The 72,089-nt window shown below is 41.8% G+C and overlaps 1 protein-coding gene and 1 long non-coding RNA gene across 2 annotated transcripts; both read left to right on the top strand.

Moving 5' to 3' along the window:
• Positions 1-16,396: 16,396 nt before the first annotated feature.
• LOC103560598 (solute carrier family 28 member 3-like) lies at positions 16,397-53,516 on the top strand (the record flags this gene model as incomplete). Its single annotated transcript, XM_070589678.1, has 17 exons — positions 16,397-16,713; positions 23,562-23,653; positions 25,080-25,269; positions 26,362-26,506; positions 27,950-28,063; positions 28,684-28,761; positions 30,837-30,917; positions 32,289-32,369; positions 34,302-34,427; positions 36,058-36,188; positions 38,870-39,038; positions 39,435-39,632; positions 43,751-43,832; positions 44,564-44,662; positions 44,892-45,012; positions 45,895-46,046; positions 53,376-53,516. Coding segments are annotated over 16 exons (2,151 nt in total), but the record flags the coding sequence as incomplete, so codon positions are not given.
• Positions 53,517-65,696: 12,180 nt separating this feature from the next.
• On the top strand, positions 65,697-67,165 carry LOC139078786 (uncharacterized). Its single transcript, XR_011531900.1, has 2 exons — positions 65,697-66,316; positions 66,828-67,165. It is a non-coding gene; the product is annotated as an uncharacterized lncRNA (long non-coding RNA).
• Positions 67,166-72,089: the final 4,924 nt, after the last annotated feature.

Below are 72,089 nucleotides of genomic sequence, written 5' to 3'. Positions count from 1 at the left end.
GCACTATAATTAGTGTTCGGGTGGTGAACATGATGTAATGTATCCAGAATTTGAAATATGATGTACATCCGAAAAAAATAAAAATTAAAAAAAAAAAGATACTTAAGCACATTTCGAGAAATTTAACTCCCCCATTGGTCTTGACTTGGTTGGGGTCGTGATGAGCAGATGGCTCCATTATCAAAGTACGTTTCTCTCTTTCTAATTAGTAGGTAACCTGGGAGGTGATATTTCGAGGCTATGTGAATATCCAATTCCCCAACACATTTCACCCAATGGTTTTAGCATCCATTGAGGACCCTTTCCTGAATCAATGGTACTTTAGGAGCTGCAAAATAATGATTTTCATTTCTTTAACATTCCTTACCTCACATTCTCCTAAAAAGAATAGATTTCTCTATTATTCATCTTTCTTTCTCTTTTTGAGTATCATTATGGACTAACATTCTCTTTTGTTCAATCTTTTATAATCAGTTACCAACATTACTTGTTTCTTCCAACATTTTATTATGAAAATTTTCAAACACACAGAAAAGTTGAAAGAATTTCATAGTGAGCACCTATATACCCACCACCTACATTCTGCAATTAATATTTTCTACACTTGCTTTCTCACATATTCATTCATCTGTGCTACTCTCTATCCATCCACAATCCACCTTACTTTTTGACACAAGTAAGTGTCAGACATTATTCATGTTTTTGACTTTCTGGTGCTCAATTTGCCCCAATCTTGGCCAGTGACCTTAGACTTCTTTTTGACAAACATTGAATTTATTCATTAGATATAACCACCCCAGAAAATATATGAAGAAAACATTTATATAAAATTGAGACCGTGGTTTAGCATTTTAATGCTTTTAATTAGGTTCCCGCTTTCAGAGCCAACAGACTGCCAGATCAGAAGTGGCTAAGCGTTGGCCTTCGTGGCAGCTGCATCTTACAGCCTAGATGGAGTGGGGCCGCCAAGTGGACATTTCATGCAGCAACCACTGGTGTCCAGCCTATATGAACCTGTCTATTCTGGCACCAGAATTAACATGGGAAGCTAATCAGCATTTCATCTTCAAAATATAACCCAGGACTCTGATGAATTCTGAGGAAAAAATGATCACTTTTAGAAAAATCATGTGACATCAGCCTCAGAGACAATTAAAATTGCAAGATGCTTAAACATCACTCATCTGCTGTTTATTTCAAGAATCTATATGAACACCATGCTAAGGCCTGTGTTACCGGCTATTTATTTTCCCCACTAGTAGATTTACTGTATGATAATGTGATGGATCCAGAAGTGAAACCAAGATATTTAATTACAAATAAGAGACAAGGTCCATATTCTCCCAGATGTATCCATTTATAGTCACTTCATACCCAAGAGATACACTCGCCTGGGGGAGGGGCAGGGGAGCCTTCCACATGGCCTGAGGGGGAAAGGGGCACTTCCTTCCACAGACCAAGAGGAGGTGGAGCTGCTTGTTTGAAATGAATGTGAAAGATGCAAAAGGACCCTCACTGCATGGAGTTAACGCATACAAGTAGTAAAAAGAATTCATATCTGTTGCAAATATCTCAAAATATAATTTACACCCATGGCACTGAAATTAAGGTAGTTATTAGAACTTCCCACTGGACTTTGTGGAGGTTTTTGCCTGTTTTTTAGTGTGTTAATAAAGCTGAATATACATTATTCTATCACAAGTTAATTTTAATCTGTTAATAACTGTTTCATTTTAATCGTATGTATTTAATTTTATGTACTTTAAATAGGACCTCTGAAAGGGTCCGTAGGCTCCACCGGTTGTCCTGCTTTAGGACCCTTCCCAGAAGTTCCACACGGCTTCTGTCACAAGGGAGAACTTAATCACAGCCACAGGGCAGTTTGGTAATGTGCCTTTATTCTGGGAAATCTTAGGTTCTGCTAAAATTCAGGGCTCTGTTTCTAAAGGAAATGGGGAAGAAGAGATACTGGGGACAGCTAACAGTCTTGGCCACAGTGTGTTTTCTATTCGGATTATACAGTTCAATAGATGTTCACTAAATTCATGTTATTTATCTTGGTCTTCCTTATCCTTTCTCTTGCCCACTTGATCTGTCGCAGACCTAAAGCTTCCCTCAGCCTCTTTCCAAATGTGTCTCTAGATATTTCTCTCTTGTTTCCTTTACGTTCATCTATGTCGTTTGTCCATAGAAAGCCCTGCTTCTCGGAGTGTGAGATTGTGTCCTGACCACTGCCTCTTTTTGGACGTGTTCGTTGCTTTTCTGGTCCTGTATTCAGGTTGGTTGAGATCGTGACCACCACAGGTTTACCCGTCTGAGTCATCTTCAGTCAAGGGCTGTGCTGTTGTCGCTCCATCTGACTCCATCAAATCCACTGCTGATTTGCCAGATGTGCTTGTTTATTCCTGGCTCCTCTCATCGTATTTCATGTTGTGCTTTTTAAAAATCTTTCCCCTGTGTGGTTTGCATCTTCTTCATTTTTGTTTGGTTTCCTGTGAAGACTCGTATTCTTTTGTTTTAATGGTTCCATTTATAACCAGCTTAAGATTATGAGTAGTAATCACAAAATTAGCATATTTACCACCTTCTGTTATTTTCTTTTTCTCTGCCACCATTTCAATTTAGCTGAATATGCATCTTTGAGCATTTATCTTTGTATCTTAAACACTATTACTTACAATCTCTTTCAGCTCCTAGAAGTTGGAAGATGAGGAAACTGGTCTACTTACTCTACCTTCCACATTCTCTCTTCCTTCTCCTTCAAGTAGTCTTCTGATTATCGTTTCTACATTGTCAGGGGTTATGTTTACAATTTGTTCTGGAATCAGAATCCCTTGGATTGTTTTAGCTTTAAGTTATTAAATAGATTCAACACACACTGTCACTGCTTTTGCCCTAATTTCTCCATTTGTCATTTGTTTGGCTGAAGTTCCTCCTCGAGTGCTTTCTTCAAGCAAGCTCGGAGAAACCACATTCTAGGAGGACTTGCGTGCTCACTTTATTTTGTGAATCTGATGCGTACGAACTTCCTCTCACTTTTCTCCTCCAGGCACAGAGCTCAGCCTCTTTCCCCTTTCCCTCACATCCTGGACTTAGCGGTTCCCTTTGCCCCTGGCTCACAAGGATCGTAAGGGAAGAAGGTCATCAGTGTTCTGTAGCCCTGACTCCCTGCACCCAATTCAAAGCCCCTTCAGAGCCCTCAGGGTGACAGAGAATTGTGCCAGGGAAGTGTGACAGTGAGCCCCAGGCTGACTAGGTGGTTCCCTCCCACAGCACTGCTGCTCCTCACTTGGTCTATAAGCCCACCCAGGCCAGCTGGAAAAGCAGGAACACCCCAGGGAGGAACGGTCTAGCCAGCGCCCACAACTCACATTCAGGATTCATTAAACCCAGGACTGGAGGCAGAAGTTACAGGAGCAGGAGGATCGGGGCCACGGGAAGCTCAAAGACTTCAGGAATGCTGCCTTTGAAAATGCAATCACTCCAAGGCAAAGCCCATGCAATGTGGAGGAAAACGTTGTAGAGAAATGGCCTTAAAACATCTGACATTTGCAGATTTTGTTGTTGTTGTTGTTGTTGTGAGGAAGATTCTCCCTGAACTAACATCTGTGCCAGTCTTCCTCTACTTTGTTCTCAGGATGCCTCCACAAATGGCTGATGAGTGCAGGAGGTCCATGCCTGGGATCTGAACCTGCGAACCTGGACAGCCGAAGCAGAGCACTTGGAACTTGAACCAGTCAGCCACAGGGCCAGGCCCCTGACATCTGTAGATTTTAAAAGTGAAAAAAAATAGAGAGAGAAAAAAAAGAAGGGAGAGAGGAATGATCTTAAGCAAATTGAAGACATCAGATTCACAAAACAGGTTCACTTTCACCAGCCAAATTTCAACAACAGAGAACGAAGTGACTGCAAATGCTCCAGGGCAAGCAAATGAGTAGTAAACTAAACCATACAATCAACAGAAAGGTCAATGAGCTCTCACTACGTGTGGCTCTGGAACAGCCCCACAGACCCTGCCCCAAAGGAAGGTGAGGAATCCTACATTCCCATGAAGCAGGGTATGAGTCCTCAAGAAATTAAGGCTGGATTTGAACCCAGGTAGGATGGTGGAACCCAAGCTTTTCATCACAGTGGAGCACCAATTAATATAGATAATTTATCAATATTCCAAAAAGCAGTCACCTCAGGTTCATGATGAACTCTTCCTATGACCTATTTGTGTTGCACTTTGGAATTTTAAGTTACCATTTGAGGCAGTTGCTCTGGTCTAGTCCCATTCTGTGCCCAGAGAAATGGATACAGAAACATCATTGAAGAAGCTCAGAAAAACAACAGAAAGTGGAGATGTATTTCTGACACCTTGATTTAGGCACCGAAGGCTTAGAAGATTAGAACATAAGGGAACTGTCTTGGAGAAGTAGAGAAAGCTGTCCTGTACCATGTGGTCTCTACTCAGTTGTAGAGATACTGTTTTACCTGCTACTATAATCAGCTCAACAGCCCCTAGGAATGCGTTTCCCATCCTTTCAGAAACAGTTATTGAGCACTTCCTGCCTGGCACTGTGCTATGCAGAGAACAGGGGACAGAGTCTCTGGCTTCTTGGCTTAGAGTCCAGTGGGTGTAAATCTACAATAGAGATTTATATGGTCCCCAGTCCAACTGACATCGTCACATGCCCTCTTTTGTCACAGGCGTTGGGACTCTGACATCCATGGTGACTTTTCAGGCATCACCCCTTCTCACAATGCACCACACTGACTGCTTCTAGGAAGACTGTGTCAGTGTCAGGCTCTAGAACCAGTTAAAGGTCTTCACAGCGACTCCTCAGGGTCCTTGTCAACATCACATTTGCCTGCTGGACAAGTCCCATCTTCCCGTAAACTTACACAATCTCCATCCCACCAAAGGTCAGGAGGGAAGTCTCCTGGGGGTGAAGGTGCCTGTTCTGGCCCCAGGCCTCAAAGCCAGGCTGTGCCCCCTCAGCAAGGCCAGTCCCACAGTCAGAGCACGCCGGCCAGAGCAGTTACTACAAAGAAGATGGAAGAAGGGCTCCCCTGGCACAGTGATGTTGAGTCTGCAGCAGAGAAAGCCTGGCCACAAAAGCTGAGACACGGGAGCCACGTGGTGCCATCAGGGACACAAGTAGAGGGAGAGACGGAGTGAGTGGTGCAGACACAGTTGGAAGAACAAACATCAGACTAATCATGGAGACAAGATGTGTCCACAGATGCGGGCGTGCCCACTCATGTTATTTAAAGGATAGCCTCTACTTAAAGCCATTTATTGGGTGGGAGGGCCAGTATTCTGGCTTCAGAAATGACCACCAGAGCCCAAATAGGGTTTAAAAGTGGCCACAAGCATTTGAGGAATCTCTCTGCACCTCTGTCATTTCTACTCTTATCTTTTAATATCTAGAATTCAAATCAGGCATGCTTCGTTGAAAGGGAATTTAACCTTTAGGTGCACTGCTATGCGCTTAGATACTCCCAAGGGCCAAACACGACAGGCATGATGCAGTCTGGGGTTGGAAGGCACGAGTTCAGATCCCATCTCAGCCATTCCTGGTTGTGCAACCTGAGTCAAGTGATTAATTACCTTTGGCTTCGTTTCTTCATCTGTAAAATGTAGATCACAGTACCCACCTCACAGGCCTCTTAAGATCAAATACAGAATTTTTAAAGGGTTTAACACAATGTCTTCTGCATACAAATATTGTGTCAGTCCAGGTGCAAATAACAGCAAAATCCAAAAGTAGCAAGGGAGTCTGTTTCCTGCAGATAAAAGTCAGGCAGTAGGAAGGAGAGAGCTGGAGGGGAAGCGTTGCTCAAAGTTTTCAGGATTCAAGTCCCCCCAACTCACCCTTCTGACCTCACCAGGACCTGACCCTTGTGCTCATGGCCCAGCTGGGACCATCCACACACCAGGCAGCAGGATGGAGGAAAGGAGGAAAGGGACAAAGAGCACCCACCAGCCATCTCCTAAGGAGCGTCCCTGAGCTGCCCCACTCAGGGCTCCACTTCTATTTTCATTTCATGGGCCGGGATCTAGTTGAAAGTGAAGCTTGGAAATTAGCTTTTATTCTGGGTGGCCACGGCTTCAGCTAAAATTCTATGGAAGGGGGCATCACAAAAAGAGAGGAGGGATTTCAGTAATTTCCTATGTTGTAGAAGTTATCTGGTTTAGAAACTGAATGAAAGGAAGAAGTTCATAAAAAGCCCTCTGTCCCTCTGTACTCCCTGTGACACCCACTGTGGATCTGCACTTGCTCGAGCAGCCTGTAAAGTACAAAAGCAAACCCCAGGCACAGTGTACTCCCGGCTCAAGGATGTGCCCTTCAGAGGGGTCTCAATCCAGGGTTGAGGACACCCAGCAACGAATGCTGACTAGGGGAATTAAAAGTGGCGTGCTGTAAACTGCCTAGAAATACCTGTACACAACACCCACGACATTGTTAGCATTCAGTGGCGGGTCAGGCTTGCATCTGGAACAAGGTCACAGTTCTAGTTCAGTGCAGTAAGGTATCAAGTAATTGGAATTGCTCAATAGATGGAAAGAAACAATGGGCTCAGAAGTAATTATGTTACCACTTGCCAACATAGGCTCTTTACCCACCACACAGGAGGGGCCAAATAAAAACTGAAACACCAGGCTTATGGCAAGGAAAGTGTTTTTATTTCAGATGGCATCGGCTGGGAGGCAAGAGTGAGCCCTAAAACTTTGTCTCATTTCATCTCATCTCCCCGAAAGAGGGGAGGCGAGGGGTTTTAAAAGTTTGTGAGGAGTGTGGCTGCTTGTAGATGGCAGGGGGAGTCAGCAGCCTTGCTGGTCGGAGCTTTCCCACCAGCCTGCGTTTAGCCTTGGGATGCTGCTTGCAGGGAGGAGGAGATGATAAGAAACCCAGGTGGGCGACCTTGGCTGTTTGTGCCCATGGTGGATAGTGGATTCTGTAGCCAGGGAGTGAGCAGGGAATGAGTGCTTTGGTTTTAACCCCATATATGCTGGGTTTAATGTAGGGGAACTGATATCAGGGCCAACATCAATTATGGGCCACAGATTCTGGCCCTGTGACTCCAATTTGAAAAGAAGCAGGGGAACAGGTGTCATAATGGTCATTTCTCAGGCACCAAGCAATACCCACAATACCCCATTTATTTCTGGTGGGAATCCTCTAATGGGAGACATTGTTCTTCTTGAAAATGCTAAAAAGCCAAAGCACATATCCTATTGGAAGTAGAACAATCTCATTCCATGTTACAAAATACACCCAGGGGTGCTCTTGTTACCACTTATGCCCACTCTGTCCTCCCCTTCAACACATGCACACACACACTCACACACACACACACACACACACACACACACACACACAAACACCCTTTCCTCTTTCATTAACTTTAACAAGCCAGGCTCCATCCTTGTGTTCCACAAGTAAGTTTCAGATTCTGCCACCATGTGGCAGGAATAATCAGCGTCAGGAAGCTCAAGCTGCTCATGGAACCAGAAAATGTCAGGATTCTGGAAGGGACCATAAGGACACCAAATCAAAACTGTGGTAGAGATAGGTGGACTGAGGCTTAGAAAGATGGGACCTGCCCAGCATCACACCTGAAATTCGGGACCCTGAGGACCAGCCCCTCAGTTACCTGTCTCCTATTTTTCTAAGAACTCATGCTGGGTTTTATTTTTAACTTTTTATTGAGGAGACTTTCAGCATCCATGAAAGTCAGACTAGTAAAATGAGTCCATAAGTATCCATCAGCCAGCTTCAGCAATTAGCAACACTTTGTCATCTTTCCATACTGTATATATTGTCACTCCCTGCCATATCTTGTACCCAGAGGTATTACACTGCTGTTCCCGTTAGTACAAAATTAAAATCACTATGGTTCATTAATTCCACAGTAATTGTTAGTGTCTGCCATGTGCAAGGACCTGTGCTAAGAAGATGTAAACAACTGTAACACAAAAGGGCGGTTTGGCAACAAGACTTCTGCGTGTGTTGGGGAGGGAGAACTATTCCTCTACCCTCCAGGTCCTTCTGGTGGGTCTAAGAATTAAACTGACATGAGACAGAATAACAGGAGAAAATCAAAGTTTAATAACAGGTGTGTATGGGGAAAATCCAGGAAAACTGAACAACTCAGCAAAATGGCTGAAGCCGCCACCTTAAATACCATCTTCAGCTAAAGACAAAGGAGGGTGATGGAGGTAGTGGTTTGGGACTTCCAGGGGAGGAAGGCAATTTACATGGAGATAGAAAAGCAAATGCTTGATAAACAGATGTTTGCTGGGTCATTTATAGACAAGATGACCCCAAAAGAGAGACCATTGATGAGAATGGGCTCAGCAAGGACCCTCCCAGTCTGTTACACCCAGAGTTATCCACGGTGACGGCCTGTCCTGGGACAGGGCTTCTGTCTTAAACTCTTTTAGGCAGTTAGGTGGAAGGTCAAGTTGCTTTCAGAGTCTTTTATCCTTAAAAATAATGAGCCAAAGAGACACATTTTGGGGTTGGAGACACACTCTGACCCCCCCACATGTGTGTGCTCAAAGTTAGATTTTATTCACGCTTATACACCCTTGTGTTTCGATGGGGTCCATGGCAGGCCACCCCAAGATGCGCCACTCTGGTATGCGGATTATTTAGAGCTGAAGACAATAAAGACTCAGAATATTCAGGAAGAACATTCCACCCTCCCCCCGCAACTGCCAAAAAGAAATTTATAATAAAGGCCTGTCCCCAGGACAGACCATGACCATAGACAACTCTGGGTATCAGTAGACTGGGAGGGGTCTTGCTAAGCCCACTCTTACCAAAGTTCTATTTACCAAACATTCGCTTTTCCATTTCCATGTGAGTTGCCTTCCTCCCCTTTGAAGCCCCAAACCACTACACCAACATCCTCCTTGTCTGTAGCTGAAGATATTTAAACAGGCAGCCTCTGCCAAAGGGCTGAGTTACTCAGTTTATCCTGAGTTTCTCCCATGTATACATGCTATTAAACTTTGTTTGATTTTCTCCTGCTAACCTGACTCTTTCATTATTTGACCAGCCATAGAACCTTAAGGAAAATGGGGGAATTCTTCCACTTCCCCAACAGTTTCAATAAATGGAAAATGCAACATAAGTTGGAACTGTAATTTTTTCTGGATCCTTGGGGCCAGCCAGAGACCTAAAGTTACAATCAAGTCATATACTTGTTCTTTTTTCAAAGACAAGGTCACAGCCGACAGGCCTAGCAGGGGACATTTCCTGAAAAGATATAGGGACCCACTTGACACCATCTATCTATCTGTTGCCATATAAAAAGTATCTTATAAAAAGTTAAGCTGGGATGACATGGGAGAAGAATTGGACCCCCCTCCAAAAGAAGTTAAAAGAGAAACAATCCAGGTGTTTGTCACATCTGGAAAAAGCAGCTAGGGGTCAGCACACCCCTCCCAGAGCACACCTCACTCAGTTCCTCAAAGTAAAACCAGCATCACAAGAGGAGGCATTTCTCCTGTGCTTATTACTATCAGAGACTGCTTTAAACCAAACACAACACATTTTAACATCCCATAAAGCCAACATTAAGAATAAAATCATAGGCCTAGGGTTTACTATATTTTGTTTCATTTTACCAGTTGAGAAAGCCTGTGTGATGTGATAGAAAGGAGACTGGAAACCTGCCCCCTGGTCTCAGCTGTGCTGATTAGAAAGTCCTATGGTCTGGACGAGGGCAATTGTCCTCCTTGCTCTCTCCCTCAAGCTGGACCACACCAATCTTTCTATCAGAACCAAACAAAACAAAAATTATCTATATGTCTTCATGACCCAAGATTCACTGGTTCTTTTGTTTTTTTGGAGAGGAAGATGGGCCCTGAGCTAACATCTGTTGCCAGTCCTCCTCTACTTTGTACGTGGGGCGCCTGCCACAGCATGGCTTGATGAATGGTGTGTAGTTCATGCCTGGGATCCGAACCTGTGAATCCGAGGTCACCGAAGTGAAGCATGTGAACTAAATCATTACGCCACTGGGCCAGCCACTCACTGGTTCTTTCTTTATCAGCCGACTCATGTAAGCTCCTCGTCTTTGCCATCCCATCCCTCAAAAGCCTTCTAAGTGTCATTCATTGAAAAAACCTTCTTTTTTTGGTTATGAAATTTTATTTTTGCGATCTTTACTTTTTACTTAGAGTGAAGGAGACTTTCGCGAAAACCAGAACACATCAGGAAATGACAACTCCCTGAGGCGCAGAGCTGTGCAGAACAGAGAGCATGGAAAGGCCAAACAGGTAGGGGAAGAGGGAGGTGAGTGAATCTATTACCATCAGAACTGCTGTGCAAGAAGTACCTGAGAGCTACAGGGACAGAAATCATGGAGCTCGGCTGGCACTCAGAGAAATGAATTAAATGGTCATTAGAGTGTGTAAGGCAGAGTCATGAAGAAAAAACATAGTCCCAAAAAAGATTTTGTGTTTACACACCTGTCCTCAGAGTTCTCTGATGGGGAGGGTACCCAGGCTTCCTCTGACACCTCACTATTACCAACCTTAAGCTCCATCCTAAGGCCAAAGGCACTAGCTTAAACAAAAGCATCTCAATTTTAGGGTATATGAGGCAGGCGAGACAGGTTCTAAGACATGGTTCTAAAACTGTCCATCACGCCCTAGGGTTCCTCAGTGACATCCAAGTCTACAGAGCAGCCTGAGGCGCTCTGTATTGTTGACAGGGGTGAACATTAAATGTTGTTGCTGAGCAAAAGAAGCCATCTGAAATGGCTACACACTGTATGATTCTAACCATATGACATTCTGGAAAAGGAAAAACTGTGGAGACTGTAAAAAGACCAGTGGTTACCAAGATGGGAGGGAGGGATGAATAGGCAGAGCACAGAGGAGTTTCAGGGCAGTGAAACTACTCTATGTGACACTATAATGGTGGATACGTGCCATTATACATTTGTCCAAACCCGTAGAATGTACCACACCAAGAGTGAACCCCAATGTAAACTATGGACTTTGAGACATAATGATGCCAACGTAGGTTCATCAGTTGCAGTAGATGTACCACTCTAGTGGGAGACGTGGATAATGGGGGGGGGGGGTCTATGCATGTGTGGGGGCAGTAGATATATGTGAAATCTCTACTTTCCACTCAATTTTGCTGTGAACCTAAAACTGCTCTATAAAAAGAAGATTTTTTTGTTTAATATTGTTTCACAGAAAACAAAAATTAGATACTTTATAATCATAAACGGAAATATGAAGACTGAGGAGTAGCCGCTGGATTTGGCAACAGTGGTCCTGGGGTGAGCTTGGCAGAAGCCATCTCTGTGGAAGCCTGATCAGAGGGGGCTGAGGGAGCAGGATGTGAGGGAGCAGGTCATGAAAAGTAAAGGCAACTCTTTCAGGTGGTCTGGCTGCGAAGGGATGGAGGGGCAGATATCCATGACTGTGGGGTCAAGAAGGTGGTGCTGGTGTTTTGTTTTGTTTTGTTTTAAAGATGAGAACGTTGGAAAAGAAGAAGGAAAGAAAACAATAGTACTGTTAGACATTCCGTAGATAGTAGGTAGCTTGGCAATTTCATTGTAAGAAAATAATACTTATGATCATTTAAATAAAAAGTTTAGCAAACTTTATTGGCCAAGCTAAGTTTTCGGGGGAAAATGAATAAGGCTTGTCTCCAACCCTGACCTTAGCAGCTGCAGGTTGGACTCAGCTGGTCTCTCTTGCAGTTGTCCCCTCGCCTTCCTAGTTCCCAAGGCCCAGGGAGAAAATGAAGGCCGTCTAAGTCAGAAGTGTAGTAGAGTTTGGCATCGAAGGGGTATGTGATCTTTGAGGATCCCTTTGGCTCAGAAACATGCTAATGACTTATTTCTGTGATTTTTGTTGAAGTGAAGAGAATCAAAGGCCTCATGGAATATGACAGAAAACTAAAGGTGAGATTTAGCATTATGCCTCCTGGAGCATGTTCAAAACTGCTCCACATCTGCATACTTCCTCCCCACCTCCCCTCACCATTGCTTACAATAGCTGGACCTTTTGGAGACATTATTGCAACATGGAGGGAGGTGGGAAATCCTATGGCCATCCCAAGAGTAGGATGGGTCATGGATATTTAAGACCTCAAACAGTACCTAGAAAGATTGTCCATGAAAGACGGCCCAGGTATCCACTTCACTCAGTTAATGAGAGCAAGGGCTACCTGAGCAAGGGAAATATTAAATTGACATGAGACAGATTAACAGGAGGAGATCAAACAAAGTTTAATAACATGCATACATGGGAGAAACCCAGGAAAACTGAGTAACTATCATCAGGTGAATCCTCAGCTGAAGAAAAAAGACAATGTTGGGGGTGGGGAGAGTCTGGGACTTCAAAGGGAAGGAAGGCAATTCACAGGTAGGTGAAAGAGAAGCAAATGTTTGGAAAACAAGTGTATATTTGGCCACACAGAAACAGAAGAATACAGAGAGAGCCCGACAAACAGGCTTTTCTAGGTTCCTCCCTGTGTACCACCTAGTTCATGTTATGCTGAGTTGATAGCTTCCTGAGACAGGTTTTCTTTCTCAATTCTTTTAGGCAGTTAAAGGGGAGGTAACGAGAAAAACTTTCTGAGTCTTTTGTTTCTTAAAAATAGTCAGCTAAAATAATTCTCACGTTGAAGAGATACATTTTGGGGCAGCAAATGGTGTTTGCCTTCTTCTCAGTCCTTTGGAAACTGGGGCTGGCAGACTATAAAGAGAGATGTATGCAGCTCTGGTGTTAACTTCGTTTTGCACTTGCCTGAAAACAGAGTGACAGTTGCATGATTACAGTAGAGGCAGGAGGAAAAAACAGAGATATGAGCCTGTTCTTAAAGAAAAGGAGATAATACCAACAGCTCCTTTGGAAGTAAAGGAAGAGATGTGTGATCTGTTTTTTTTTTTTGTGACGAGAAGGAAAAAAGTCTGCGCAGTAGATAATAGGAGCCATCTTCTTGCATAATGATTTAAAAGGACCTTTTAAAAGTTCTTTGCCAAAATTCTGAGTAAAAGAGATCAGGACCCATTATGCCCAGGATTCTCATTATTCCATCTCTGCTCCACTGTTTGATTTCCAGCATGAATAACAGGTCACCATTGAGGCGGATTCTCCAGGAAACAAAGAAGATGAAAAGGATGATCAAGAGATGCATCAAAAAGGGTACAGGTTTCAATCAGAGAAATAACCACACCTACCTCCTAAACAGAGTGGTTTTTTTATCCTCATCTAAATTTTAATGTTTATTATGGTTTATCAGAGATAGTCGCCACCACCAATCTCCTCTCCCCATTACCCACCCAGCGCTATGTTCAGAAAATTAATGGAGCTCTATCATAATCAACATGGAAAATTCAAACAACTGATGTCCATAGAAAGAGGAGGAAAATAAGGCCTCTACCCTCCAGGTCCTTCTGACTCGTCTACGTATGAAATTGACATAAGAGAATAACAAGACAAAATCAAACAGAGCTTATAAAATGAATACATGGGAGAAACCCAGGAAAACTGGTTAGCTCAGCCAGAATGGCTGAAGCCGCCACCTCAAATAACATCTTTAACTAAAAATAAAGGAGGGTGTTGGGGGGAGTGGTTTGGGACTTCAAAGGAGAGGAAGGCAATTCACAGGGAAATGGAAAAGTAAATGTTTGGTAGACAGAACTTTGATAAGAATGGGCTTAGCAAGGCCCTTCACAGTCTACTGATACCCAGAGTTATCTATGGTGACAGTCTGTCCTCGGGGACAGGTCTTTTATCTTAAATTTCTTTTAGGCAGTTAGGGGGCAAGTCAAAATTTCTTTCAGAGTCTTTTGTTCTTAAAAATAGTCAAGCCAAAAAGATACAATTGGGAGCAGCCAATTCTGATCCCCTACCTGGAACCCAATATCCAGACAGTCTTCTAATTAAAGGTGTAAATTACTGACTAATTGCTCCAGTCCATACTAAGTAGTTAATTCATCTTCTCAATGTCAATCAACAAGCAATTGATTTGTCAAAACCCCATCCATTTCAAATCCCAACAAACTTGCTCTTACCTTGTAGTATCCTGAAGGTATTCCAGGTCCTGATCACCCATTAGGTGGGAGAGGCAAATTACTGTCTTTAGTTTTTGACCAGGAAAATGAAGCTCAAAGAAGTGACTTACCCAAGGTTAGTCAGCTAGAGTGGAACAAAGCTAACTTACAACATCAGCTTCTGATTCCTAGTCCAAGACTGTCTGGTACTCCATCATAACACCAAAGTATTTGCCAATATTCTAAATTCCTCTTTAAATTTGATTTAATTCCTAAGGCTCTGAGGAACTTTGTTTTCATGTATCAGAAGATATCTCTGGAGTTGGTCAGAATTAGGATTGGACTCTCTTATCACATATACACCATCAAGAAGACTTACCATGTGATAAACCTGAGCTTAGTTTCATCCTTCTCTTTACTTTCTGAGTCTCTGATGCTGGGGGCTGAGAGATTCTCTTGGGTGGCCAGAGGCACTCAGGTTTCACCAATGCCAACGGGATGGAAACAACCCCCAGGGGATTGGGAGGTGTTCACTCCAGAAAACCAAATGGCCAAGCGTGTTTCTGCCTATTTTATTTTGTGCAGTGTCAGCTTGCAGTAATGAACTGCACACATTCCCTGAAATTACGAAATCTGATACATCCACCCTAAAGCAGGTGGGCGCTCCCTATTAAATGCTGCCCTTCACCACTGCTGCTTGTTAACACTATGTCCACGACTGAGGATAATGCATCACCAGCCTTTCCTAAATTAGACCATGAAAAACTTAGTCTTTTCTACACTATATTCCTTCAATATCTTCTAGAATAGTGTTTCTAATTCTCAGTACACATATTCACACATGATAATGACAAAAGTTTCATGAACTATATCTGCCATCACTCTGTGTGATACACTCTGAGATGTCCTCTTCTCCCTTTTAATGAGGGTTATCATGCCCTGTGTGACTTCACAACCCACTAATGGGTCCCAACCCACAGCTGTCAAATACTGTTCCAGAAAAGCAATGTACACTCCCATTGCATGCATCCAGTAATTCAAAAAATGCCTGTCAAGCATCGTCAGTGTCCCAGCTGCTGGTGCTGTAGGGCTCACAGACATTCATTTTCCAGGAAGTTATAGTCAGTCTAGACTCCATAAGAAAACACAATCAGAGAAGACAGTAGGAAGAATGTGCAGAGGATGCCTCTGCCTGAGCAGATGCAAGAAGGCTTCGTAGAAGCAAAGGCCTGAGCTGTGCCCTGAAACCTGAAGGGAGCTAAGACCTGGACATGTGGGCATGACTGTGGGAAGGAGGGGACTGGAGGCCTTAACCAAGGGGAAGGGGGCTTCCAGCCAGGGCCAGGGTCCTGTGAGGTCCTGGAGATTGAGAACCTTCTATACGGGATGAGAAGGGCTTATTTTAGAAATGCTGTCCAGTGGCAATGGTTAAATGTGAGAGTAAATTCCTTCCAGCCAGCCTCAAGCAGGAGAAGGAGAGGCCTCTGTTCGATGCGTCATTGATGACAGAGGCACCTGCAGGAAAGCCAGGTCTCAGAGCAGGTCTGGAGGGGACTGGGAACATCCCAAGAGAAGTAGAGGACAATTGTTGTGGGTACAGCCCTGTGGCCTCTCCACACTCACTCACTGGTGGACACTTTCCTCCTCACAAGAAATGATAAGATACAAACATTGTTCCCATACTACCTGTACAAATTGGTGACCCAGATGGCCCCTCTGGCCTTCTGTTCTTCCAATGATTTGGTTTCCAATGGACAGAGAACCCATTCATGCCACAGGAGGTGGGACCTCAGGGGGAGGGACTTTCTACGCCGTGTTGATGCTGCCAGCTTGGCATGGCTTCCCCACTGGGAGACCCAATGACCACTCTGAGCGTTTTGCTCCCAGAATCTCCTGAAGGAGGTCAGTGGCGCCAACCTCACGGCACAACTATAAGCATTATTTCTTTAAGTTGTCTCATAAAATCAGCTGCCTGAACCTTGGGTATAAGGCTGCCCCAGCCTTGAGTTTGAGTCCCAAGGTCCGCATGTTGGAGCCTGGCTTCAGGGTTCGGATCTCCGTCTGGAGGTGGCCTGGCTCAAGGGAGTAATAGTCTCCATGTGGTTGGAAGGATTGCGTGACCCGACCACCCCGGAAGAACCGATGCTCAGCTCTGGCCAACAGGAGCCATCCCTGCTGATTAGTCATTGGGCAGTGAGGGCTTGAAGCCCATTTGAGTTTGTCACTGCTGGGGCTTGAAGCCCGCTTGAAGGCCCTTTGGTGTTTTGTGCTGTGTCAGTGACAGAAGGAGCTGGTATCTGGACTCACAGAGTCTGAGTCTTATCTTGTAACTGTGGTACAAGGTGGGGTTAGGTCCCTGCAGTCTGAGTCTTAACTGCTGAGCCATCTGGAACAAAGTGGCTGGGCGCGCCCAACAGAGGATCCTCGTACCCCTCTGTTTCCTCAACAGACGGGCTTCCAGGCCTCTCGGATCTCTCTGTCTCAGTTTCTTTACCAGCCGTTCTTGGGGAAACTCAACGCCCCCATTCTTCTTTCCCTCACACTTCCTGCTGGAGAGGTTCCGTCGGCCTCTCCTCTCCCAGATCGGACCTTCCTGGGGTCCTTAGTCTCCTTAACTGTCCTCCTTCGAGAGGGCGACTTTGGTTTTGCTGGTGGAAGAAACGAGGCTCAGAACTTGAGAAGACATCTGAGGTGAGTCACGGAACTCGTAGATGACAGGGCCAAGGTACTTGCCCTCCCAGCACTTGGTCCGGTTTTTGTTTTACTGGATATTGGATCTGTGAGGTTTTTTGTTGTTTTTGTCTTTGCACTAACCTTTTCCAACAGGACTGGCTAAAAATGATGGGATTTATGTAAAATGATTACATCTCTTTTGCCTAATTATATTTTAAACTACACTGTGGGGATTGTGAGCACATATAAATCCACCCTTCAGGCAATGTTAATTAACCATGCTAAGTGAGACCTCTCCTTAAATTGGCCAAAATGGAGCAAGATCAGTTGACTGAAACTGGTGTATTTGCATTCAGAATTGGAGACAAAGCTGGCTATAAAACATTAAAAACCAATGGGAAGCCTATTTTAATTTTTTTTTTTTTTTTGGTGCTGAAGATTATCCTGAGCCAACATCTGTGCCAGTCTTCCTCTATTTCACATGTGGGATGCTGCGAAAGCGTGGCTTGAGGAGCAGTGTGTAGGTCCACACCTGGGAAACACACCCTTGAACCACGAGCCACCAAAGCAGAGTGTGTGAACTTAACCACTACACCACTGGGCCAGACATGCCTATTTTGATTTTTGAGGCTTCTAAACATGTTCCAAATCCTGTACTGCCTCTTTAAGAAAAAATAACTAAATAAATGTGCTGGGGAAAGGACACCCAATCTGCTGCTCCTCCCTCCTCTCTAGCTGGGCTCCCCTGCTTCAGCTTCGCCAAAATTCCACATCTGAAACTAAGCAAGTGAAAATAGGTAACCTTTTAAAAGTTTTTCAAAATTGTAATGGTCATTTTGGGGAAACTTTGTTCCAGAAAAGTCCACCTTAAAAGAGAGTATTCCAAACCTCTCACAGTGGCATGCATTCTTTGATTAATTCACAGGTGCTGCTTAAAGATAAAATGACTTTAAAACCAGCTATAAAACAGGATCCTTAGAGCAAAAAGAAAAACAATCTTTAAGACAAATCTTTAGCCATCTGAAGAGGTCACAATTTGGATCCCGCATTCTTTTAAATTTTGTGCCTGAGACGTGGCTGAAATTTTTAAAAATCTCTGTTTCTGATTGTCTACCTGTCTCTGTGTATGTGTCCAGATGGTGTCATTTCTAAAGAGAGCTCTATTTAATTGACTTAAAATAAGCGCTTATATAAATTATTTCTAAATGTGATAAAAACTAGCCCAGATTTCTCTCAAGTTGACTTGATCTAAAATGATCTTTGGTAAATAAAAACTTGTTTAAGTTTGTTGGTTTAATTAAAGTAGACATGTCCTCAGAGTTATCAACATAGCATGTAATGTAAACACACAGCCTTCATGAGTCAAACAAACTCGTGTTGTCTCTGTTACAAAATTTGTCAACAAAACTAATAACTTAAAATAATAGCTAATTTTGTCTGATAATTCATAAAGTTTTTATAGGTAATCTAAACAATCTTTGGAAACAGGTAAACTAAACAGATGTAAAAAGGTAAAAGCTTTGGGGAGAACTTTTAACGTTAATCATGTCATGTAACATATGTTCTTCAACAACTTAAAATGACGGCGAACTGCTCTGGTGTCACATAAAGACATTGTGAGTAATCTGGACATGATCTTTAACAACAAATGTCTTAAATGTGAGGTAAGAGTTTATGGATAGACTTTTAACAATAATTATATTTTATAACATATGTATTTAGAATAACTTCCAAAATCTTTTTGGTAAGTTAAAACTTTTAAGTTTTACTCAATTAAATTAAATGATAAAAATTCATTAAATAGCAAGATAATTTCCAAGTAAGATAAAATATCAGATAAAGGTTAATCTACTTCTGGCTTCTTATTACAAAAAAACTAAAAGATGCTCAAGTCTATTAGTAAACTCGTCCTATATTTTATTAAAAGATTGTACCACGAAGGAGCATGTTTCTAAAATTTATAAAAAGCTTTTATAAATATACCAGGCTACAGAATACTAATGTAAAAGACAGTATGTAATTACTTACCTCTTAGTTTTCACAAACAAAATCAAAGTCTGTAAGGGCTAAAATTCTGATTAATACATGTGATTAAAGCTACTAAAAGTTGGGCCTGGCCCCATGGCCGAGTGATTAAAGTTCCACACTCTCTGCTTCGGTGGCCCAGGTTCTCGGGTTTGGATCCCGGGCACGGACCCACTCCACTCACCAGCCACACTGTGGAGGTGTTGCACATACAAAATGTGGAGGAAGATTGGCACAGATGTAGCACAGGGCGAATCTTACCAGCAAAATAAGTTACCAAAAGTTAATAAGGGAAACATCTTCGTATTCAAGGAAAGTAAAAGGTATGTTTTCAGTAAAGAAGACATAAAGAATAGAGATATTTTTACTTATTTCATCAAAAAGATAAATCTGTCTTACATTACTAGGGAAAAAAAGGAGGAAGACATGGAACAAATTCTAAATGTAAGAAGCAAGTGACAGAAGGTTTGTGAAAGTAAAAACCCCAAGAAAAGAGTTTTATACATACTCAAGTTTACTAAGGTTAAAATAAATTCAATTAAATAAATGAGTTTCTGTATCAAAAGTAATTTACAAAATTAAAAATGTGGCTCTCTCTCTCTTAAAAGGATAATCTTAAAGTTTGGTCCACTCTTGATAAAGAGATTATGAAAGATTTTTTTTCTTTACTTTTGAGTGAGTCTACTTACAAGACAGAAAATCTATTTTTGCTTAAAATAATTTGTTATGCTCAAGGAAGCTGAAGTCTCTCTATTAGGGTTTTCGTTTTAGACTATTTCACTCTCTCTGTTTGCCTGTGACATTTTCTGTTGTCACCTTGATTAAATGGATAACTAAACATTATTTCCTATTTGACCAAGTGTTTTAAAACCTTTTGATATTTTTTGACAAATTTCCCTGAGGTTCAAACCCTAAGTAAAGTCTTTCTTTTGAGGGGTTTCCAGTGGGGCCCTGAGGACTTCTCAAAAAGTTTGGTCTCTTTATTTTGTGAGGAAGATTGGCCCTGAGCTATCATCTTGTTGCCAGTCTTCCTCGGTATGTTTGAGGAAGATTGTTGCTGAGGTAACATCTGTGCCAATCTTCCCCTATTTTATGTGGGGTGCCACCACAGCATGGCTTGATGACCAGTGCTAGGTCCAAGCCCAGGAACTGAACCTGTGAACTCCAGGCCATCAAAATGGAGCACACAAATTTAACCACGATGCATTGGGCCAGCCCCATTCTCTCTTTCCATAAAGAGGGCAATATTAGACTAGTTAGGCTTATTTGTTGTATTAAATTACATAAAAATTATCAAATAAATAATAATAAACCTTCTTAGGTTATATCAGGTGGGTAAATGTTACTGGTATAAGTGGTTCTTGACACCTGTTTCACATCTCAAAGTGCTCCAGATATCTGTAGGAAACTCCAAAAACTGACAATAGGCCTGATACCAGTTCTGTGCAGTTAGTGGAGGTGGCCTTCAGGGTGCTCAACACCCAAGATATGACAGAAGAAATGAAAGATGACCAAGAGATACAGAGGCAAGCAACTCTGCTCACATGGCCCTCCAGTTTGCTCGAGGTCACCCGAGGGAGAAGAAGATGCCACGGGTGAATGACCCTGACCCCCAGTGGAGGACCAGAGGCCACCAACGAAGTTGGGGCCTAATCAGCATGCAACTATAGACATGAAGGGCATTGAGATAGTCCAAACCAACCCGAGAGCAGGAAGGGATTGGACAAGACCAAGGCATGGCAACTGCCCATGACTACAGATGAGATGTGATGGGGCCGTGGACCTCCAAGTTTGGCTCCAGGAAACTAGATCCTCATCTTCAGGTAAAGTTAGCAGTGGGAGAAGAGCATGTGGAAATTTTGCTCGCCATACTGAGGCCACATTCCTGGTGTTAAATACCCAAAAAGGAAACCTTTCAAAAAAGAAAATGTGATATACAAGGAGTATCAGTAGAGGAGAGACCAGAAGGTTTCTGGAGCCCTTGACCTGTGAAATAAGATCAAAAACATTAAGATGTTCTTTTCTATATATACCAGAATGCCCTCTTCCTCTCCTCAGGAGGGACATGTTATCAAAACTAGGGGCCTCAATACACCTGGAACAAGACAAAATAGAAATCCAAGTTCCCAAAAATCGGGAAGTCAAGCTCATGGCCCTGTTACAAAACACACCAGTACCTGAAAAGGAAGAAATTCCCCAAACATTCTAAGCTGAGTCAACTCAGAGGTATGGACACAAGGACAAATAGGATAGGCGGTCACTGCCATTCCTGTAAAGGTGAACTTAAAGCAGATAGACTACTGGCTTCTCACATAACAATGCCCCCTAAAGTCAGAAGCCATAAGAAAAATCTTTCCGGTAATTGACAAACTTTTAAAACAAGGAATAATCAGGCCATGTAGATCCCCATGTAACATTCCCATTTTACTCATTAAAAAGCTGGGGAAAAGGGAATACAGATTTGTTGAAGGCCTTAGAGCTGTCCACAAAACAGTCCAAGACCCACATCCCGTAGGACCTAATCCTTACACCTGCTGGCTAATCTCCCTGGGACAGCATGTTTCAGACAGTGCCAGATTTAAAAGATGCTTTATTTTGAGTCCCATTGGACCCTGAGTCCCAAGAGATTTTTGCTTTTGAATGGAAGGACCCAGACTCCAGCCAGAAAAAACAATACTGCTGGGCTGTCTTACCCCAAGCATTTAAAAACTCCCCTACAATTTTAGGGGAAATCCTGGGCTGAAATTTAATGGAATTAAAATTAAAACAAAGGACTGTGTTATAGTATGTGGATGGCATCCTAGCAGGCAGTCCTTGTAAGAAAATCTCTGATGAGAGCATAGTGACCACGTTAAACTTCTTAGCCAGTAAGGAATATATATTTTCTAAGGGAAAAACACTGATATCTAAAGATACTGTAAAGTATTTGGGGTTTATTATTTCAAAAGGGCAGTGCCACCTTCCTCAAGAGAAGAAAATGGTAATATATCAACTTCTCCATCAAGAACATGTAGGCAACTATGAGGATTCTTGAGATGGCTGGGTTTTGCCACATATGGATCCCTAATTGGGGTTAATTGCTAAGCCTCTCTATGACAAATTACAGGGGCCAGAAATGGACCCCTTTGAAAGGGATGAGCTATGTGAACAAGCTTTCAATAAGCTTAGAAACTTACTAATAGAAGCACCTGCACTGGCCTTTCCAGACCTGAGCAAACCATCTGACTTGTACCTTCATGAAGGACAAGGAATAACTCTGGGAGGATTAACCCAAATGTTAGGACCCTTAAAGATAGTGATAGTCTATTTCTCACAGCAGCTAGACACCATGGCAAAAAGATGGTCCCCACGCCAGAGAGCTGTAACTGCCACCTGCCTGTTAACCAAGGATATGAACAACTTAGAGCCATGCCTCGTGACCCACAGAATTACCTCAGACCAGCGGGAAAAATTCTACTCCTCTAGTGACCCCTATGACAACACTCATGCTCAGGAGGAAGTAGTTACAGAAGATGCACCTTTGACTCATGCCCTCAAGAATGAGGAGCAGGATAAAAGTAGAGGAGGGATTCTGTCACCAGCCATGGACTGTAGCCTGCTTCTCTTGCCCTGCCTAAACTCTAACCTTTTGTGTTTGACCTAATTCTCTTGTCTTCTTGAAAGGTGCACACATTCCTATCTCCAACAGCTTTGGGGTCTTGAGCATATGCGCTTTCAGCTATGCCTGAGGAAGAAGCTGTAAGTGCCAACCGCCCTGGACCCAACCCCTCTGAACCAGACCAGACCAACAAGAATGACGCCTACGCAGACAGACGGGGAGTTGTAATAAAGTAATCTGCCCTCATTAACATCATAAATTCTCCTCTGGGAGGGACAAAGCAACCATTTTTAGATCACATGGTGCATGTAAATGAATGATTTCAAACCACATATGTGCAAGCTTCTGCCACCTCTACATGCGATGATAAAACTCCCCCTTTGAATATTCATTCCCTACCCCAAATAAAGGGACCCACCTCCCCATGCTCAGGGAGCCATAGCTTTGTGAATTATTCCCTATGTTCTCCATTTTCTTTCTAGCATGCCGCAAACAAAATTTCTTCTTCATGTGACAACTACGTCTGGTGTAGATTGATTAACTTGACAAGAAGGGGACACATGTTTAGTCTTGAAACATACCCACCATAAACAAACCCTATACTCATAACAAAACTCTGGACAGAAACAAAGACGTACCAACAATTTTAGAACTTTCTGAGAAAGCTATGTTACAACCTACTGGTTTAATAGCTCTCAGATCCACAAAATCCTATTTTACATTTCAAGCACCCAGTGAAGTCAGTCAGCCTCCCACTAAAAAGTATGGTGAGCGAGGACAGGGAACCACCAGCTTCCTCAAACTTTATGGAACCAGAAGGGATGACAGTTCATTGGATTTTTATTTTTTTTAAACTCAACATTTAACGACAGTTGCTTAAGCTAATTGGGCCTTCATAGTCCAGTGAGAAACACCCTCGTCCTATGATTTATTTTCAGCTTTTGGTTAGTTCTCCATGTTCCCTGCTCTATTTCCAGGAGCACATTTTCTCATCTCTGTAACCCCTCAAGGGCTGGCACATTCAATTCAGCAAATCACATCCATTCAGCAAAGGCACATCCAAGCCATGGCTGCTTTTAGTCTAAAATGAAGAGTTTCCCGTTTCTATATTGTAGGACACGCACTCATGAGTTGGGGAGTTTGCTTGCTTGATTTACAAAGCCACATCCAGCCTTAGCTGCCAGTTCATTTCATGATTTTGGTGTTGACTTCTGCCTGCCTTTTTGCTTTTGTCTTCTCACAGGCATCTGGAAAGGAAGTATGGTACAGTTCGGAATTTTTCTCGGAAACACAAAACCACCCTTCAGTACATCTTCTGGGGCATCTTATTAGCAGGTAAATAACAAGAGGGTGGGATAGAAGTGTCTCTTTTGGTGGATCCCCCAAATATGAGCTTTCTGTGGAAAGAAAATAAGTCTGCCCTCTCCCCTGGACCTCACAGAATCATCCAGAGAGGGAGAGAATCAATCAAGAAGGCCCTGGCGGTGGGGGGGGGGGGGGGGAGTCTCAGCGTGGGACATCTATGCAGAGTGGTTCCCTGTCCAGTTTTTGTACTAGCAGCTAACATTTTAGGTCCCCTACTCCTGTGGCCTTTGTGACTATGGTGTGGATTTGAGGGTTGGTTCATCACATCCAGGTAAGTGGAAAACATGGTGATAATCACAAGGTAGAGACAGAACTGCAGGGGAAATATAAGCACTTAAAACTCTACACAAACACAACACAAGGAGGAACCTGGGGTTAGGGAGCCCACTCCTCTTGCCTGAAGCCAGGACTGTACCATCCTCACAGATGAGCAGGTCTCCAGTTTTGCTCCCTCCCAAGCAAAGGGCTCTGCAGCCCATTTTAAAGGGCACTCTTGTCTATAAGATGGGATCCTCCCACCCAAGTCCAAAGACGTTAACCCAAGACCGCTGCTCCCCGAGGTCAGTAGGTCTGCTGGTACTCACACCGCAAGAACAGGGAACAGCCATAAACTTTCTGTCCAGGCCATACAGTGTCTCAGGCTTTGGACGCCATATGGTGAAACCCACATAACTCTGCCTTATAGGACAAAAGCACACAGACAGAGTGGCTGTGTTCCCATGAGACTTTATTTGTAGAAGACAGATACAAACATACAAATACAGCTGTACTTGCCACCTACGAAGCAGTGGCAGCCACATTTAACCTGCAGACACTGTTTGCTGACCTTTAACAGGAAACTTTGTTGTTCTTATCCTACAAACTCCTCTTTAAAAGCAGCCACCTTGGTAATTGCCCCACCCCGTCCCCTTTTCTGTAGAGATCCCGGAACACGTAGAGATGGTTGGTGGGCCTGTTTTCCTACTCAAGCTTAGGCCAAATCTGAGCTGCAAACCAGGAGAATCAATACCTTTAGTCAGTGGTTGCTTCAACTCCTGGCCTTTCTCTCACGGAAGCTCACCTGCCAAGTCTGAATGCCAGAAAAAAGTGGTTAGTACTGCGTGAGAGGCTGGGTGATGAAGTGTCAGGATTCGAGAACTCTTAGGTTCTATAAGCGAAAAAGACCTAGCGTGCTGTCCTCCTAGTGTTCATGGTGACACTGTTAGGGACTGGCTTGGAAAAACAAAAAAATCTCCCAAAATACACTATTTATAGTCAGAGGAGCCCACAGCCCTATCACAACCACTCCCACCTTCAATGGTCCCTCGACTGAACCTCCCCTTGACTGAGCCGATTGGTGCTGTGGCTGGTGTCCAGCTTGTGCTGATGGTCCCCGTCTGCGTTTGCTTCCCGGCAGGTTACCTGGCTATGGTGATCGCCGCGTGTGCCCTCAACTTTCAGAGAGCCGTTCCTCTGTTCGTGATCACTGTGGCTGCCATCTTCTTTGTGGTCTGGGATCACTTTATGGCCAAATATGAGCATCAAATTGAGGAGCTCCTGTCTCCTGGCAGAGAGTTTCTGGACGACCATTGGTCCTGGCTGAAGTGGTAAATGCAGTTGGTTCTCTTACTGCTGTTGAAGGGGAGCTTAGTCTTTTTGAAAACTCTTCCAAAACTGTGTTCTGAAATTGCTTCCTCATTTATGGATATTGAAGCTAGAGACAACCAATGGAATAATCCGTTAAAATGCCTTCCTTTTACAAACATGAAATCAAGGCCTTGGTAAGGTAATGACACATTTGAGATGTGTTCAAATGTCCCTACAAACTTCCTTAATTTAAACTGTCACTAAATGATAAGATGTTGTCCAAAGGACAGGATGGTTCTCACTTGGGGAGGTGACCCTCTGCTCTAGGCACAAAGCTGGTCTCCTTGGGAGGAAGGGTCTGTGAATTATTACAGCCAAACCTCTCCTACAGGAGCCAGTGACCTGCAGGTGACCACTTAGGGCGTTTCTCACAGCATCTCTCTGTGCGACCTCCTCTCCCTCCAGGTGGCCCTCCTTGGTAGGACACAGGGCCCATTCTCCCCAGCATGGCCCACCTGGGATCTACCAGGAAACTTCATACATCCTTGGCCTAATAAACCAGGGTTGTGCAATTCCAACACAGCACCCTTTCTGGTTCTGCCATCCAAGCCATGAGTCAGCCTGGTCATACCCACCTGATTCCCCAGGGAGTTGCATCTATTCTAAAGACCAACTTGACACTCTGGCACTCGGGTGAGGTCCCCCAACTGCAGAGAAGGCATTTCAAGTTCTCCCTTAAAGGGAAGAAAGGAACGCCTCACCTGTCTTCTAAAATGGAGATGAAGACTCCCCATAGATCTCTCAAAGGAATCACAAGACTTCTCTCCAAACATCCTTTCTTCTCTCTCACCCCTTTATATATCCTTGAAGTGCCCAAGGGCTGTGAATGAGGGGGACACATTGCTTAAGCTTTTGGCTATTTGCCTTTATAGACACAACAAAAGAGGGTCTGCTGCAATTTCTAGAAGCATAACTTCTGGTGCCAGAGTGTGCTACTCTTAATAATTTATGTTTGTTAGTTTAAACCTGATTATGATTTTCAAGCCAGCACTTGAATGCGACAAATGTTGCCACAAATGCAACAAAAGATGCCCCATTTCTGGTTCTCTCAGGGTGATTTGGAGCTCTCTGATCCTGGGAGTTGTTTTCTGGCTGATCTTTGACACCGCCAAATTGGGCCAACGGCAGCTGGTGTCCTTCGGTGGGCTCATAATGTTCATTATCCTGATGTTTCTATTTTCCAAGAACCCAACCAAAGTAAGTATCAAATTGATCTTTTTTATTTTTTCCCTCTTTTTTCTCATGTGTAAATTGCTCAAATTAATGAGTGTGAGAGAATTTAACTGTTATTCAGTATTTTTCTTACCTTGCTATGATATTTTGAGTGGCTAGGGGGTCCTTCTTCCTGAACTTTCATAGAACTGTCACTTTCTCATTGTTCATTCTCAGTAACTTTCCAGTTACACTTTCAGTGACATGTTCTGTCCTGTCAAGTAAAACTTCTCCTCGTAATTTAAAACTATGGACCAAGAACAGTTTAGTGGATACCAGGGGAAAGGTGGGGTGGGGGGTGGGCACAAAGGGTGAAGTGGTGCACCTACAACATGACTGACAAACATTAATGTACAATTGAAATTTCACAAGATTGTAACCTATCAATAACTCAATAAAAAAATAATTAAAAAAAAAAAACTTCTCCTCGTGTCGCCTCCTCTCCCCATCAAACACGCATTCAAAGAAAACTCATCCATTTTGATCCAGATTTCCCAGACCAGTAAATAATGTAATATTCTACCATGGGATTCTGCAGTTTATCAATTTTCTATTTGCAATTTTGTCTATTTTACTCCAAAAGTTTGTCCTTGAACAGTTTTGTTCACATTGAATTCCAGCTTCATCCTTGTTCTGTTAGTCAGTAACCCAACACATGGGCAAAAATTCTGAGACATCAGTTGTTCACAAATGACTCATAATGGCAAATCCTGGAAGACTTTACTGGCTGAAGGGTTCACCCCTCAAAAGAAAGCATTTGTCAGAAACCAAAGTCACCTAATGTGATCCACTTCTTTCCCCTGTGAACATCTCAGCTGTTTTCTATGCCTCCAATCCCATAGTTCTTTGCAGGCCATTCATCTCTGCACCAAAAATGAAAGCAGCTGATTGTCCATGACTCTGCTCTCCCTGGGTCTGCATTAGAGTTAGTTGGTTCCTTTTGCAGTGAAATGAGAGCCCCTCAACAGGGTGGAATTTTTTTTACTTAATTCACTTACAGTTTGTCAGATCAACAAACCTAGGACACACAGAGAAGTCATGTTCTGCCTCTCCATCTTCTAGAAGGGGAAATAATTATAGGTATTGAATATTTACAGCATGACCAGCAAGGATAGATCCTTCCTCCTTATGGCCCTGCTAAGACTACTCTTTGGGTTTGAGTTGTTTTATCATGGCATAATGGTTCCATACTCCCCTGAGACTGAAGGCGTCAAACTCAGGTTTAGAAAGAGGGAATACAACCTTGAGATTTCTGCATATGAGTTTATTAAGGGACTCTCTGCTCATGACTGCTTGGGCCTCCCAGAGAAGGTGGGTCACAGGCCACGTGTGAGAAGCTTCCAAGGAAACAGTGAGGCTCTGGGCGTTTATGTGGAGGTCAGCATTCATCCTCTAATAAGATACGTCTCTCTCCATCTTTCTGCATAGGTTCGCTGGAGGCCTGTCTTTTGGGGAATTGGGTTACAGTTTCTTCTTGGGCTCATAATACTAAGGACTGGCCCTGGACTTATGGCTTTTCAGTGGTTGGGCAAACAAGTTGAGGTAAGTTGGGTTCAAAAAGAATAGCTTACTTTTATAGTGTTTTAACATTTTAATATAATCCTCAAGATATGTCAGAAATAGATTTATTTGTCTGCATGAGTTGACTCAAATTTTAATTTCATAGCATGAGTTAGACAAATAATTTTATGTGTCAAATGTTAATCTGTCCAGTTTATTAATATTATTGTTGCCCCTCACCCGTACCATCCACTACATCTCTCCCCTCTCCTGGTTGCCCCCTTCATCCTGCCCAAGGGGTGTCACACTTCTAAGATGGTTCCACAAACAGTGAAACAGGCTCTCTTTGCATCTAGTGGTCAGCAGTGCCACCCATGTGCCATCTATTGCTTCTGGATCAAATTACCACGCCCAGCTTACTTTTCAGCACCCTAGAGTCAGATGGAATGTTAGAAATGCTGGGAAATCTGTGTGCAGTTATAGTTCAAAAATACACTTCCATGCTGCCCACTGGAGGGAGAAAAGCTGAGAAAATTAACTCTCCAAGTCTATCCAACAAGTTTGCTGGGTCCTCACCCTCTGCAGGGCCTGGTGGGTCCTGAGAACAGTAACCACCACTTCAGGGGTTATAATGGTCTCTTCTTGCCCTTTCTTTATCTCAGACCTTCTTGGAACACACTGACGCTGGTGCTTTATTTCTCTTTGGTGAGAACTACAAAGACCACTTCTTGGCATTTAAGGTAAAGCCAAACCCTTTTCTATGGAGTCACATCCTTTTCAGTAACTTCTCAGTCTTTGTAGATGTTCTGATAGAACCCAACTACCAGAAACCTGGCGTATAGCTGCTGGGCAGGTCATAGGTGCACAGCACACCACTGTCCTTTCTCATGACAATTTTATCTGAAGTCAGTAGGTTATAAATGTTTACTTTGTTACTATAGCATTAAGGGAAACATCTAGAGGGGTCAGAAATATTGGAATACATTTGGAGGGCTTGTAGCGTTGTCTGAGATTCTTATGAAAAATCATACAGGGCAACAGTATCTGAGATTTCAGGGAAAAGATCATTAGGTACCTGGCCATGAACAGGCATATGACCAATAATGGCTGCTAGGTCCAGGATCAGTGACAGATCTGTGCTCAGGAAACTCTCAGTCCTAGGCCAATCAGGACAACTGGACACCCACATCAGCCTCTATTTTTCCAGAACCATCCTCGTGCTAAACCGTTCCCATTTTCCTTCAGCACAGCCTTTGCCTATGGGAGGCCTGGGGGCTGGGCCTTCTCCCAGCCAAAGAGGGGTGTTATTTTACAGTGGCAAGGCAACCTGGCCCCATGCCCGGGCCTCTTCGCTTCCCTCCCGGGGCTCCCACAAGCCCCAGGAAGTCACTGTCCTCTGGGAAGTCCCTACAGATGCCTGTTGATGAGTCAGAAAGATGCATTTGGTTTTTTCTTCATCTTTCCTTTTTGTGGTGTATTATTGTTCCTACACTTCTAAACTGTCTTTTCACTTAGGTACTCCCAGTTTACCTCCAAATTACTCCAGTTTCAGTTAGGCCAACTGTTAGGCTGGATATTTTTTTAAACTGCTGATTTGATGCTTTGGTGCTGAGATAACTAAGCCATCTCTGAAAGGTCAAGTGTTTACAAATTGAGATGGAAATATGCTCATATCGTGATGTGAATCCAGAATTGGAAAAAATAAAGTCACAAAGAAGGCATGACTTGCTGCCCAGACTGCACCAGTGTCTCAGACCTCCCTCCCGCTCCCCCCAGGGCAGTAGCCTCCATCCTCTCTGCCAGCACAGAATCCCTGTGGGCACATCCGAGAGATGAGCCCCTTCGACTCCCTGACACTTTCAGGAAGGCTCTCCCTGCCCATTAAAGCCAAGAAAAGCACGTAAGTGCGTGAGCTCTGAATGATGGCACAGAGTGTCTTTTAACATATAATATTAATAGAGTTTCCTAAATTGGATGCTTTAAAAATCGTCCTCAGTCATTCTGAGCCTTTGGTGGCAGCTCGTCCCTGGCCATTTATCTGGGGAGCAGATGGGAAGGGGTGGGGGGGGGTATGGGTGGGGAGGGACTGAGACCACAGCTCTGTGTGGTCTCTGCAGGGGAGACACGGCTCCCTGTAGACACACAGGCTGCATTGAAGGCATCCAAAGAGCATCAGGAAAATAGGATCTAGGAAAGGACAACCTTTGTGAACACAGAAGTAAGCTGGTTTCCAAAGTTTAATCTTTTGTTAGTGATCAAAAGTCTATAAGTAAAATAATTATCATTCTAAAAGCCGAAAGAGTAGATGCTTCCTCTATAGGAGGCACTATGTGTGAGGACCTACCGTGCTCTATCTGATCTGTGCAGCCACTTTGAATAAGGATCTGAGGTTGCTGGCACTTAATCTTGACCCAGGTTACTCTGCTAATAAGTTGTGAAGCTCATGGCTATTTAATATCAGAACAAGAACATCTGCTAGTGGCGTTCAGTTCAATGAGCCTAATTATTACAATTCCCCTAAATCTTTATACCTTCTCTGAGACAGTAAAGGAAGAAAAGATCATTATAGCAGAGGGGAAAAAAAATGTCAAGTTTCCTAGGAAATATACTCAAACTTATCCAAGCAAACTAGAATCAGAGACTGTAGATGGAGCAGCTGCCTGATAAAAGTGTTGTTTAGTTGAAGAGGCATTTCCAGTATTTTTATGACGTTTCAGAGGAGGAAAAGGAGGTAGAAAGAAGGAGATTGATCTGAAACCTACTAATCCTCCTGAGGCCAACGTTAGCCCATGATTGCTTCCATCTCCTCCCCCAGGTCCTGCCAATGGTGATTTTTTTTGGCGCCATCGTGTCCCTGCTCTACTATCTCAGACTGATGCAGTGGATCATTAGAAAGGTACGGGACCAGAGGGATGGGTGACAGCTGTAGAGCTGATTATTTCAGGGACAGAGTCCTATTTATTCAGAGTCTATTTATTCAGAGTTTTCCAAAGTGCTTTTCTCTTCGTACCAAGTTCTACTCCCTACCCCGAGTTACTGGATTCAAACACAAAAATCCTGCATGCGTCCCTAGAGGGAAGCTTATCTCAGGGAGTTCTGACAGGGCTTTGACTTGCAACCCACTGTTATCTTCATGAAACCTTAGCAATTACTTCTTTAGCCACAGAATTGACTCCCACAGGTCCCACACCTGCCGGGGAGAACAGCACTGTCCTCCATGTTGGCGACCACCCTGTGCCTTATGCAGAGTCACTGCTTTTCCACAGGAGGTTCTGCAGGAGGTCTCGAAGCTGCTAGGGAATCAGAGCAGGAAGGGGAAGCTACTTTTCGCTCTTCAGGGGTTTTTATAAGCACACAAATTTAAAAGAAAAAAGTCTAAAAAGTTAATCTCATTCTTGCTGGCCCAGCAACTCTCAGTCCTACCGTTACATGTTAGACCAGAAATGTGTGAAACGTGTAAGCTGGTTTGAATGCACACGATAGCGAGGCTGTGCACACAGGGTTTGGGCACAGCCCAGCCCTCCTTGGATCCCTGACAATAAATAAAATGGAGAGAGAGAGAGAAACAGAATACCAGCAGAATTCAGAATTTCAGTAAGAGCACCAAGGCCCGCGATTTTCCTATTGTCGATTAAAACATTCAGAATTACTGTGCTCATTTCTAAGGAGAAGGAATGCCACAGGAAGTCCCCATCCTGAGGTAGGCACCACAGCCTCTGTTGGAAGGGCCACTATGAAAGTGGGACCATAAACCATGCTCGACTGAATGTTAAGTAGAAAGGGCCAAATGTCAACTACACTCCACTACCTATGAGCTGGGTGGTTTTTGACAAAACAGCTAAACTGTTCTGTGCCTCAGTTTCCACTTCTATCAAATGGGCGTAATTATAGGACCTCCCTCAAAGGGTTATTGTGAGGATTAAAGCATTACTCAGATCAAGGGCTCAAAACAGTGCCTCCGAATGCAGTAAGCCTGCCCTGACTGTCAGCAATTATTATAACTTATGACTTCTCCACCACATTTCAATACAAATTCATTCGTATGATGTTGAAAGTACGTACAATGACTCAGACTTACCCCTCCAATAGGAGGGTGTGATTGGCCTGCTCTAAGGACTAGGTAAGATGTAATCTTGTGAGCACCATTGCTGGCCTGCCCACAGTTGTTGAAGGCCTCAGCATTTTCCTCCAAAGACTTTTATCCCTACTTTGAAGTTTTGTGTGTACAAATAGCTCTTCACTGACTTTGTCCCTTGTCCCCTTTTAGATTGGATGGGTCATGCTGGTTACTGTGGGATCATCTCCTATTGAATCTGTAGTTGCTGCTGGAAATATATTCGTCGGACTTGTAAGTTGTAATATCAAAAAACAAAGGAAAACAAAGCAAAACACCTCTGAAATGCACTTCCAGAAAGTGGAATAAAAAAATATGATGGTTTTATTTCTTTTAGTGTAGAGGGAATGGTGTCAAAATAAGGACCCCTCAGGATAGACAAAGTCCATATTCCAGAGAGAGAAAAAGAGAGAGAGAGAGATCCCTTCCAAGAGTCTCAGTGCATGAATGCAGCATTGAGGTTCTGGAAATTTGATGGAGAGGACGAAAGGTTGAGGCATTTTGTCAAAGCATTGGACTTCTCATGCATAGATTCCCAACCAATCTTTTGTAAGTTTATAGAATTGTTGAGGCCTCTGGCCCACCCTTCAGAGACAAGCAGCTCATTCACTCACATGGAATTCACCGCTATCTTGAGCCTGCAAACCCATAGCAGGCAACCTCACCTGCTGTAGTGTAAGGCTGGGACGATGAAAGAGACCAGGAAAGGCTCCCACTGACGACCGTGCAGCTGTATAGATACCTGAGTTCGTTCTTAACTTGTCTCGACTGGCAAACAGTCTGTCTTTGCTGAGCCTGCAGAACAATGCTGATGAGCAAAAGCATTTTCACTCCCTGATCCATCCCATGGTTAAATGCTCTTTTGCCTGAAATCCATTTAAGCAAAGAAATATGATGCAAAAGGAGTGTCTCTCAAAACAGTGGCATTCCTAAGGGGTGGATGAGTGAGAAATAGTAACAATCATCCTCATCACTCTGCATACGTAGCTTCAGGCAAAATGGAGTCACATACCAAGGAAACCAAGTGTGAGTGCTGGCTAGCATGGCTGCCCAAGGAAGTTGGATTTGAAGCAAAAATAGTCACCCAGAAAAACACATGGCCCTGGATCCCAGGCTTATGACTGCTCCAAGCAGCTGAGCCTTCTTATCGGCCAGCCCAGCTTGCTAACCTGGAGCAGAGGCTTCGGAGCAGGGCCCATGCTTCCTTCCATAGGAGTTGAAATTATTATAATTACAATCATAAGATCCCTCTGGACTAATTAGGGCACCATTCTGAGTCAATTACTCCTACATGCAGGGTAAGAGGGCTCATGTACTGAATTTCTATTCAATCCATAAATTGATGCTCAACACATTCAGTCTCACAGAACAATTAGAAATAATAGGGTGAAATTGTAAAATTGCACACATGCTCAATTTGATACCTAATATGCTAAAAGTTCAGCTACTATTTATGAAGAGCTCGAGGCTGCAGGCCGCCTGCCCTCCTTGATGGGACTCAAGCCTTTTCAACTACACTCTACCTGATTCCTTTCCACCCAAGGGAAAGAAGGGGTCTCTGATTCTCAATTAGAAAAAGGCCTCTGGGCACCTGTCCTTGTTTGTTTTTTCTGCTTGCATCTCTATTTCCCTGCGGTTTGAGCAAAGAGGTTTAAAGTCTGTCGAGATGAAGCTGGAAGATGGGAAGTCACAGAGGCTTGGGAATCGCCCATTCTCAAGACCAGGCCACTGGGCAGAGTTACTTGGCCAATGGTGTTCCAGCTTTAGGAAAGTGTCCCCAGCCAGCAGAGTCCAGTCCTAGGCTAAGTGGGGGCCTTGTGTGAATTGGCCTTGCAAATCCTGCAAACTTTACACATGATTCTGTCTGCACACTGACCTAGAGTTCAAATGACCCAGACAGCTAGGGTGTAGGCTTTCAAACTCCAGCATGCATCAGAACCATCTGGAAGGCTGTTAAAACAGGATTGCTGGCTCCAATGCCCAGAGTTTCTGATTCAGTAAGTCTGAGAATTTGCATTTCTACAGAGTTCCGAGGTGATGCTCATGGGGGTCTGCGATCCACTCTTAGAAATACTGCTTTAGAGGATGGAATTTTGAGTAGATTGGCATACCCCACTAAGACTCAACAGGGAACGCTTAATCTGGTCACTCACTCTCCATTTCCAGACAGAGTCTGCACTGCTGGTCCGACCGTATTTACCACACGTCACCAAGTCTGAACTCCATGCAATCATGACCGCTGGGTTCTCTACCATTGCTGGAAGTGTCTTAGGCATATACATTTCTTTTGGGGTAAGAATGTTTGGGGATCAATTTATGGAAAATGCCACCTCTTCTTTCTTTGCTATTATCATTTCTTTTTTTTCTTTACCATTGCTGCTGAATAAAGAGGCCGAAAGAGTGTCCTTTTTACTCTATGGCTGGTCACAGTTCCTTTGGCATTTGAATGGATTACCCCAAAGGAGCTTTGGGGCTCCTCTTTTATATCCCTGTCACCTAAATGTGAATCATATCCAACCATGTCAGAATACAGTCATATTATGAGGCTGCTTTGGCTGAAAATATAAATATGTAAAGAAAAAAACCTATTATACTAGTAAAGGCAATCTAAACCAGAGGTCAGCAAAGAATGACCCATGGGCCAATTCTAGATCATGCCTCTTCTCTTGTAATTGAAGTTATAACTGGAAACTAGCTACTCCTATTTGTTTCTCTACGGCAGGTTTCATGCTACAGAGTTAAGTAGTTGTTGCCCAAAAAGCCAAAAATATTTACTCTCTGGCCCTTTACAGAAAAATTTTTCTGACCCTGACCTAGAGCAGTGGTTCTCAAACCTTACTGCACATTAGAATCACCTGGGATCCTTTAAAAGCCCAAATACCCAGGCCCATCCCCCAGAGTAATTAACCCAGAATCACTTGGGGTGAGACCCAGGCGTCAGCATTTTTTTAAAGCTCCTCAGATTCCAATGTACAGACCGTTGAGAGCTGGTGGTCAATAGCATAGGGATGGAGAGCCTTATGATAACTGGGGCGTGTGCCCCAAGCACAGAGCCGACAAACCACATACATATGCAACCCCCATGGGAGAAATGAGACCAATAGCAGCCGTGTGACCCAGGCAACTGGGTGTTCTTACAGGATAGGTGAGTTTCACTCCAGGACTTCATCTGGGCTTTGGAAGCTGACCAGCAGGAAGAGGGAAGAGGAAAAGGGTAAAGGAGACCTCAGGAATAGCACTGTGACTGGATGCCCAGATGATCCACTCTTCCACCACTGTGGGAACACCGCCTGCAGAAATGTGCTGGGTGGAATGGGCGTGGGGAGGGGGTGCTGATTCTGGAATTCTGAAAAGATAGGGAAGAGAATCCAGGAACAACAAGGGTGTGGGGAGGGGAGGGGAAAGACTTTAAGTAGACCTGCAGTGAGGAGAGCAGAGATGCTTGCAGATCACAGGGACTCTGCGTAAAGGAGTATTACATAAAGGCACAAACTTTCGGAAGAGCACAAGGAAGACAGAGAGTGTTGTATCCATGCCTGCAGCCCCAGACATCCCCATCTAAATCGATGATGTAATGAAATATGGGCTCTAGGGACTGTTTGAACATTTAAAAGGACCACAGAGAGGTGGAGGGATCTGTGAAAGCTCCTACAGCACAGGATTAATTCTCTTCTGAAATGATCAGACTTTGGTTTTGTGCCTCTCTCTCCAGGGATGTGGTCAATTCACACAAATTACTCCCTCTGAGTCTCATGGTGATGCCAGCTTGGCTCGCTGAGCTCCTCCAAACCTCCAAAGAAACATTGTTTTCTGGCATAAACGCAATTCCTGCCCTCTTCCCTTGTGAGGCTTTCGGGCCATTCTTTCTGAACACAACGGAAAAGCTAAACCTAAGTTGGCCTTCTTTCTCCTAAAATCACAGATTTCACCTGCCCACTTATTAACTGCCTCAGTTATGTCAGCTCCCGCTTCATTGGCTGTGGCTAAACTCTTTTGGCCTGAGACAGAAACACCTAAAATAACCCTCAAGAATGCCATGAAAATGGGAATGAGGTAAGTGAGATTCGTTCGCCTCATTAATGACTATACAAGCTGGGGTGTCAGGGAGTTCCACATTCAAAGTACAGCAAAAAATTGACAAAGGGAGCATGGTGAATTATAGTATTAAAGTGAATTTAATTTCCCAGTGACTATTAGACTTCAACCCCAAAAATCCTGTTTCAGCACTTGAAAACATTTTTTTTTCATTGAACTATAGTTGACATACAATATTAGTTTTGGGTGTACAACATAGTGATTCAACACTTATATACATTATGAATTGATGACCACAGCAAGTCTAGTAACCATCTGTCAGCAGACAAAGTTATTACCATATTATTGACTGTATACCCTATGCTGTACATTACATCCCCAAGACTTCTTTATTTTATAACTGGAAGTTTGTACCTCTGTATCTGTGAGTTTGTTTCTGTTTTGTTATGTTTATCCATTTGTTTTTTAGATTCCACATATAAGTGAAATCATAGAGTATTTGTCTTTCTCTGTCTGACTTATATCACTTAGCATAATACCCTCTAGGTTCATCCATGTTGTCGCAAATGGCACGATTTCATTCCTTTTTACAGCTGAGTAATATTCCATCGTATGTATATACCATGTCTTCTTTATCCATCCATCTATCAATGAACATTTAGGTTGTTTCCATATCTTGTCTATTGTAACTAATGCTGTAATGAAAACAGGGGTGCACATATCTTTTTGAATTAGTGTTTTCATTTTCTTTGAATAAATGCCCAGAAGTAGAATTGCTGATTGTATGGTAGTTTTATTTTTAATTTTTTGAGGAATCTGCATACTGTTTTCCATAGTGGCTGCACCAATTTACATTCCCTCCCACAGTGTATGAGTTCTCTTTTCTTCGCATCCTCACCAACATTTATTTCTTATCTTTTTGGTAATAGCCATTCTGACAGGTGTGAAGTGATAATTTATTGTAGTCCTGATTTGCATTTCCCTGATGATTAGTGATGCTGAGCATATTTTCATGTTTCTGTTGACCATATGTATATCTTCTTTGGAAAAATGTCTATTTAGGTCCTCTGCTTATGTTTTAATTGAAGTTTTTGTTTGTATCCTATTGAGTTGTATGAGTTCTTTATGTATTTTGGCTATCACCCCCTTATCGGATACATCATTTGTGAATATCTTCTCCCATTCAATAGGCTGCCTTTTGGTTTTGTTGATGGCTTCCTTTGCTGTGCAAAAACTGTTTAGTTTGATGTAATTCTATTTATTAATTTTTGCTTTTGCTGCCTTTGCCTGAGGAGACAGATCCATAAAAATATTGCTAAGACCAATGTCCAAAAGCTGACTGCCTACATTTTCTTCTAGGAGTTTTATGGTTTCATGTGTTACATTTAAGTCTTTAATCCATTTTGAATTTATTTTTGTGTATAGTATAAGAAAGTGGCCTTGTTCCATTCTTTTGCATGTGGCTGTCAAGTTTTTCCAACACCACTTATTGAACAGATTATCATTTCCTTGTTGTATATGCTTGCCTCTTTTGCCATAGATTAATTGACCATATAAGCAGGGGTTTATTTCTTGGCTCTTATTCTGTTCCATTGATCTCTGTGTCTGTTTTTGTGCCAGTGCCATACTGTTGCGATTACTATAGATTTGTAGTATTGTTTGAAATCAGAGAGTGTGATGCCTCCAGCTTTGTTCTTCTTTCTCAAGATTGCTTTGGCTGAAAACCTTTCAAACGCCTAAAAGTCATTATATTTACTTGACTTCAATGTAGATATTTTATTTTAAATATAGTGTAGTGTTCACTGAACTTTGATTTAAAACTGTTGCAAAACCATAGAATGACCATTTCTGGAAGTGTCTCATATGATAGGGAAAGAAAGTGTGATATAGGTATCCTTAACCCCTCTTCAGTTCATTTTCTTTTGCCCTGGGCAAAACAAATAAAAAAGGGTGGAAAAGACTAAGGGATTTAGAATGTTCAAAAGTATTTCATTAAAGAACAGAATACGTCAACAAACATGTTTCTGAGATTTGCCCCTTGTTTGTATGTGGGTAAAGTCATAACCATGAATGAAAAAGCAAGCTGTCAAAGAATATATGTATATGGAATATGTGTGATTCCACTTATAAAGTTAGCAAATGTGTGAACCTACACAATATATTACTTAGGGATGCAGACATATAGGGAAATTGAAAAGAAAGGGAATGATAAGCAACTTCTAGGGAGCCAGGTACCTATGAGATTGAAGAGGATGAGATTAAGGAAGGGCACGGTGGGGGGAGGGGGACTCAAAGGTGAGGATGACCTTCCATTTCTTAGGTGATGGATATTCAGGCCTTCCTTGAATTATTAGTTCTTATACCATGGATATTTTATAAATAGGTTCTCTAGTAGCTACTTTTAATTAAATATAATTTTTAAAACCTATAATATTATCTTTTCTCAACTTTTTAATTATAAATGCCCCCAACTAAAAGAGTAGTATAACAGTTAGATACCCATAAGCCCATCACCTGCACTCAGTAATTATAAATCCCATCATGATTTCATGGAACCCAGGTGAGGATTTTGACCAAGGTATGGGCCTGAGAATTTGTCTCTCCATCCGAATGAGCTCTGATTTCCCCATATCTACATCTGTGATGTCCATCTGCTGACAACTCCTTGGTAATTCTGCCATTGCTATTTTTTGATAAAGTGATTCGAGGAATCTCCTAGACGCAGCATCACATGGAGCATCCTCATCCATCTCTGTGGTAGCACACATCGCTGTGAATATGATTGCCTTCGTGGCGCTGCTGTCTTTTGTGAACTCAGCCCTGTCCTGGTTTGGAAACATGTTTGACTACCCACAGCTGAGTTTTGAGGTATATTCTATCATGTTTCTCCTCCACTTTGTTTCTGCCCGTCTTTGTTCAAAAATGAAATAGGTTTGTGAATCGCCTTCCCTTACTGCCTCCAGTGCACTTGTACACAAGCACCAACCTCTCATGTATCCTCTATCTTCCCACAGCTCTTTCTCTGTCTCCTGTCACACTCCTTCCCCCAACATACAGTCATTCTCTCCATCCGAAGGATCCAGGTCACTTCATATGACTAATTCCAACCTTGACTCCTAATGGATAAATATGGACAAGGGCATGTGAAGGGATTTCTGTGCCCACAGGTGACACAGAGGGGGTGGGAACAATCTCTTCGTGAGAATGAGGCAGAAGAACAGGAGCAAATCACGTCTAATAAAGTATCTACTTTTTATTTTGTAGATAATATGCTCCTACATCTTCATGCCCTTTTCCTTGATGATGGGAGTGAACTGGCAAGACAGCTTTATGGTTGCCAAACTCATAGGTTATAAGACCTTCTTCAGTGAATTTGTGGCCTATGACTACCTCTCAAAATTGGTGGATTTAAGGAAACGATCTGGACCCAAATTTGTGGATGGTGTCCAGCAATATATGTCAGTGAGTAAACATTTTGGTTTTTCAGTGCACTTCTTTATCATATATATCATATATATATATATGTTTCATCAAATCGTTACTGGTGCCTCTTTATGTTAGGTCAGGCACTTAGAAGATGACAAAACAGACCCCAAATCGAGAGCTCATAATGAACACAGCACCTCATAATTTTCAGTTACATTGAATTAATCAATGTCTGTGTTTGTGTGTGTAGAAGCACAACTAATCTTTACTACTGTGATCATTTACTGTTGAGCTCTGTGTGTCCAAACCCAGAGTGATAAGAGCTGGGACTAGAATCAATCCATCAACAAGCATTTATCGAATGCCTTCTGTGTGCAATGCACCTAGGAACTGAGGCCACAGCGTTGAACAAGTGATGAGGCCTCTGCCCTCATTGAGCTCAGAGTCTAATGATCAGGAAGCTCTCTTCCTTTCAGCTTAAGGAATTCTATGGACTCTGAGAAACTGCCTAAATGCAGCCTAGAGCCTGGACATCCTAACGAAGTATTGAGACACAATCTCTGCTCTCCACATAGATGAGGGAAGAGAAGAAGCTCAGGGTCTGTGATCTGAACCTTTGAGACAAGCACTCTAGAACTATGTCAGGACTTCAGGTCAATAGGCTGCAAGGAGATGCCCATGTCCCCTTAGCCTTGGATGGGATAAGGGAGCTCAGGTGAGGCTCTTCCTTGGGCCATGTTTGCAGCTGAGCCTCCAACTTTTATTTTCCTAAAGAACAGAATTGGCACACACGGAAACTCTCAGGGAAACAGTGAATATTTCTGGCCACCACTATGACTCATGGAAACAATCCATTTGGAATTAATGTCCTAGGCGCATATTGGGCTTTAAAAGGAAAGGGGAGGGAAAGCATGCTGCCCAAGCTTCTAACTGAGATGGCCCACCTCTGAACAGCCCCCACTCTCCAGCCTCCCAGAGACCAAACAAGCACATTCACTTCCACGTGTTACACAAAATAACAGCACACCCCAGGAGAGTGTTGATTTGTGTGTTCTAATCAGGGCATTTGACCCACGTATCTGATGTGAATAGTGACTGCATAGGACTCCTGTTTCTCAAATGCTCATTCTTCAGCTGACCACGCAGTGGGGCTTGGCCGAATGTCCTCATTGTCTGGATGCCACCACAAAGCAGCTTGCTTCCCTGCGAAAAGTAAACTGTAGGCTCAATTAAGTGAAATGTTTTTCATCCCCAACTGCCAGTTGCTGACAGAAAGTTTTGTTAATGAGCAAAGCAAGCTCACAGGTCTGGCAGTGCTGAGCAGGTTTGTGAGCAGGTTAGTAAGAGGATAGAGACAGGCCAGTAGAGCTGATTCAGGTTGGGGGTGAGCCCCAACAGGGGCAAGATAAACAAAATGGGAATGAGTCCTGAAATTTCTGCATACCAACCAAGAAGAGGTGGGGGTATCGCCGTAGTCTCCTGGAAAACATACCACGTGACTGAAGTGTAAGATCTGGGTCCATAGGCAAAAATCCCATGGTACCCATCAAATTGTGCCCAGTTCTGACCTCCATCTGAGGTAAGAGGTCAGAATGTGTATGTCACACTTTATTACTCCATTTTCTCTTTGTTAAAGATAATACTTTGCATGTTTGCTTGTTTGTTTATACATAATATATTTCATGGCACAGAAGTCTAAAGGTACAAAAAGGTGTAGAGGAAAAAGTGAGTCATCCTCCCTCTTTCTCTGACACTAGCTCCTCTCCCTGTGTCATATTATGCTCACTGTCCTTAGCCTTTCTCTTTGTACTTAATAACATATCTCAAATGCCTTTCCATACCAGTGCATGTGACACAATATTCTACTGTACGAGCACACCATAATTTATTTTAGCCAGTCCCTTGTTGAAAAACACTCTTATCGATTTTTTCTATTGGTACCACAGTGTACTGTCCCTGTACATATGGCATCTTTGCTCTTGTGCTAGGAGAGCTGTAGGATATACTATTAATCTCCTAGTGCAGTTCTTTCCATCACATAGTCTTGCACATTTATGGGCAAAGACAGAGCAGAATCACCCCAGCTTCCTTTTCCTCTTCTTATAAAACCCTACGTGGCCCCATCTGTGTGCCCCCCTCCACAGGTCCCCAGGAAGGAGAAAGAGGACTCTCGAGCACTTCATGCCCTCCCTCCTGCCATGGTCTCTTAATAAGTTGCCTCTTTTTCAAGCCAATTGAACTAAATGAAAAGCACTAGACAGAGCAGGGGACGAGGATGAGCTTTTCCAGAAACAGTGGACTGCTCAAATACTTGATATATTTTATTTTCCTGCCTGCTATATGCACGCTGAATGAAAATATCAACAAAGGAGTTCTCAGAAACCATGAAAAGAAGAGGGGCTTTCTCAGCAAAAACTTACCATGACCACTTGAGTCTTGAATGTGGGCTTTAAAAAATCCAGTTGGTGAAAGAAAAGAAAGGCACTACAAGTTTTGAATGTAGCATTGACCTGGTTTGTTCTTTGAACCAAATCATAGATTTTCAGGATTTGGGGGGAAAAAATTATTGCCTCAATTGTGTGGGTGCCTTTGCCAGATTGGGTGTATCTCCGGTGAACAGTGAAGTGCCCTGGCTCTTCCAAGCCTCTGCAGTCAGTCCCTCACCCTGAGAAAGAACCATCTGGCCTGAGCAACTCCTCTTGACCTTAGAATAGAGACGGAGGGCCGTACTCACACTTGGACGAATTCACCTTCCATCCTCTCACGGCCCTGTGAGAGGACAGTCCATTCTTCCACCTCCAAGGGGCACCTAATGTTCTTATGGGCTGGTCAGAGCTGAGGTGCAAAGACAGGCAAGCACACCCCATGGTCAGATGGAAAGGACTCCTGTGATAGCTGTGAGCTGCCTTTTTACTGATATGATTCCTTTCAAATTATATTCTTTTTACTGAAGTACAATTTACATACAAAAAAGCTCATTTTTGGTGTACATGTGAGTTTTGACATATGTATCACCTGTGTCACCACGACCACAATCAGATGTAGAACATTTACATCTCACCTAGAAAATCATCCTCATGGCCAGTTGTAGTCAACAGCCCCCTACTCCCACCCCAACTCAGTCTCAGCAGCCACTGATCTTTCTTTCACCATAGATTACTTTTGCTTCTTCTACAATTTCATATGAGTGGACTCACTTAGCATTCATGTTGTTGCCTATATTAGTTATTTTCCTTTTTATTGCAAAGCAGCTTCCTATTTTATGGAAATCCACAATTTGTGTATCCATTTGCCTGTTGAAAGATGTTTGAGTTGTTTCCAACTTTGGACTACTAGGAATAAAGCTGCTGTAAATATTCATGTACAGCCTTTGTGGGCATATGTTTTTATTTCTCCTGGGAAAACTCCTAGGAGTGGACTGTTGGGTCATGCAGGCAGTGGATGTTAACTTGATAAGAAACTGTCAAGTATGTTTGTATTTTACAAACAGGCTGTGTCAGTTTACATTCTCACCAACAATGTACAAGAGTTCCAGTTGTTCCAAATCCTCGCTAACCCTTAGTATTGTCCACATTTTTAGCCATTTTAGTGGGATCTCTTTGTTTTAATCTGCATTTCCCTGGTGACAAACACTGTTGCACATTTTCTCACATGCTTATTGGCCATTTGCTTGTCCTTTGTGAAATCTCTTTATTCATTTATTAGGCACTTGTCTTCTTATTATTGCGTTACAACAGTTCTTTATAATTCTGAATAAGTCTTTTATCAAATAAATGTAATGTGAATATTTTATGGGACCAATTTTGTGTCTTCCGGAGCTGGTCCTGTGCCTGGCACATTGTAGCAGGTGGCCAGGACACACTGAATATTAAAAGTTGTCATTGAGCAGAAAGTAGCATTTGTAGAGGCCAAGATTACCAATTCCAAGCCCTTTGTAGAGAGTCTCTGAATCCACACAGCCCCTTTCTCTCCATCGAAATTGAAGGGGAAATGGAAAAAAGAGTCTAGGAAGCAACAGGTGTTTGACACCGTGCACTGTGCACTTATTTGTCAGTATCAATTCTGTCGTCAGAATAGGAAGCCCAGTTAGGAGGTCAGATTTACTAAGCTGGTCACACCATGTATGCATCTGTGTGTTTATGCTTATTTTACAGATTCATTCTGAGACAATTGCCACTTACGCTCTCTGTGGCTTTTCCAATATCTGTTCCCTAGGAATGGTGATCGGCGCATTCAGTAAGTGAAAAGAATATTTTTCAACAACAGATGTCATGTGAGCATGCTTCAGGTCTCCATGTTCCTCTGTAACATTATTCATGTCAGGAAAAGAAGGCCCTGCAAGAGCAGTAAATCCTTTGGGGTCTATTTGTTATCCCTGCTCTGCAATGTAGTTTCCCTGTGTAGACCCAAGCTAACATGGGGAAGAATTTGCCCAAATGCTCAGGTGCCTCTCCAGCCAGGGATGACACATGGCTTTCACTTCATGTGCCAATTCCAGTAGACTTATAACAGCCACGTGGAGAAGGATTCTGAGGTCCAATGGAAGGTAAGTGGGAAAAAGCTGTGATTCATGAGTGATGTCTGCCATGGGCACAGACATGGATGGTGACAGATGAGTTGCAGATGTTTGGGATCCTCCCTTGCAATGCGCTTGCCTTGCTGTGCCCTCAACATGCTGTGTGCGCCCTTTGGATGAAACTTAGGATTTGTCTCTTCTGTAGAGAATGGAATCCTCTGGGCCTTTCAGTGTGGACAGACTTCTTTTCCTCACACACCAGAGGACTTCTCTGGATATAGAACTTATCACTAAGCTCTTGAATCTTGAATTTCTGAGCTAAGTTTAAAAAAAGAAAAGAAAAGTCAGCTGATCTGAGACTCCAGCCCCAGAACAATTCTCAGAGAATGAGATTTGGAATTCTAATCAATAAGCCTCAAGATTAACCTCATATCTGCTTCCATGTTTCCAGCATCCATAGCTCCTACCAGAAAGCGTGACATCGCCTCAGAAGCAGTGAGAGCTCTGATCGCAGGGAACACTGCCTGCTTCATAACTGCCTGTATCGCAGGTACTGCTTCCATTCTTTGTGTCCTGTGTCCCTGTGCCCACAGCTCTCAGGGGGGCGGTGCCTCCAACCTTATATGCAGCGTATGCTGTGCAGAGAGCTGAGAGGCAGAGCCATGTTAAGCATGTTGTGACTTGAAATGTGTGCAGTGTGATGGAGAAGCTAAGAACAGAAGGAGACTTCAGTGACCTCGTTCATTAATAAAATCAGTGGTGCTCTGTTCCACTTCCAGGCATCCTCTCCAGCACTCCTGTAGACATCAACTGCCAACACGTTTTAGAGAACACCTTTGCCTCTGGCTTACCTCAAAACACAACCGATGTGGTGTCGTGTTGCCAGAGCTTATTGAGCAGGTATTGTATTCTTGATCATAACTTCTTTATATCCATTATTAATTTAAAAATTAGACCTAAAGACCCCTTCCACTTATTTTTAAACTTCATAACTCTTACTTTATTTACATATGGGAAGCTGTGTGGCAATTCCAACCGCCTTTCATTTTGAGGTTTCTCGGCTAAGACTAGGACCCATAGCCATCTAGTGTCGCTCAAGCGTTTCACACGCTCCTGCTGTGTTGGGCACTTGGTGTGAATTACCTCACTCACACCTTGCAGACACTGTGTAAGTTAGGCACTGTTGCTTTTTTAAGCGTTATATAAAATCAGGGCTTGGGGAGGCTATGTCACTGACCCAAGAAGAACGAGTACAAGCAAAGTCACGATAGAAAGACCCCAGAAAATCTGGGTCTTTCTGCTCACAGAGCCCAGGCCCTTAACTAGGACTGTAGTACTCTAGTACTAGTTATGAGGTGCTGCCTCCCTTTCAAAGGGATCAGGCAATGCAGGCTGTCCTGACAACACGGTGGTGGTGATGGTCCATGGTGGATGAGGGGCTGCCAGTGCCCCATGCCGGCCACCCCCTCCCTGTACAGTTTCTATTTGCAAAATCAATATCCCCACCCCATGTGCTCTTCTTAATGTGCAGGTGTTTTATAAGGATTAGTTCTATCCTTTCTTTGTTTATTCTGGAGAAAATAGGTGGAGTCCTTGAAGCCAAACAGGATTTGAGAGTCAAAATTAATTCTTTGGTGCCTCTGTCCTTAACCCACCCTAAACTGTATGTGAGGGCAGAAGTCAGCTCCCTGTCCTATGCTATTTTTAATGTGTCATCTTCTGCTCAATTACTGTTTCCATCTTCTAAGTCTCAGCTAACTGTTTCATTCTACTTTCTACCAGCACTGTTGCCAAGGGTCCCAGGGAGGTCATCCCAGGAGGAAACCACAGCCTGTATTTTTTGAAGAGCTGTTGCGAATTGTTGAAGCCATCAACACTGAACTGCAGTTGGATTCCTAATACATTTTGAGTTCAGCCACTTCTCCAACAGAACTGTAAGTGCAGATGCTGAACTTTCCGCATGGGGGAGAAAAAAAAGTTATTCTCCACAGATTGATACTTCCATCGTGGAGTCAGCTTTACCTGGAAAGAAGAAACACAGGAGTGCACCCTTCAGATCTAGAGCATCTCCCTCCCCTCCTCAGCCCCTTCCCCGCTGAGAACTACTATAGTGTCCCCAAGTGAGGTGTTGTCTCCAGTACCCCAAATGTCTTCTGACCTTGGAATTTCAGGACATTTGACCAGAATGCAGGTATAAATGATGGCTCACAACAACTGGGCTATACTCAGTATAACTAAGCCATACTCAGTGTGAGTCTCTGAGTAGTCCAGAGTGACCCACTTTAAAAACATCTCAGGTGATGTCTCTGCTTTCACCCTGGCTGAGCTGAAACAGCCTAAATGTGAATCTCAGGTGGAGGAGGACCAGTCACATATCACCCACTCATTACCTGCCCTGGAAAAAGTCCTGCAGAAATCAGGAGTCCTTCAGGAGAGCACCTAGAACATTCCAAAGCTAGGTTTTAAATGCCGTGTGCTTCAAGTCAGCTTAAGCTGAAATATGCTGCAGTAACAAATAATTCAAAGACCTTGATGGCTTACAAGTTTATTTTCACTTATATTATGTGTTTATTGAGGGCAAATTTTGGCCATACTCCATGTTGTCGTCATTTCCAGGACCCAGGCTAAAAGAGCAACCCCTATGTGGGGCATGTTGGTCTTATGGGAGAGGGAAAAGAAAGATGAGGACCACATTATGGTTCTTAAAACTTCTGCTAGGAAGTGACACCCTTCACTTCCACTACCTCCCATTATCAAAAGCTAGTCATGTGAAAAGCATGAGACAATAGCCATAGATGAATTATCCTGTCATAGGGAGGGATAGAGAATATTTGGAAGAAATAATATGATATACCACCTGGGTACATAATATCTGTGTCTGCCTTCGAGGAGTCAACATGTTATAGGGCATAACAGTAAGCCTATTCGTGTGTGAATTTGGTTATGTTCCTGGTGACAAGACTGGAAATGGTGCTACTCTTTATTCAAAAAAGCCACGTAAGCACCATTTGAAGAACAAAAATAAGTCCTGATTGAGATCTGAAAGCCTTCCATTGATACTTCCATTGACCAGGAGAGCATCAGCATCAAACTTGCTTAATGAGTATCAAACAAGAACCTTCCACAAACAATGGTGGGGTGCTCTTTAATGAAATGCTCATCATCATTGCCATTAACAGCATAAAGACCACATTACTGAGAAAACACAAAGACTAATGACTGGATTAAAGGGTGATGCACACAAAAGAAAGAATGTGAAAAAGGTTTCAGAATATCTGAAGTAATTTATATGTTTTCCTTTTTGTTCATGCACAAGAGTAATTTTTTTAATCCAGTGTAAACAGTTAGGTTGTTTTTATGATCGTGGTGGTGGTGGTGTAGGAGGGAGTTAAGTGCCCAAAAGACTCTTAATCTCTGAAGTACAATATACTAGGATATTTCTACTTAAACTGATCATTTGTATCAAATTTTTCTTGGAACTCAATGTGTCCTTTCAGTATTTAGACTTTGTTTTAGGAAAATATGTTTACCTTTCTTTCCCTCTGTTCTCAGTGTTCTGGTGTCAGCTTCATAAACGCCTGTGGCAGAGTGTGTCATGGATGCCAGTTATTCATATGTTAGTTCTCCTTTGTCTGTTATCACTATTATTTTTCGAACTTTTCTTTTCTCCTTTTAAATCTTTGCATTTTGCTATTCTGTTTTATTCCCAAGAATCTCTTTCTAGGAGAATCTCTGTGCTGTTTCTAGTGTCCCTCTCTGGCCAAGTAATTTTTAAATTCTCTCTGTTGCCGTTACTATTCCTTAGATGTTTGTAGCTCTTCTTTGAGCTTTTTTTTTTTATTTTAAGGAAAACTTAATTACTGCCCTGTTTTCTTCTTTTTCAAATTCAAAAAGTAATATCTATTTGTAATAAAAAATGATATTATATACACACACATGTCTTTCTCCCCACTCTGTTCACCTCAGCTCTCTTTCCAGTACCACACACCTGAAATTATTACTAATAACCAGCATATGCACCTTTCTCCAAACATATATAAGAATATGGGGAATTTGGTGTTTCTACACATAGTGAGCCTTTTTACATATCATCCTCAACTTCTTTTCACTTGGCAATGCACTTTGGAAATTTCTACAAGTCATTATATATGGTTCTGGCTGTATCCTTCTCTTCCTCCTAGTGTGTGTGTGTGTGTGTGTGTGTGCACAATTCTACATAAATGAGACAATATATATGCTGGGGATGGGAGGGAGTTAGACATTTTATTGTCTTTCTACTTGCTTTCCTCTTCCTTTCTCCTGCCCTGGCCCACCACACACAGGTAACCCAGGTGCAATAACTTGATGTATAGCTTTCTGTACTTTTTTCATGTTTAGGTCATATTTTACAAACATATCAATCTATTGAGGATTGGGATGGTACTTTTACAATACAAATCTTCCTTGACTTACAATGGGGTTACATCCCAATAAACCCATCAAAAGTTGAAAACATCTTAAGTCAAAATTGCATTTAATACACCTAACCTACTGAACATTATAAGAGCCCAGCCTACCTTAAATATGCTTAGAACACTTACATTAGCCTACATTTGGGAAAAATCACCTAACACAAAGCCTGTTTTATAATAGAGCACTGAATATCTCATGTAATTTGTTGAATACTGTACTGAAAGTGAGAAACAGAGTGGTTTATGGGTACAGAATGTGTATTGGTGGTTTACCCTTGTGATGGCAGGGCTGACTGTGAGCTGCGGCTGCTCAGTGTCATGAGAGAGTATTGTACCACATAGAGTATCGATAGCCCAGGAAAAGATTAAAATTCAAAGTACTGTTTCTACTGAATGCATATCGCTTCCACACCATCGTAAAGTCAAAAAATCCTAAGTCAAGCCGTCATTAAGTTGGGGACCATCTGTACTGGGATTGCTCACATTTCTATGCAGTTTACTTTTCTTCTATAACAACACTTGGTGGATAGTCAAGTCCACTGGTATAACTTTTCTTTGCAAATTCTTCATAATAGCCCATGATGTGTACATATATGTATGAGCCATTCCTCTATGAACAAGGATCCACTTTCTTTCCAGTTTGCTTTTTGTTTTGCTTTTGGGCTACTTTGAACAGTTTTTGTCCATTTACTGTACATACTGCTGCTTTTATTTTCTTTAGCAGTGCTGTCTGATGGAAATATAATGCAAGTCACATGTAATTTAAAATTCTCTAGTAGCCATGTTAAAAAAGTAAAAAGAAACTGGTAAAATTAATTTTAACAATATATTTAACCCAATATATCCAAGATATTATCTCAATGAGATATTTTACATTCTGTTTATTGAATGAGTCTTTAAAATTGAATGTATATTTTATGCTTAGAGCATATCTTGAGACACTAAATTTTTATTGGGAATACTTGATCTGTATTTAGATTTCATAGAATTTACAGTTAAAAAGTAAATTTACATACCTAAGCTGCTGCAAATACACTTAAAAGTTTTCCAATGGAAACTTCCATTTCCAAATGAAATGAGTATCATTTAGAAATTAAAATTTTAGGTCCTCTGTTCCACATATGAAAGAGTTTCATATTTCAAGTATTGGCTACCCTACTGGATAGTGAAATCCTATGACATGATTTCCTAGGTGAATTGAAGTGTGCGTGTATATTTGATATTAATATAGGTTGCCAGATTTCTTCCTAGAAAAATAGATTATCTTAATTTTCATCTGCTTCATGGTATAATCTTTCTGATGTGTTTTATTCATCTACCTCTGTGTGTATGTGTGATATTTTTAATGCAACATGTTCACATAAGTCTCATGCTGATTTCTTTTTTTAATATTGTCCATCCTTGAGCCGAGGATGGGGTTACGATTCCTGAGCCATATGAGAAAAGAGAGTAAGGGTAAGGACCAGGTGGGTGAGCTGGTGAGTGCTTTAGGCTTGTTGCCTCCAGAACCTTCTCAATCTCCTGTGAATGTTGCGAGTGGTTCTGGGCTGATGGAGGTTTTGGGTGATGTCCTCGCTCTTCTCTAGCAGACACAGAAGGTGGAGGGCTGTTTGCTCCCCCAAATTCATCCTCCACCCACCCACCCATAGTCTCCTAGGATGGCAAAGATGGAGTGTGCATGTGTTTCCTGTGTGTTTGCTCAGTTGTTGTCTGAGGTCACTCACAGCTGACAGCAGGTTACTGTCCGTCTATGCACCCCGACCGTGTTTCAAGCCAAGGCTGTGACATTCATTTTGAAGAGTTCTGTACTTTGTCTACTCTGCCCTTGGCATCTGAAGCCCCAGCCTTCTCTCTGTGTCTGTCTTCACACTGGTACAGTTTTCACTAATCTGAAAACCCTTTTTCAAACACAGCATTATGGGTCCAGATATGAATTTTTCCAAATTTCAATGAAGAAATAAGTTTACTTTACCGCTTCTGTTCTCCTTGTTGTTCTCCATTGGTTTGCAAAAGGAGAGGGAGGCGGAAATGGCATTTCTCTCCCCAATCCAGAAACCATGATTATAAACAAATCCTCTGACCCTGGAGAGGCCTTAGGGTCTCAGCCAAGAATAGACTGGAGTCATGGGATATGGAGAATTTTCTTTGACTTTTTTTCCATTGGTCAAATCAGCACATCCGCACAGTTAGATCTGAGTGAGAAGGTGTCCGTAACTACAGATCATTAACTACATTCATTTTGCAAATGCCTCCAACTAATGACTTCTATATTTCTGTGGTCTAACTAGGCTGGTAGGCCACTGTGAAGAGCTGAAGATGGGCACTTGCCCAGTGAGGCTGACTTCCAATCACAGAGCAATTCCGAATCAGGCATGCTCATGAGGAAGGTGCTGCAGGACAGTGTGCTGGGAAGGGCTAAACTACCCGCGTGCACTGGAGCAGGGGAAGGGAGGCAACCAAGTACCTTTGAACAGGCAGGAGCCCAGGACTTAAGGAAGGAACGCCTGGTACGGGGGCACCACGGGGAACTAATGAGCCATGTGGTCCTGAGAAAAGCTACTTTTTACAGCTTGTTACTTTAAAAATCAAAGCAAAACTTTGTTTGATGCTAAAGCAAAAAGAATAAATTTACCCATTCTTTTTCTGTCACTAAAGACAGCACAAGCTTATGATAATAGTTTCCTTTACATTACTTTCCTTTACATTACGAAGGCAGTGTTACTGGATGTAGGGGGACTGCTTTCAACCCTGGTCATTAGTGGGCTACTTGGCAATTTCATTTCAAGAGACTCTAGAAAGTAAACACAGTCTGCACCAAGCCAGCACTCTTACCCAGTATGCCTTTTTCAAGCAGAGACAGTGACTGATTTTAGAGATCAGCCTTTAGCCATGGAACAGAGAAAAACTCTCAGATGACGACCTTGAAATGTGGTCCTCTGGCAACTGACAACCAACTGCTTTACAATGAGAAACTAGGATTAGGAAAAAACTGATGCCTTACAAGCCACGTTAACACGTAGAATCAGCCCTACATCTTCTATGCTCTGGGCATGCTTCTGGAATATTCATGAAATAAGAGGATGGTAGAACCCTAGGTCATTCAGAAATGCTTCAGCCACTCTCACCCCTGAGTCATCTAGAGCTGCGAAACCCATGGGTAAAAGCAGAGCTGGGGCAGAATCCCTTGGTCTAATCTGAATCCCTTCAACTATAGAGCACCTGCCTCCTTCCGTAATTGTCCATACGTCTGTCTCATCACTAGACTACTAATTCCTGTGTGTCTCCAGTACCTAGGATCTGGCATCTAGTAGACATTCAGTAATGGTTTATTCAATGAATGAATGAGTGAATATTGCAAAATGGCCAACCTTCACACAAGCAGGAACTGTTAATTGGTTCACCACTAAAAAACTTTTTAAAAATCTCATCTAAGTGCATACTTGTAATAAAAGTTGCAAATGGTATGCAAGTGTATAGTTGAGAAATTGGAAATTTCTACCTACTTCACTCTCATTCCCCATATTTGGCCACTGTTAACACTTTGGTGCCACTATTAATTTTCTCTCCATCTTATAAACAATACAGTAAGCTACAGCTATCAAGCTGGAGTGGATGAGTCTTCTTTCCAGCCCAATGCCTCAATCACTGCCACCTTCCATTTCTTGGCAACTTCAGGCACGTGATTTTTCTTGTCTACAACATTAGCTGTGTTACACAGTAATCAGCAAACACAGTTCAGGAGACTGGCCTTCCTGATAATCTGCAAAGCCAGCCTGCAGTTTAGTAGTATTGTCTACACTGAAGCTAAATGGAATCATTAAATGCATCCCAATACCCAACATAAATAGGTGTATTTTAAATAACCAGATTCTTTCTGCCTATATGAGCAATTGTGCTTCTATCATATTTGGAAAAGCTCTTAATAGGAAACGGAAAACCACAAGCTGGTGGCTACTTCTGGCAGGTGTGGAAGTATAACTCAGCAGCTAAGAGTCCAGCTCTGGAGCTGAACTGTTAATGTTCAAATCCTCGCCCCAAACACCAGCTCCATCACCTTAGATCACTATGTAGCCTCTCTGCCTTGGTTTCTCCATCTGTAAAAATGCAAATAAACATCTCCTCTCCCATATTTTTGTGAGAATTAAATAAGTTAAATCATGGAGAGCACTTAGAACGCCTCACAGAGAAAGGCTGTAACATACACTCTTCATTGAGGTGTAATTTATACACAGTAAATGCACAGATCTTAAGTATACAGCTTGATGAGTTTTGACAAATGTATACGCCCGTGTCACCATTACCCCAATCAAGACGCAGCACATTCCCATCATTTTAGGAAGTCCCCTGCGCCCCTTCCCAGGCTATCTCACCCCCATCTTCCCACGTAAGCCTGATTGACTTTCTTTCTCCCAGAGATCAGTTCAGATAAATGGTTCAGGGAGAACTTCATAGAAATGGAGTCACACGTGCTCTTTTGTCTCTCGCTCTTCTCACTCAGCGCAACGTATTTAAGTTTTATCCAGTAGGCCGTTCTGTTTATATTGCTGAGTATTATCCCATTGTATGAAGAAACCACCATTTATGAGTCCATTCTATTCTTGATGGACATTTTTCAGATTTTGCAGAATATTTATTTTTGAAAGAAGCTTCTATTTGCCACCATTGTTTGAGTGTTTCAGAATATTTTGAGCTTCAGAAGTGTAAACTGGAGAGTGAAGAAGGCGTGGTGCCCTCATGGGGACTGCTACTTATCACCCTTTCTCTCCCTCATCATCTTGTTGAGCCTCTTTATTTACATGTTGTTCTTCACAGGGATTGTCAAGATCATTGGCTTCAGGCCACAAACTGGAAGATCAGTGATGCTGGAACCTCAAAGAGAGCACCAGGGAATCTGGAACACCATGAGGCCAGTCTCAGTTGAATAGCACGTTGATGAGCCTGCTCTCAGATGCTGCATAATGGCACTTTCACCGTGCTGCATTTTGAGAAAATCACTTGGCTTTTCTTAGTCTCCAATAATAGTAAGAGTTACATTAGCCTTTGACCCCACAGGGCTATAGAGCAGGAACATCAATTAAAAAATACAAGAAATGTAAAAACACACTTTGTAATTTGAAAGCAGTGTAGGAAAGTCTGATGCACATGCCAAGTGAGCTCTGATCATAACAGACATGCAAGGTATAGAAACATCCGTCAGCTGGAAACTTTGTCACTTAGGAGCTGTAATAAAATTTATCCCATTTATAGGAAAGGTTGGCCAGTTCTTAAAAGCACTTGTGTGTAGCAAAGACCCTAATTTTCATCAGAGTTCACCCATCAAAATTCAACCTGTCCTTTCTGAGAGGGACAACTCAAACAGTTGAGAAGTATTTGCTCTCTTTGACCATCCATTCCTCAGTGTCTGACCATAGAAAACACCTTATCCATAAAGTGAGGGTTTCTGCATCTACTTAAACCAAATGGAACCAAACAGAAGGAAACTATGTTTGGGGGATTCAGGAAAGGTCCTGCTGTTGCTGTCTGACTTGTTTTCGTAGCAATAGACTCCAAAGTCCTCAGACAAGCACAATGTGGTCACAGAGGCTGCAACTGGACCCTCAAGAAAGTTCTTTCTTAAAAGCTACGGAAGTATTCAGAAAGAATTCAATCAACATTCCCTCTAAAATTCACAAAGGGTGATCATCTAGATGACCTGAAGATAAAGTGAATTTCTTAAACGCTTTCTCCCCCCTCTTACTAGTAATATGCTTGAGGGGAACTTTACTGAGGTTATAGGTTTTTACAAGTGCCTCTGCTCAGGTGGATGGCATGGACACAGTCCAGACATCAATAGTGAGGAACAGGACAGACCCAGAGAGCTTCCCCAGCAACTGACCAGAGCCCGCATGGGCCTCAGAGGACAAGGCAGGGGTCCAGGTTCTGGAGGAGGCTCCCTGCGTTGGCCACTGCGACTGTACCAGGACAGGCGCTCAGAGGCATTTTTGCCCCTCCCCTTCTCACAGTAGCTTTTATAAGATGCTTTACTGCAAAAATAATCAATTATATTTGTTGTAGAAAAATATGCATAATCTTAAGAAAATAAAAACTTTACCTGTATCCCAGCACAAAAATATGAGTGCTAACAGTCTGTGATGTATAGCAATTCAATGTATGTGTGTGTGCACGTGTGTGTGTATAATACTTTTAAAGTGAGATAACTACTGTGATTTATTTTGAGGCCAGCTTTACCACCTTAAGTATATCATGAACACGTTTGCAGATTGTTAAATATTCTTCTACATCATATTTTTAAGTGGCTGCTGAGCCTCCCATGTGTGACTGTACCAAAATTTATCCTGTCTCCTATGGTTGGCTGTTATGGACATTTCCCATTTTTCATGATTACTAACACATCTGCAATAAACATTCTTGCAGCCAAATCTTTACACGAATTCGCGATTAGTTCCTTGTAAAATATACAAAAATGCTAGAGACACATAGAGATTTATCTCCTAACAGAATGTTTCCTATCTTATGCTAAGCCTCAGGGCGAAGCCAAATAATTCATCTTTGAATGGACATTTCTCCAGGACAAAGCCAGTCTACCTATGCTCAAACTCCTAGACTCTGCTGGCCTTCAAGAAGGTGGTTGAAACACGACAGCAAGCCTTGGCTTGTGTGGGATTTCATGTAACCACTGACATCCACTTTGTAAAACTCCTTGGTAAATGACACACTGGGTTATCTTCATCTGATTAAAGGTGAATTTTCTAGTGTCAGAGTTGGAACTAAAAAGGATTTTTCCAGCCAGCGCTGGTGGCCTAGTGGTTAAGTTCAATGCACTCCACTTCAGTTGCCTGGATTCAGTTCCCAGGCAAATCTTCCTCAGCCAAAAAAAAGAATGATTTTTCTATTTCTTTGGTGGGCTTTTAGACTGTCAACACAGATTCATTGGGTATGAATAAAACAAAAGTAAGTTTGAATGCTAACTCCCAACCATTCTTAGACCCAGTCTAGGAGGAAAGAAGTCCTAGTCCAGAGAGAATCAAAAAGTATGGTCCCCACCAGCACAGTTGGATACTGGGTGTGGTGACGACAGGGGAGGGGTGAGCACTGCACGGGTCCCTGAGAAACTGAGTCTGTTCACCCCATCAAGGGAGGGCCAGCAATATCATCAGCAAAGGCAAGATCCAGAATTGAGTGTCCCATCTCCTGAGGTTGCCCAGGAGAGCAGCCATGGGTTCCCCTTTGTTGGGAGAGGGGTCAACTCCCCATACTCATGGTTCAGAAATGGCAGCCTACTGTACAGTGTTCTGTATCTGGGCTCTTTTTCACTGAGTAATATATCCTAGAGTGCTTTCTAAATCACTGCAAAAGGTTTCGTTCTTTTGTACATATCGTATGGATTTACTATAATTTATTTAGTACTCTTCTGTTTATGTTGTATTCCATGTTTTATAAAACAAACAAAAATGCTGCAGTAAACAGCCTCTACCTAAGTCACTGCAAACATGTGTGAGGATACTTGTAGGAGAATTTTCTAGAAATGGAATTGCTGAAACCTAGGGCTTGTACATTTATGATTTTGGAAGATGTTGCCAAATTGTACTCCATAGAGACTTTTTTTAATTCTTTTTTTATTGCGATAACAATGGTTTATAACATTATATAAATTTCAGGTATACATCATTATATTTCCATTTCTGTGTAGATTATGTCACATTTAGCACCCAAAGACTAATTACAATCCATTACCACACACATGTGCCACACACCCTTTTGCCCTCCTCCTTCCCCCCTTGCCCTTTGGTAGCCACTAATCCAATCTCTGTTTCTCTGTGTTTGTTTGTCATTGTTTTTATCTTCTATTTATGAGTGAGATCATATAATATTTGACTTTCTCCCTCTGACTTATTTCACTTAGCATAATACCCTCAATGTCTATCCATGTTGCCACAAACTGCCTGGTCACCCATTTTGCCCTCACCTGCACTTCCCCTATGGTAATCACCAATCAAATCTCCAATGCTATGTGTTTGCCTGTCATTGTTTTTATCTTCTACTTATGAGTGAGGTCATATGGTATTTGACTTTCTCCCTCTGACATTTCACTCAGCATAATACCCTCAAAGGTCCATCCATGTTGTCACAAATGGCAGGATTTCATCATTTCTTATGGCGAGTAGTATTCCATTGTGTATAAATGCCACATCTTCTTTATCCATTCGTCCCTTGATGGGCACCTAGGTTGCTTCCAAATCTTGGCTATTGTGAATAATGCTGCGATGAACATAGGGGTGCATATATCTTTATGTATTTGTGTTTTCATGTTGTTTGGATAAGTACACAGCAGTCGAATAGCAGGATCATATGATAGATCTATTTTTAATTGTTTGAGGAATCTCCATAGTGCTTTCCATAGTGACTGCACCAGTTTGCACTCCCACCAGCAGTGTATCAGGGTTCCCTTCTCTACACATCCTCTCCAACACTTATTATTTAATGTCTTGTTAATTATAGTCATTCTGATGGAAGTAGGTAATATCTCATTGTACTTTTGGTTTGTATTTCCCTAATAGTTAGTGACGCTGAACATCTTTTCAGGTGTCTGTTGGCCATCTGTTTATCTTCTTTGGAGAAATGTCTGTTCAGATCTTTTGCCCATTTTTTAATTGGGTTGTTAGTTTAGACATGTATGAGTTCTTCATATATTTTGGATATTAACCCCTTATCAGATATATGGTTTGCAAATATCTTCTTCCAGTTCTTAGGTTGTCTTTTCAATTTGTTGATGGTTTCCTTTGCTATGCAGAAGCTTTTTAGTTTGATGTAGTCCCATTTCTTTATTTTTTCTATTGTTTCCCTTGCCTAGTCAGACATGGAACTTGAAAATATGCTGCTAAGATCAATGTTAAAGAGCATACTGCCTATGTTTTGTTCTAGAAGTTTCATGGTTTCAGGTCTTACATTCAAGTCTTTAACCCATTTTGAGTTGATTTTTGTGCATGGTGTAAGATAATGGTCTAGTTTCATTCTTTTGTACGGGCTGTACAGTGTTCCCAAAACCATTTATTGAAGAGACTTTCCTATCTGCCTTGTATGTTCTTTGATCCCTTGTCAAAAATTAGCCATCCATACATGTGTGGGTTTATTTCTGGGCTCTTGATTCTGCTCCATTGATCTGTGTGTCTGTTTTTGTGCCAGTACCATGCTGTTTTGGTTGCTATAGCTTTGTAGGACATTTTGAACTCAGAGAATGTGAGACTTTCAACTTCATTCTTTTTCTCAGGACTCCTTTGGCTATTCTGGGTCTTTTGTTGTTCCATATAAATTTTAGGATTCTTTGTTCTATTTCTGTGAAAAAATGTTGTTGGAACTTTAAAAGGGGTTACATTGAATCTGTAGACTGCTTTAGGAAGTATGGACATTTTAAATATGCTAATTCTTCCAATTCAAGAGCATGGAATGTCTTTCCATTTCTTTGTGTCTTCTTCAATTTCTTTCAACAATGTTTTATAGTTTTCAGTGTACACATCTTTCACCTCATTGGTTAAGTTTATTCCTAGATATTTTATTCTTTTTGTTGCAGTTGTAAACGAGATTGTATTCTTGAATTCTCTTTCTACTACTTCATGGTTAGTGTATAGAAACACAACTGACTTTTCTATGTTGATTTTGGATCCTACAACTTGAATGTATTTATTATTTCTAAAAGTTTTTTAGTGAATTCTTTAGGGTTTTCTATATATAAAATCGTGTCATCTGCAAATACTGACAGTTTCACTTCTTCTGTTCCAATTTGGATCTCTTTTATTTCTTTTTCTTGCCTGACTGCTCTGGCTTGGACTTCCAATACTATGTTAAATAAGAGTGGTGACAGTGGGCATCCTTGTCTGGTTCCTCTTCTTAGAGGAATAGCTTTCAGTTTTTCTCCATTGAGAATGGTATTTTCTGTGGGTTTATCATATATGGCCTTTATTATGTTGAGGTATTATTTTCCTTCTATGCCCATTTTATTCAGAGTTTTTATCATAAATATATTCTGTATCTTGTCAAATGCTTTCTCTGTGGCTATTGAGAAGATCACGTGATTTTTATTCTTCATTTTGTTAATGTGGTGTATCACGCTGAATGGCTTGAGGATGTTGAACCATCCCTGTGTCCCTGAAATAAATCTCACTTGATCATGGTGTATGATCTCTTTAATGTACTGTTTTATTTGATTTGCTAGTATTTTTTTGAGGAGTTTTGCATCAATGTTCATCAATGATTTTTGCCTGTAATTTTCTTTTTGTGTGTTGTCCTTGTCTGGTTTTGGTATCAGGGTAACATTGGCTTTGTAGAAGGAGTTAGGAAGCTTTCTTTCCTCTTCAATTTTTTGGAAGAGTTTGAGAAGGATAGGTGTTAAGTCTTCTTTGAATGTTTTGTAGAATTCATCAGGGAAGCCATCTGGTCCTAGGCTTTTATTTTTGGTGAGGTTTAGATTACTGTTTCAATCTCCTTACTGGTGATGGGTCTATTCAAACTTTCTATTACTTCTTGAGTCAGTTTTAGAAGGTTTTGTGATTCTAAGAATTTATCCATTTCTTCTAGATTATCCAATTTGTTGACATATAGCTTTTCATAGTATTATGACCATTTGTATTTCTGAGGTGTCCATTGTAATTTCTCCTCTTTCATTTCTGGTTTTATTTATTTGAGCCTTCTCTTTTCTTCTTGGTAAGTGTAGCTAAAGGTTTCTCAATTTTGTTTATCTTTTCAAAGAATCAGCTATTGGTTTCATTGATTTTTTTCTACTGTTTTGTTAGTCTCTATTTCATTTATTTTTGCTTTTACTTTTATTATTTCCTTCCTTCTACTGATTTGGGGCTTTGTTTGTTCTTCTTTTCCCAGTTCCTTTAGGTGCACTGTTAGATTGTTCTTTTGGGATTTTTCTTGTTTTTTGAGGTAGGCCTGAATTGCTATAAACTTCCGTCTTAGAATTGCTTTTGCTGTATCCCATAGATTTTGTCATGTAATATTTTCATTTTCATTTGTCTCCAGGTATTTTTTTATTTCTCCTTTGATTTCTTCATTGCCCCAATCGTTATTCAGTAGTATTTTGTTTTATCTCCACATATTAGTGGCTTTCTGGCTTTCTTCCTGTAGTCGATCTCTAGTTTTATACCGTTGTGGGCAGAAAAGATGTTTGGTATTATTTCAATCTTCTTAAATTTATTGAAACTTCTTATGTGGCCTAATATGTGATCCATCCTGGAGAATGTTCCATGTGCATTGGAAAAGAATGTGTATTCTGCAGTGTTTGGATGGAATGTTCCATGTATATCTACTAAGTCCATCTGGTCTAATGTGTCATTTAAGGCCAATGTTTCCTTATTGATCTTCTGTTTGGATGATCTCTCCATTGGTGTAAGTGGAGTGTTAAAGTCCCCTACTATTACTGTGTTTCTGTCTATTTCTCATTTTATGTCTGTTAGTAATTGATTTATGTAGTTAGGTGCTCCTATGTTGAGTGCATAGATATTTACAAGTGTTATATCTTCTTGTTGGATTATTCCCTGTATCACTATGTAGTGCCCTTCTTTGTCTCTTGTTACAGTTTTTGTTTTAAAGTCTATTTTGTCTGATACAAGTATTGCTCCTTAGATTTCTTTTCTTTGCCATTTGCCTGGAGTATCTTTTTCCATCCCTTCACTTTCAGTTTGTGAGTGTCAGTAGGTCTTAAGTGTGTTTCTTGTATGCAGCATATATATGGGTCTTGTTTTTCTAATCCAGTCAGCCATGCTGTGCCTTTTGATTGGAGCATTTAGTCCATTGACATTTAATGTAGCTATTGATAAATATGTAGTTATTGTCATTTTGTTACTTTTTTCTGGGTGTTTTAGTAGTTCTTCTCAGTTCCTTTCTTCTTCTCTTGCTCTCTTCCCTTGTGGTTTGATGGCTTCTTTAGGATTACGTTTGGGTTCCTTTCACTTAGTTATTTGTCTATTTATTAAAGGTTTCTGGTTTATGATTACCATGAGGTTCACATATAGTAATCTACATATATAGCAAGGTATATTGAGTTGATGGTCTCTTTAGTTCGACCTCTTTCTAAAAGCTCTTCTCTTTTACTCCTCTCCTCCCACATTTTATGTTTTTGATATTATATTTAACCTCTTATTTTGTGTGCATGTATCCATTACCCTCTTATCATTGAAATAGGTAATTTTAGGACTTTTGTCTTTTGACCTTCATATTATTTTCGTAGGTGGTTGATCTACTAACTTTACTGTATTTTTTCCTTTATCAGTGATTTCATTGACTTTCTTTTTTTTGATATTTTTCTTATTCCTATTTGTGATCTTCTGTTTCCCACTTAAATAAGTCCCTTTAGCATTTCTTGTAAGACTGGTTTCTTGGTGATAAGCTCCTTTAACTTTTGTATGTCTGGAAAACTATTTACCTCTCCTTCCATTTGGAATGATAACCTTGCCAGGTAGAGTATTCTTGGCTGTAGGTTTTTTCCTTCAGCACTTTAAATGCATCATGCCACTCCCTTCTAGCCTGTAAGGTTTCAGCTAAGAAGTCAGCTGATAGCCTTGTAGGGTTTCGATTGTATGTCACTTATTGCCTTTCTCTTGCAGCTTTTAAGATGCTTTATCTTTAATTTTGACATTTTAATTATAATATGACTTGGTGTGGGCTTATTTGGGTTTATCTTGTTTGGAGCTCTCTGTGCTACCTGCAATTGGATGTCTGCTTCCTTCTTTACATTAGGAAAGTTTTCAGCTATTATTTCTTCAGCTAGATTTTCTGCCCCTTTGTCTCTCTTTCTTCTTCTGAGAAACCTATACTATGAATGTTAGAGCACTTGATGTTGTCCCAGAGTTCCCTTAGATGGTTCTCATTCTTTTTTTTCTTTTATCTGTTCAGTTTGCGTGATTTTCTCTAGTCTGTCATCCAGCTCACTGATCTGTTCCTCTGTATCATCTACTCTGAAATTGAGTCCCTCTAGTGAATTTTTCACTTCCAGTATTGTATTCTTCCTTTCTGATTGGTTCTTTTTTATATTTTCTAATTCTTTGTTGATATTCTCACTGTATTCATCCATTCTTCTCCCAAGATTGGTGAGCATTCTTATGATTTTTTGCTCGAACTCTTTGTCTGGTAGATTGTTTATTTCTGTTTCATTTAGTTCTTTTTCTGGGGTTTTGTCCTATTCCCTTGCTTGGAACATATTCCTTTGCCTCTTCATTTTGCCTCTTTCTCTGTGCTTAAATCTATGTAATAGGTGGGTCAGCTACATCTCCTGATCTTGGAGAAGCAGCTTATGTAGGAGACACCTTTTGAGGCCCAGCAGGGCTTCCTTTTCATCAGGTTCCAAATATTCCAGGAGTGACCCATGTGTCGGCTACATGTGTCCTTCTATTGTGGCAGGTTTGCTCTTGCTTCAGGTGTCCAGGATATCTAGGCTGTCCCCCTGGCCAACCACTGGTTGTAGTGCTCAGCTGCCTGTGACTGCTATGGACCCTTCAGTCAGTTTATCGGGTTTGGTGGGCCCCAGCACAGTTAGCTACCAGGTCTAATAACACATTCCTGTTGCAACTGTTCTGTTAAGTGAGTAGACCCCCAGCATGGCTGCTTGCGAGGCTCAGGGACTTACAACTGCTGTAGGCCCCAGACCTGCAAGGCTGTTCTCAACTCTCTCAGGATTGCAGCTGAGTGGGGCTAGCCCCAGGCATGGGAGTACCCAGCTGTTTTAGGCTTTAGAAGGCAGGTCGAATTCCCTATGTGGCTGTTTGAGAAGCACAGGTCCTCTGCTGCTGATAAGCCCCACTGCCCACAGATCCATGCCCACTGTCAACACAGTCCTGGCCCATGCAACTTCTTGAACTCCTGGAGCAGACCCAGTCACCCCACTGCAGAAGCCCCCACATACTCTACCAACACCCCACACTCTCCACCAGCTCCCCATGCATGCCTTGCCCGACAGTCAGACCCACTTGCCTGCCTGTAGAGCATCCAGGCACCCAGTCTATGCAGGCCAAAAAGTTGCCTGAGGGCTTGCTGTTGGGTGGGGCCAGTCCCTAGGGTGGACTGCCTGCCCTGGCTGAGCTAGATTAAATTGGCACTCTAGTGCGTGGGGCAGAGCCTGGGCTATAATGCCAGGGGAAGAACTCCAATGGCATTTGCCAGCATCTGTGTCAGCATGGCTGTACTAGGTCACAATAATGGCTGCCACCAGTGTCTCAGTCCCTGGACAGGTCAGCTCTCACCAAGATGCACCCAGAACCTATCAGAGGAGTCTCTTTTCACCAAAGAACTGTGCACCTTTCTTTCTGGTGATTTTAGGTTGCTTTCCAAAATGGGTAAATTTGTGCATGGGCCCTTTAAGAGCTGGCTTTTTTCCACTCATGTCTGATACGTTTTGTAGGGGTATTCCCCATTGTAGTTAATAGTCAGCAAAGCCAGATATTATGAGACTTGCCTCAGTTGCACTGAGTCTGAAGGTTGCTTATAGCAGCAACATTCCCCTGCTCAGTTCCCTCGCTCCTCTCCATGGAGATTTGACTGATTAATATCCTCACTAGCAAATCACAGTGCACTGTTTTATTAAACTTTTGGATTTTTCCAAATGCAAAGGAAATTGAATCTCAGTGTTGCTGTAATTCACATTTCTCTTATTTAATGAGGCTGAGGATCTGTTTCAATGCTTAAGAGCCATGTGCATTTCTCCTTCTAGGACTAGTCTATTCCTATCCATCACCCATTCCTCTGTTGGGTAGGTTGTCTTTTCCTCACACATTTGTAGGTGCCATTTTCCTATTGAGGAGCATAACCTTTTATCTGTGGTGAGAGTTGCACATATTTTGCTCATATTGTCATTTGTATTTTTACTTTTTTGTGGTGCTTTTTGCCATATAGGAGTTGGCCCTGTACTGATAATTTCTATTTTCCCCATTTATTTGAGATGCCACTTTTATCCCATACTAAAGCCTCATTTGTTGGAGTGCATGTGGACTTTCTCTTCTGTTCTGTTATCTGTCAATCTACTCCAGTGAGGATCATTGTTTATCTTGAGGGGATCAAAGTGTTCTACCTCAAAAGATGCCATTTTAGTGTAAGGCTTGTTTTGAGCTGAAAGCAATTAGCTCTCTGCCCTCCCGCTTACTCACTGGAGATGACTCATCAAAGGAGAAGGCACCAACTTGAGTCTGTATGACACACCTTACTAAATAATTCTCTTCCTATTGTTCCCCCCATATATTTACCTTCCCACAATTTACTGCCTCTGGCAGCCTGGAAGCACAATTTGCTGTGAATTTACTTCCCACAATTTACCCCCATTACTTTGTCTAGTTATGTTACAATTTATCAATCTTTGTTAAAATGGAATATGAGTCCCCAGGTCTAATCACTTATTTGAGTTTTCATTACTTTCTTGTGGAGCTCCCATATACGTTTAAAATGAACCTTTTCTCCTATTAATCTGTCTTTTATCACTTTAATTTGTAGGTCCCAGTCACGAACCTAAGAGGATAGAGAAAAAGATCCTTTCCCTTCCCCACAATTTCTAAAATGGAGATTATAATATCTACCCCAGAGAATTAGTCTTAACAATTAAATTAACGTGGAATGTTTGGCCCATAAATTCCAGCAATTATGATGAAGAGAAGGAGAATACTGCCTACTTCACTCTTGTGCAAAGAAATGCTGATACCCAGAGGGGTCACAGATAATGACAGTTCAAGGATTAGCCTTTCCATTACCCCCTGAACTAATGACTTATCTACATGCAGAAAGCGATGTTCTCAATGATTTTCATAATGGGTTTGAGATGATCTTAGTGAATTTCTCACTAACCCTGTTCGAAAGGGAATCTCTAGGACTGTTGTTCCCCTGAAACTGGACTGCGGAGGTGAAATGTCAGATAAGACCAGACTTGAACTCCAGTTTAGCCACTCCTCTCTGAGCCTCTGTTTCCTTCTCATCAGAAGAGGGATAATCATGCCTCCTTCTCCTTCTGACAGGTAACAAGATGGTAACATCACAACAGTGGCCAGCACTGCGCCTGTGATGTAATGTATGTTCTAAATTTTAGCTACTTTCATTGTTCTTTGTTGTAATCATTAAAGATGATGGCTTCAGGTGGCTGAGGACAAATAGAAGGAGGGTAGTAAACACCAGAATTGGAAGGAAAGAAAGAGGGAAGGGGCTGGCCCTGTGGTAGAATGGTTAAGTTCCCATGTTCCACTTCACCTGTTCAGATCCTGGGTGCAGACATGACATTGCTCATGAGGCCATGCTGAGGCGGTGTCCCACATAGCACAACCAGAGGCACTCACAACTAGGATATACAACTATGTAATAGGGGGTTTTGGGAAGAAAAAGAAGAATATTGGTAACAATTGTTAGCTCAGGTGCCAATCTTTAAAAAAAAAAAAAGAGATGAATTGGTGGAGGGACAGAGGGACATGCAGATGGACAGCATGTGATAAAGTAGATAAAATAAAATACTGATAGTAGAATCTAAGCAGTGTGTTTCTTTCAGGTTTGCTGTATATTTGAAAAAGATTTTATAATAAACTGTTGGGAAAATTTTTAATTTTACAGTAACCCCCCATAAACACTCACAGACGAAGGAGGATGGATTTTCCTGTCTTGATATTTCTGTAGCGTGAAGACCTTGTAACTTCCCTCCAGGCGGAAATATCAAGCTATCTTTGTGACTGGGATTCATTCCGCTCCCCTCAGATCTGTGCTTCTTATTTCCTGCTGGTCCAGCTGACAGCTCCAAGTGACACACATCCCACCGATATCACTCATGTCCCAGGATCCCCCACTCATCCTCTTTCTCTCAGCCCCCAACTCCCCGAGTCCAAACAGCTTCCCACCCAGAAAACCTCAGAGAGAGAAGTCGGGGCCTGGGACTGAAGCCCTGTTTCCAGGCACTTGGAACTCGGAAGACAACCGCAGCTTCTCCTGGCACCATGACACAAGCGACCCTGTAGAGGGGCCAGCTTGGAAACTGACGGATGGGGACCAGTGTGCGCTGGTTGCCGTGGTGAGCAGGGACCTAAGTGTGGTTTCTCTAGGCCCCTGGTGCCTGGCGGGTCAGGTGCCCCGAGCTGCCAGAGAGCTAAAAGGCCTCCTCAAATCCTTAACATTTAGGCAGGAAGTCAGCTGTGCACTGTTGGTCTGAGGTCCTGCTCCACAAAAGAGTGACGGGGAGGAGAACTGCCAGACCCTCAGAAACCTGGAAAATTAAGTATCCAAAGCAAACGCTGTATTCTTTTAAATAACTTGTTCATTTTCTTCTTCAAAAGGAAGTTTAAATCCATTTTGAAAAGTTTATCTTTGGGCAATCAGCATCCTCTAGTCCAGTATTTGTCAAAATGATGAATCACAATCTCAGGGGGTGGGGCCCAGGTCACTGCAGTTTTAACCACGTCCCTAAGGTCCTGGGCAAACTGAAGTTTGAAAATACAGCTATAGAACTATAAAGTCTCCTGCCAAACAATCCTAGCCAGTACCTCCCAGCCTTCTCTCTATTCCAGATCTTTTTGTCACATCCTTCCGTCCCCGTGGCACCTCAAGAGCCGCATTCTCTGAGAGATATTTGTCTACTAAGCAAATTGCATTCATTGAATAATAATGATTTTCCCCTTTTTATCAAAAATTTATGTAATCCCCTACTGATTGGCAGAGAGAAGCAGTGTTAAGATGTTGCGTTGATAGAAAATTCACTTCAAATCAAGGAAAGTGGATCCGCCCTCACAGCCTCCGCCCTGGTGAGTGTATGTTGCTCCTCAGGCTTCAGAGATGCAGAGCTCAAGCTCAGCAGGACCACCTCTGAGCATCCCAAGGTGGGAACGGTTAAGACCTCCGTGGCATCAGAGCCCATTCTGAGATTCGGACTCATGTTAGACAGAACCAATAACAAGATCCATCCTGCTTCTAAGAATATAAACTTATTTATTCCTTCATTTACTTATCATCACCCTTCCCCCAGTATGGACAGAATTTAAAATAGTTCACAAAGATCCATAAAATAAATTACAGATAGAGGTACCACAACCTGCTCCTTGTTTCCGAATGGCCCATCTCCCCTTCCTCTACAGTATTAAGACTCTTCATTTTTAGCTAAAATACATAGCTACCCACATTTCTGAGCCATCCTCATAGCTAGGTGTAGTCATGTGGTCAATGGGATGCAAATGGAAGTTGTGTGTGCAACTTCTAGGAAGTAATTTTCAAAGGGAAGCTTGGTTGTGTCCCTCTTCTCTCCTATTCTTCTTCCAGCTGACTTGATGCAGACATGATGATGAGAGCTTGAGCAGCCATCTTGCACCATGAGTTGGAAACTGTGTGTTGAGGATGGCAGAGCAACACGTTAGAAGTCTGGGTTCCTGATGACCATGGAGCTGCCATTCCAAGCTGGGACCACCTAGAATTTTACCTGAGAGAAAATGAAGCTTCTATCTTGTTTAAGCCAATGGTATTCTGGGTTTTCCACTCCTCATAGCCAAACCTAATCCATACAACCAATGTAAGTGAGAAAAAAAAAAGAAACATACAGAGTCAGAAATAAACTTAGCACAAAAATATATAAAATAAAATCATATATTTGCTATGAATAAGTCGCAAATTTAGCTTCAAGCTTTCCAGTGGTTAATGCTACAGTAAAAAAAAATTTTTTTTTAGAACAACACCCATTTATTATCTTGCATGTGAGTAGGTCAGAAGCCTGCACAGCATGAATAGATGCTCTACTCGGGGTTACACGGGGCTAAAATCAAGGCCTCAGCTGGGCTCCAGCTGACTTGGGTCCTCTTTCAGTCTTATTGGGTTTTGACAGAATTTATTTCCTTCTCACACTTTCCCTGGAGCCCACTCCATCTTCCAGCCAGCAACGGTTCATTGAATCCTTCTTGTGTTTCAAGTCTGACTGCCTCTTCTTTCTTGTTTCTTCTTTGAAGGGTACACGTGATTACATTGGGCCCACTGAGATAATCCAGGATAACCTCTCTTAAAGTCAATTGATTAGTAAACTTAATTACGTCTGCAAAGTCTCTCTTGCCATGTAACATTTCATAACTATGGGAGTAACAGCAGACAACAAAGGTCGTGGGGGGCAAAATTCTGCCTACGACATTTGGCTATTCAGATTTCTGGAAGAGCTTTTGTTTTCCTGACAAAAGGGACAGAAGTGGCCAGCAGCAACTCCAACATGATGCTTGGAGGAGTAGCAGCCAATTTGATAACAAATTACCATAAATATGGAAGCTTAAAACAACAGAAACTTATTCTCTCATAGTTCTGGAGGCTAGAAGTCCAAAATCAAGATGTCGGCAAGGTGGCACCCTGAAGGTTTTAAGGGAGACTCCTTTCTTGCGTCCTTCAGCTTCTGGTGATTCCAGGAGTTCCTTGGCTTGCAGCTACATAACTCCAAGATCTGTCTCCATCTTCACATGGCCTTCCCTCTGTCACTTGCCATAAATGGATTTAGATCCACTTGGATGTAGGGCCACCAAGATAATCTAGGGTGATCTTATTTGAAGGTCCTTAACTTAATGACATCTGCAAAGACTCTTTTTCCAAATAAGGTCACATTCATAGGTTCCAGGGATTAGGAGGTGGATATATCTTTTGGGGAGCCACCATTTAACCCACGACAATATGATAAGCCAACATGCTAAGGATCATAGAGCAGAAAGATAGAAGAATCTGGATGCTTGAAAGCAACAATGAAGCCCTTACCTGCTTAGTACTTCTTACAATGTGAGGTAAATAAATCCCGATTTGTTTAAGTCATAAATTGTGAGGTTTTTTTTATTTTTATTGAGTTACTGACAGGTTACAATCTTGTGAAATTTCAGTTCTACATTATTGTTTGTCAGTCATGTTGTATGTGCACCCCTTCACCCTTTGTGCCTACGCCCCACCCCATCTTTCCCCTGGTAGCCACTAATCTGTTCTCTTTGTCCACATTTTTAAATTCCTCATATGAGTGGAGTCATACAGAGATTGTCCTTCTCTATCTGGCTTATTTCACTTAACATAATTCCCTCAAGGTCCAGCCACGTTGTTGCAAATGGGATGATTTTGTTCTGTTTTATGGCTGAGTAGTATTCCATTGTGTATATATATATATCTCTATCTATATATATAGATAGATAGATAGATATATCACATCGTCTTTATCCAATAATCTGCTGATGGGCACTTAGGTTGCTTCCATGTCGTGGCTATTGTAAATAATGCTGCAATAAACATTGGGGTGCATAGGACTTTTGGAATTGCTGACTTCAAGCTCTTTGGATAGATGCCCAGTAGTGGGATAGCTGGGTCATACGGTAGTTCTATTTTTAATTTTTTGAGGAATCTCCATACTGTTTTCCACAGTGCCTGCACCAGTTTGCATTCCCACCAGCAGTGTATGAGGGTTCCTTTTTCTCCACAACCTCTCCAACATTTGTTACTATTAGTTTTAGATAATTTTGTCATTCTATTGGGTGTAAGGTGATATCTTAGTGTAGTTTTGAATTTCATTTCCCTGATGATCAGAGGTGATGAACATCTTTTCATGTGCCTATTGGCCATCTGTATATCTTCTTTGGAGAAATGTCTGTAATGTATCTAGCCCATTTTTTGATTGGGTTGTTTGATATTTTGTTGTTGAGTCTTGTGAGTTCTTTATGTATTATGGAGATTAACCCTTTGTCAGATATATGACTTGCAAATATTTTTTCCCAGTTAGTGGGTTGTTTTTTTTGTTTCAATCCTGTTTTCATTTGCCTTGAAGAAGCTCTTTAGTCTGATGAAGTCCCACTGCTTTATTCTTTCTATTGTTTCCCTTCTCTGAGAAGACATGGTGTCTGAAAAGATCCTTTTAATACTGATGTCAAAGAGTGTACTGCCTACATGAGAAAGAATGGTGAATTTTCATTCTTTTACATCTGGCTGTCCAGTTTTCCCAGCACCATTTGTTGAAAAGACTTTCTTTTTCCCATTGTATGCCCTCAGCTCCTTTGTGGAAGATTAGCTGTCCATAGATGTGTGGTTTTATTTCTGGGCTTTCAATTCTGTTCCATTGATCTGTGCACCTGTTTTTGTACCATGACCATGCTGTTTTGATTACTGTAGCTTTGTAGTATATTTTGAAGTCACGGATTGTGATGCCTCCCATTTTGTTCTTTTATCTCAGGATTGCTTTAGCAATTCGGGGTCTTTTGTTGCCCCATATGAATTTTAGGATTCTTTGTTCTAATTCTGTAAAGAACGTCATTGGGATTCTGATTGGGATAGCATTGAATCTGTAGATTACTTTAGGTAGGATGGACATTTTAACTATGTTTATTCTTCCAATCCATGTACATGGAATGTCTTTCCATCTCTTTATGTCGTCATCCAATTCTTTCAGAAAGGCCTTTTAATTTTCATTGTATAGGTCTTTCACTTCCTTAGTTAAATTCATCCCGAGGTATTTTATTCTTTTTGTAGCGATTGTGAATGGTATTGTGTTCTTGAGTTCTTTTTCTGTTAGTTCGTTATTAGAATATAGAAATGCTACTGATTTATACAAAATGATTTTATACTCTGCAACTTTGCTGTAGTTGTTGATTACTTCCAAAAGTTTCCCAATGGATTCTTTGGGGTTTTTTATATATAAGATCATGTCATTTGCAAACAGCAAGAGTTTCACTTCTTCCCTCCCTATATGGATTCCTTTTATTCCTTTTTCTTGCCTGATTGCTCTGGCCAGGACCCCCAGTACTATGTTAAATAAAAGTGGTGATAGAGGGCATCCTTGTCTCATTCTTGTTTTCAGGGGTATGGCGCTCAGTTTTTGCCCATTGAGTATGATGTTGGCTGTGGGTTTGTCATATATGGCCTTTATTATGTAGAGGTAGTTCCCTTCTATGCCCATTTTGTTCAGAGGTTTTATCACAAATGGCTGTGGATTTTGTCAAATGCTTTCTCTGAGTCTATTGAGATGATCATGTGGTTTTTATTCCTCAGTTTGTTGATGTAGTGTATCATGTTGATTGATTTGTGGATGTTGAACCATCCCTGTTTCCCTGGTACAAATCCCACTTGATCATGATGTATGATCCTTTCGATGAATTGCTGAGTTCTGGTTGCCAAAATTTTGTTGAGAATTTTTGCATCTATGTTCATCAGTGATATTGGCATGTAGTTCTCTTTTTTCGTGGTGTCCTTGTCAGGCTTTGGTATCAGAGTGATGTTGGCCTCATAGAATGTGTTAGGAAGTGTTCCATCCTCTCTAATTTTTTGGAATAGCTTGAAAAGGATAGGTATTAAATCCTCTCTGAAAGTTTGGTAGAATTCCCCAGGAAAGCCATCTGGTCCTCGGGTTTTATTCTTTGGGATGTTTTTGATTGCTGTTTCAATCTCTTTTCTTGTAATTGGTCTGTTCAAATTGTCTGCTTCTTCTTGAGTGAGCTTTGGGAGATTGTAGGAGTCCAAGAATTTATCCATTTCCTCTGGGTTATCCATTTTGTTGGCATATAGTTTTTCATAGTATTCTCTTATAATCCTCTGTGGAGATTCTTCTGTTGTACTTCTGTGGAGTCTGTTGTTATTTCTCCTCTTTCATTTCTGATTTTGTTTATTTGAGCTTTCTCCCTTTTTTTGCTTGTAAGTTTGGCTAGGGGTTTGTCAATTTTATTTACCTTCTCAAGGAAGTAGCTCTTTGTTTCATTGATCCTTTCTACTGCCTTTTTAGTTTCAATAGCATTTATTTCTGCTCTGATTTTTATTATTTCTCTCCTTCCGCTGACTTTGGGCTTTGTTTGTTCTTCTTTCTCTAATTTGGTTAGGTGTAGTTTAAGATTGCTTATTTGGGATTTTTCTTGTTTGTTAAGATGTGTCTGTATTGTGATGAATTTTCCTCTTAATACAGCTTTTGTTGTATCCCATATGAGTTGGTATGGCATGTTAGCATTTTCATTTGTCTCCAGGTATTTTTTTTATTTCATCTTTAACTTCTTCAATGATCCATTGCTTGTTCAATAGCATATTGTTTAGTCTCCACATCCTTGTGCCTTTCTCAGCTTTTTTCTTGTAATTAATTTCTAGCCTTATAGCATTATGATTGGAGAAGATGCTTATTATTATTTCAATTTTTTTAAATTTGTAGAGGATTCCTTGTTTCCCAACATATGGTCTACCCTTGAGAATGTTCCATGCACACTTGAGAAGAATGTGTACTCTGCTGTTTTTGGATGAATTGTTCTATATATGTCTATTAAGTCCAGTTGTTTTAGCTTTTCGTTTAGCTCCACTATTTCCTTGTTGATTTTCTGTCTTGATGACCTGTCCATTGATGTGAGTGGGATGTTGAGGTCCCCTACTATTATGGTGTTGTTTTTAACATCTTCCTTTAGGTCTGTTAATAGTTGCTTTATGAACTTTGGTGCTCCTGTGTTGGTGCATAGATATTTATGAGTATTATTTATTCTTGATGCAGTGTCCCTTTGATCATTATATATTATCCCTCTGTGTCTCTCTTTACCTGCCTTATTTTGAAATCCGTTTTGT

Source organism: Equus przewalskii, chromosome 22, assembly GCF_037783145.1.
Source record: "Equus przewalskii isolate Varuska chromosome 22, EquPr2, whole genome shotgun sequence".
Taxonomy (NCBI): Eukaryota; Metazoa; Chordata; class Mammalia; order Perissodactyla; family Equidae; genus Equus; species Equus przewalskii.
Note: the sequence above shows the minus strand (reverse complement) of the source record. Positions and strands in the feature narration are given on the sequence as shown.